This window comes from Crassostrea angulata, chromosome 1 (assembly GCF_025612915.1).
Source record: "Crassostrea angulata isolate pt1a10 chromosome 1, ASM2561291v2, whole genome shotgun sequence".
Lineage (NCBI taxonomy): Eukaryota > Metazoa > Mollusca > Bivalvia > Ostreida > Ostreidae > Magallana > Magallana angulata.
In genome coordinates this window covers 50,447,189-50,519,277 of record NC_069111.1, presented here as the reverse complement: position 1 = coordinate 50,519,277, position 72,089 = coordinate 50,447,189, and the positions used below count along the sequence as shown (strand labels likewise).

General features: G+C 33.1%; 1 protein-coding gene and 1 long non-coding RNA gene across 2 annotated transcripts; one reads left to right on the top strand and one right to left on the bottom strand.

The window, feature by feature from the left end:
- Positions 1–25,414: 25,414 nt before the first annotated feature.
- Positions 25,415–26,432, bottom strand: LOC128162505 (uncharacterized). Its single transcript, XR_008240679.1, has 2 exons — positions 26,008–26,432; positions 25,415–25,770 (listed from the first exon to the last, which is right to left on the bottom strand). It is a non-coding gene; the product is annotated as an uncharacterized LOC128162505 (long non-coding RNA).
- A 19,853-nt stretch (positions 26,433–46,285) lies between these two features.
- LOC128192873 (hemicentin-1-like) lies at positions 46,286–60,989 on the top strand. The gene is made up of 7 exons (XM_052865900.1): positions 46,286–46,322; positions 46,526–46,903; positions 47,322–47,651; positions 52,020–52,536; positions 53,545–53,628; positions 59,970–60,236; positions 60,629–60,989. The coding sequence occupies exons 1-7, from the start codon at positions 46,286–46,288 to the stop codon at positions 60,669–60,671; spliced, it is 1,656 nt and encodes a 551-aa protein (XP_052721860.1). The 3' UTR covers positions 60,672–60,989.
- Positions 60,990–72,089: the final 11,100 nt, after the last annotated feature.

Genomic DNA, 72,089 nt, shown 5'->3' with positions numbered 1-72,089 from the left:
TGAAAACAATCATCAATGATTCTAAAATTTGATCCTAATTATTTGTTTATTTTATGATTTACACCATTTTAATTAACAAATAGACAGCTGTCCTGCTTGTGATTTCTTGTTTTTATGAAAAAAAGTAAGCTAACAATCATATTTAGTGAATATCTAATCTATTTTGATTTCTAGTCTCCTTCTATCCATGCTAAAACAGTAAGATACAACCTACAAGTTAGACATCTGCCTTAAATTAAATTAAAATTCAAACACCCAGGTAGCTGGAGACAGAGTTGATTTCCATGAAAAATGTTCAAAATTTGACATGTTTTTCTCCTTTTTTATGCATATATACCTTAGAAAGGTAGAAATAGGTTGTTTCTTGATCATTTCAAAAGTAATCATCATAGCAGATGTTATTTCAAAGTCAAATGTACATTTACATATCCTACATGTAATCTTAATGCAGACAATTGGATGGGAGGGGGGGGTTTCAATTATGTAAACACATCTAAATACCTTTATAAAATAAAAAATAAAGGAAACATAATTGCACACTTTTATTGAAAAACAAATTTTCACAACAATTATGAATTTCTTTAAATAGCCTTAATTTTGTTTTTCATAATTTCTTATCAAACACAAACCACAACATGGGATGATGCTTTCTTCAAGTTCCATTATTGTTCATGCATTATCCGATTTAATTTGAATTACCGGTAAAAAGTCTGTAGAACACAAGGAATATGCATGTGGATAGAGGTGACAGGTTAATCTCAAGAGCTGACCCACAAGAATCAACAGGTAAAAGCCATGTGGTGCCATGTCAGAACAAGAGTCCGTTTTTAGCTGAAATAAAAAAAAAAATAATTAGCTGTGTTTACATACATGTACTAGTAATAGCTGTGTTTACATTAACATATGCATATTATTTCTGGAAAAAATACACTGACCATGCAGTGTAATAAGTATTACATATTCCAATACATGACATAACATTTAGGCAGTACAAGATCAAAAATTTGCATATCAAGTCATAATATAATATTAAAAAAATTTCTTAGGTATAGACACTTATCAGATTGAGAGAGAGTTTGAGAGAGAAAGAGAGCTAGAGTTTATTTCTTGTAGTGCAACAGTCAAAAATTTCAATTCGAAAATTACAAAGGAATATTACCCATCTGAACAGCGTCAAAGTACGTGTATTTCCTTCTGGTATACCCGCATGTTTTATCAGTTCTACCGGGGTTTTTTTTGGCAAATAAATTTGGCAAGGGTTTTGGTTTCTTTTCTTTTAAATTACATGTTTTAAAAACAATACTATGTGTAATAAGCATAAAACATGTATGAGTAAACTTAATGAAGAATTTTTAATAGATTATTTTTCACAGAATGTGTTACATTACATGTATGTCAATCTCTATAAAAGTAGCGTATATTTCGTGCGTCATAAATTGGAAATTTTAGTAAATATCATTTACTTGCATGGTTGCTATATATATGTCTAACCCAAATTTTCTTCATAAAGCTACAGCTGTATACATGTACCACATAATTATATGTTTTGTCACAAGTATACATTTTTAAAAAATATCCAAATTCCAACACTTGAAAGTAACTCGATGAATTTTTCATTCTCTGATAAGTTCATTGTGTTTTGTGCGTGCATATATTATAAGTCTGCTGCAACAGCAGCCAATCAGCGGTATAAGCTGAATCCACTAATAAGAAAGTTTGTGGTTTAGGAGCGGGTAAAATTGTTTATGCATAATGTAGCTGACACTGACTTGAATGCGATGCTGTCAAGAACACCACACCAAATAATATCAAGAGACATAACAAGATATCTGTGAGCCAATGCTCACTAGTGATACCCCCGCTCTGATGTGAATATGCAAAATAAGCAAAGTCGACATTTAACAGAAAGCTGGCATCCAATTGGTACAGAAATATATCCAACAATATGGCATGCCTAAACAAATAGTGTGTTAAAATTTCAAGCATCTGCGATAAACAGCTGCTGAGAAATCTTAGAGGAAAATTTGTTTGAAAATTTTGGCTAAAATAAACAAAGTACTCATTTAACAGGAAGATGACGTCCAATTGGTACAAAAATATATCCCAAAATATGGCATGCCTTAACAAACACTGTGTAAAAATTTCAAGCATCTCCAATAAATAGCTGCTGAGAAATCTTAGACGAAAATTTGTTTGAAAATTTTGGCAAAAAATAAACAAAGTCATTATTTAACAGGATGTTGACGTCCGATAGATACAAAAATATATCCCACGATATGGCATGCCAAAACAAATAGTTTGTTAAAATTTCAAGCATCTGCGAAAAATAGCTGCTGAGAAATCTTTGACAAAAATTTGTTTGAAAATTTTGGCTAAAAATAAACAAAGTCGTCATTTAACAGGAAGTTGACACCCGATTGGTACAGAAATATATCCCACGATATGGCATGCCTATACAAATATTGTGTAAAAATTTCAAGCATCTGCGATAAATAGTTGCTGAGAAATCTTTGACGAAAATTTGTTTGAAAATTTTGGTTAAAAAATAAGCAAAGTCGTCATTTAACAGGAAGTTGACGTCCGGTTGATACAAAAATATATCCCACAATATGGCATGCCTAAACAAATACTGTGTTAAAATTTCAAGCATCTGCGAAAAATAGCTGCTGAGAAATCTTTGACAAAAATTTGTTTGAAAATTTTGGCTAAAAATAAACAAAGTCGTCATTTAACAAGAAGTTGACACCCGATTGGTACAGAAATATATCCCACGATATGGCATGCCTATACAAATATTGTGTAAAAATTTCAAGCATCTGCGATAAATAGTTGCTGAGAAATCTTTGACGAAAATTTGTTTGAAAATTTTGGTTAAAAAATAAGCAAAGTCGTCATTTAACAGGAAGTTGACGTCCGGTTGATACAAAAATATATCCCACAATATGGCATGCCTAAACAAATAGTGTGTTAAAATTTCAAGCATCTGCGATAAATAGCTGCTGAGAATTCTTTGACGGAAATTTGTTTGAAAATTTTGGCTAAAAATAAACGAAGTCGTCATTTAACAGGAAGTTGACGTTTGATTGGTACAAAAATACATCCCACGATATGGCATGCCTTAACAAACACTGTGTTAAAATTTCAAGCATCTGCGATAAACAGTTGCTGAGAAATCTTTGACGAAAATTTGTTTGAAAATTTTGGTTAAAAAATAGGCAAAGTCGTCATTTAACAGGAAGTTGACGTCCGATTGGTACAAAAATATATCCCACGATATGGCATGCCTTAACAAACACTGTGTTAAAATTTCAAGCATCTGCAATAAATAGTTGCTGAGATAAATGCGACAGAAATTTTTGTTACGGACAGACAGACAGACGGACAGACAGACAGACAGACAGACAGACGGACGGACAGACAGACACACAAGGGTAAAACAGTATACCCCCTCTCCTTCGGAGCGGGGGTATAAATATTCACTTAAATGTATTGTGTTGTAAAGTAAAGGTTTTAATACAATTATTGCATCTTGCAAAACATGTGATGACTCTTATAATCATCTGTAATATATCTGATATATATGTACAAGATGGGAGAAATAATGACAGAACAGACTGGGATTCGAACCTTGCCCTCTGAATCTCTAGTCAAGTGCTCTACCAACTGAGCTACATGTATCTGGCACCGGTATTCAAACCAGTCTGACCGTCACATCCCCCCCCCCCCCCTTAAATGATCTTCACCCTCAAAGATCACCCCTGGCTCTTCCCCTGGCAGGAGTAAACCTGTCAGTTCCAGGGGTTGGTTACAATACCAATATTGTATAGGGATGGAACGATCCACCGATGCACCACGGTATTTATTTTGACGATATTTGGATCGTTACATTTACCATTAATACATTACGATACCTATGCGAACTTTTTTTTATTTTCCAAAAATATCTTAGCGCCTAATATGAAAGTACAAAGATGGCCGAAAACCTGATAAAGTTGTCAAACCTGTTAGGAAGCTAAATCTGGAGTGTGGACGACTTTTGGATTACTTGTTAATGAAAAAGTAGTGTATATGAGACTATTTGTAATTTGTAATTTGTAAATTGTGCAACGCTCATTTTAAATATATCAAAATAACTATGGACATGCGATAATACATCGACAGATTGAATAAATTTTTAACCCTTATTCATGTTTTCATTTAGTTGCAATGTATCATGATATGTATCATATCGCATCTCATGTATCGTGATATGTACCGAATCGGCTAAGTACAGAATCGTCCAAGCCTTAATATTGTCACAGGATGGGAGAAATAATGAAGGACCAAACCAGGAATTAAACCTGGGCCCCCTGAATCTCTAGTCAGGTGCTCTACCAACTGAACACTGGTATTTAAACCGGTCTGATCGTCACATATATAAAAAGTTATTTTAAACAATGGTGTTCAATAAAAAATAACACTTGCAACCTTCAGTTTTTGTCTGTAATTAATCAATATTGGCGTGCGATCAGTTATCATTGAGAACCATTTTTCATCAGTGCATTGTTACGTCATTTTATCAACACATAAAATTATATACGAAAATATGATGTAACATTGCTCCAGCGAGAAATGGTCCACGACAAGAACTGCTGGCATTCCAGTACTGCCAGTAGTCAGATTAAAAAAAGAGAATATAAAAATTACATTTAAAACATTAACAAGGACAATTTAAGTACACATCAAAACTGCTATTAATAAAACAAGAAAAATTATGTGAACTGGTAGAGTGGTACGCATAGTTCTAACTTGTTTTGTACTTGAATGCGGACGGATCAAAGAATGATTATGAGCAGGTTAACTATCATCAATTAAAATTAAAATTAATTGCTTTATGTGATTCCGTTCAACCGTTCAACCGATCAACCAATGAGTTTGTCAGCACAAAATAAACATGCTGCTCATAATTAAGAAGAAACACACATTTTCATCACTTTTGGAAGATCAACATGCATGGTTCAAGAGAGGTGTGTTTCCTTCAAGAAAATGGTAAGTAAATCACTATATTAGATATTGTTTTATAATTAAAACATATTTTTTTCAGTAATCAAATGGATTAGGCAACAGGCAAAGTTAATTTAAAGTTAAATAAAACATAAATAAAAAACATAACATATGAATGAAAACTATTGTATTTTATTTTCCTAGTATAAATATATTTTTCCCGTGGGTACGAGTTGACTAGTGAAGTCGTACTCAAATATTTGGGTACGAGTTGGTTTGGGTGCGAGTCGGGTTGGGTACGACTTAACTTGATTCCCTGTATGTATGACTTTCGCCACATGTGGATTTTCTCAATAAATTGAATTGTAATTTACACAAAATTCTGGTAAAAAGGAAAGAAAAAAAACAAGTGAAAAGTAAAACATTTGGGATTCAATTCTATTAAAAGGATTTATATTGTCTGGACTAGAAAAATAACATACATAGTGACAGTGTGCACGTACTTACATGTACATCTATAGACTAAATGTTAACCAGTTAACATGCTGACATTTTAACCACTATAGACAAGAAACTTTAAAAGAAATAAAAATCCTCACCTTCTTCAGTAACATCCACATAGATCACACACTTTAATGTCCATCTTTTCGTAGCTTATCAACGGCTGATCAAGTTAGTTAGGTAGATAAACACCATACAGTTAACATGCTGACATTTTAACCACTATAGACAAGAAACTTTAAAAAGGAATAAAAAGTCTCACCTTCTTCAATAACATCCACATAGATCACACACTTTAATGTCCATCTTTTCCCTTTTATTACTCATAGCTTATCAACGGCTGATCAATGGAAACATAAACATCCGTCGACATGGTCGACAGAAGTGTGGCTGTCAGAATTTCCTCGTAAACGTGTAACAATTTTGATTTTCCTGAAGATATATTTGCTTTAATTTAACCCTAACTTCATTTCTATTACATACCGTTTAGTCTGTATTACCGTTTAAGTCCTGTAAGCTTTATATTTCGATGTTTGACCATGGTCCTGTAATATTCCCTTTTTATTTTGATTTCACCGCCATGTTGTCATTCTTCCCGAACGTATTTTATTACCTGCAATTTCATTGGTCGAGACCGATAATCTCAGCTTATAGGATTATAGAATTAATTATAGAGTTTTATTGGTCCGCTAGGTATATATATAGGGCCACCCGGCAGATTTGAGTTCACTCTGCTAGGGTCAAGAACTTAGGTTCGTTTCCTTTTCTCTCTTCTCAAGAACTTCGTGTTCGTTTCCTTTAGTATAGGCTAGGGCATTCTTTAACTATGTAATTATATTTGATAATGTAGCCTTAGTAGAGTCACTTGGTTGATTCAGGGTCGAATTACATATCCCTTACATATAGATAATCTGATCCAATGTTGTCTGTCGTATAGTTCAGTACGTGTTACTATTTTTAAACTTGGTAATCCCCGTGCTCATTATTGACCTTTGTCCTTCTCTAAAAAGTATGGCCACCCACTAGTGCAATAAATACATATTTTCATTCCTCCCTCATAAATTATCTCTATTACATCCAAAGTCAGTTAAAGTGCCCCAAAACCAGTTTTCGTTGTCACAAGCGATTTTTGAAAACAAAATTCTCCATCTTTAATTGTTAAGGGGATTAAATTTAATATCTAGGTATGACTGACTTATGAATTAAGATATTACGATGTATTAATCCCATTTACTGTACTAAAATAAAGAATTTATAAGCCAAATTTGATCAAAACCAAATGTCACAAACGAGAGTGGTCGTATTTAGGTACAAAAAAATAATCTAAAAGCACCAATATAGGAAGCAAAGTGATGAATATTATAATGATCAGGGGATAGACTTTACATTTTTTGTCTATAAATTTCTCCCTGTTGGCCGAAGACAAAAATACAATCCAAAATTTGAGTGTCCCATTTAATGCTGTGAATTACGTTACGATTTTCTTGCATCAATAATGAAATTGTAATAGGCGTTTACCGTGAGGTTAAATGGATAAAACTGATCACAAAGTTACAAAGATATGAAAAAAATTATGACTCACTAACAAAAGATACCATTTTTGAAAAAAGAATAACAAATTTCGAAAAATTTCCATATTTACATTAAATTGTAAATTACGTTACGCAATCTTGCAAACAGTTCCTGAATGCTACAAACTTCAACTATCCAGACTGATGTACACACCGATGCCTATCATTGTTACTACATACACAATGCTTCTAACTGCCACAGTTTTATTTCGTCTTCTGATTAAAAGTCAAGACTGTGAACTACGTTACAGTGAATTACGTTATGGCCGATTTACTTTATATTGTAAAATAATCCTAAAGGGGGGCAAAATCACCATGAATCTTTATTCATTGACACCGCTTAACATACACGCACTTGTAGAAAGAAAGTTTACATGCGGTAACCATTTTGACTACTACAGTTGTGTACGCAATCGTCAGAAGTGTGATTATGCTTATTTGTGACTGAAGAAAACTTTTTGGTTTTTAACGATGTTATTGGAATTTTATATTGAGAATGAAGAATAAAGGTTAAACTTTGATACCATAAATATGAAACATTGATTCGTTTGGTGTTTAAATGAGGTTTAAGTCTATATTAGAGTGTAACGTAATTTACAACAGTGTAACGTAATTCACGAACAAACATAACTACTGTTTTAATTTAATATAATGACTAGAATGAAATATGCAAAGCTTTAAAAGAAATCCTGGGAACAAAAAAAAGACCAAAGGTTAGAGAAAACTATCGCAAAAAGAGGTTATTATGCTGTTATTTCACGGGGTGGGGGGGGGGGGGGGTTGTGAGTTGTAATAGCCGTGCAGATCATGTTTCTGGGACGCAAGTTTCAAAAACGTCAATATGGTACCATGTGGCTTGCAAAGAGTGGGTAACTTGTTGTATGAGCTCTGTTCCTTGGCAAGGCAGTGAGGGTAACACCCCTACCAACAGTTTTACAGAAAGCAAGCACTGGAACATATAATTATATTGTTGGTGATTAGGTGAACGCAAGTATCAAGTAGATGCGTGCATGTTGCCACCATGTACGATGGTTTATAGTACACTGTATGTTGAAATAATTATCGAATAAGACCAGGGATATCATATCACAGTTATGATAGGTGGGGAAAAGTCCTTTAAATGCCCGAACAGACAAAACTTGGATTCCTAGTACAGAGAAATAGTGATATTCTTTGCTCTTTGAACGACCCAGTATAGCAGGAAGAGACTAGAAATATGCTTAAATTTTCTGAAATATATGAAGAAAAGTTCAAAGTTTGTGTGATTAACTATTAAAATCCCTTCAATAAGTTAACTTTATTTACTTTTTATTTTTATTTCCATATTGACTCTTACAACTTCGTTTGTGAATTACGTTACGTTGCTTGTTTTATTCTACAGACTTATTTTGAAATATAATTCATTGCCCATTCCCATCAAATTTATATGGACACAAGAAAATATTGCTTTATTATCTGTAAGTAAGTAGTTATTATGTTCTTTAAGAACATGCAGCTTTTGAATTTCCCTGATATTTAACAAGATATGTGAAATGTGCCATAATCTGATTTGAAACAATCATAACACTTTGGAGATATATTTTATCATTTGCATAGGTATTGCAATATATTTTTTTTATTTCCCATAGTTTCATTTGTAAAAATACTGCTGTTTAATCATAAAAAAACGTATTGATTTGCACTATAAAGAATTAATGTGAATTACGTTACAAAGAAGACCAAAAAAAAAAATGTCTAAAAAAAATATTTCCTCTGAGTTTCAACATAACAAAAACTTAAAAATCTCTTCGTAAAAGGTATACAAATGAAAGCAGATGCATAATTCTCTGTTGAATTTAGTATGTAAGTTTTAAAAAAGAATAAATAGAATAAGTTTCTTATAAGACAACATTTTTTTACTTTTTACCTTACAGATACTATGTGGTAAATGGACTATTTTAGAATTGATAGTCAATTTTCCATTGAACTATGGTTTTTAATTGGATAGTTACTCTATCTGCATCAAGTATTATTACTTAAACACTATTTTGAATGCTACAATAAAAATTTATTTTACATTTTGTATAGTATTCCATGAAGTTACGTAATTCACTTCTAAAATTACACTTGATTTGTTAAATATGTCTGAAAAATATAATATCTGATTTTCCAGAGCTTATATATGTGTTTTCTGGTCATTCAGATATTGCTCTATCCAAATTTATACATTTCTTGCGATATCTGTTCTGAGCCGTTTTTTGAAAATTTTTGGGGCACTTTAACTGACTTTGGATGATTATTAAATTTTTGCAATATAATTTATTTTCATATTTCTAGTAATTTATTTTGAGAATATTTACACTCCTCCTGTTATATTTGTGGAAAATATACTTGTTATTTGTTATCAATTATTTAAAGTCACATTTTCTTTGGTGATAATAAATTATTGAAACTTTTCAATTCCTTTAATTCATATAACAAGGTGTTGAACATAATCTGGAAATCAATACAGAACCTGGGAAAACCTTTAAACAGTAGAATTTGGGGCGTTATTATTATTTCTTTATATAAGAATTATTGAGAACTGTATCAGTTGATAAAACTTTGAACTTAGAAGAATATAGAGTTCTTTAACAGTCCCATAATCCTCTGTTTCCGGTTACATTTTTGGTGCCGTGACCAGGATTTCCAGACAGAAATCATGTCTTCACCATTACCTTTCTTTTATGCCTCTACACCCATAGATAGTGGTGCTAGGCCGAAAACTAATGTCAAAGGTGACCATAAGCAAACAGTAGATGACAGTGTTCACTCTAATTTTGTTGCCCTTAAGAAAGAGGAAGATAGTGTGAATGAAAGAGAAATTGACAGAGAGTTTCAAGATCTAACTGCATGTTTTGAGAGAGTGAAGAGTGAATATGAAAAGAGAAAGTTAGCAAGTCAGAAAAAGTGTGCTAATTCAGTTGATGTTTCTGTTGATCAAGGTGCTAAGGTTGACAAGAAGGTCAGTTTTATGGACTCAACTCAAAGTTCTCCTGTAGGTGAAGGTGTATTCCCACGTGAGAGGGAATCTGATTTAGAGAAGTTACAGAGACAGATTAAGGAGTTAGAGAAACAAGAATTGGAGTTGTCTATAGCACTACAAAGATCACAGTTAGACACATACAAGCACTTGACCAATACACCTACTCAAATAGGTACATCACAGACTGCTATGACCATTCCTACACAGTTAGGTACACAAAATGCTCTTCAATCTGAAAGGTCTGATAGATCAATAGACACATCTCGGGTAAATAGTTCAAACAATAGTCACCCTATCAGAAAAGAAAAAGAACCAGATAAGTTTGATGGAAGATCTGTAGAGTGGAAAGATTTTATAGTACATTTTGAACAAGTCTCTTCATGGAATAGGTGGACTTATGATGAACAAGGTCAACAACTGGTTATGTGTTTGAGAGGAGAGGCTCAGAAGTTGTTAGGTGATCTTGCCATTGAGCAGAGATCTGATTATGACTCACTTAAATCAATTCTGACAAAAAGGTTCAATCCACAAGAGTTAGTGATAGCTCATAGGTGTGAATTCAGGTCACGTAGAAGGAAGTCTGGTGAGAGTCCTTCAGACTATGGCTATTCTCTAAGGAGACTAGGGTGTTTGGCATTTCCCGACATGACATATAAGGATAGAGAGATCAATGTTCTCGAACAGTTTATCAATGGGATAGGCAACTCTGCTATTCATGACCATGTTATTTTCCATCATCCACAATCATTAGAAGCTGCTATATCATTAGCTACTGAATTTGAGGCAGTTAAGGGTTCTCAGTTACATGTGTCAAAACCTATTAGAGTGGAAGATGTAAATTTGGTTCAATCTAAGTCAGAGTGTGGTTCTAAAAATGCAGATTCCTTACATGTTGAACACCAACAAGACTCTCCCTCAGAGTCGAAGAGTTTGAGTGAACTGTTTAAGACATTAGAATGTTGTGTAGATAAATTGTCCAAATCAATTAACAGAGTAAATAGAGGAGGAAGGAGACATTCTGGTAAAATGTCATCTGTTGAATGTTACAATTGTCATCAGTTTGGACACATAGCTAGAGATTGTCCTGAACCATGTCAAAGGGGTTCAAGTAATTCTAGAAATACAAAGACAGACAAACAGACAAACCAGGAAAACATTTAGGGGTTGCTCTAGATGCCCATAGTGTGGCCCAGCCTTGTGATGTGAAAGAGGGCAAAAATATTAGGATCAATGTGTTGAGAAAGTCTTGCTTATTGGCCAATTGTTCTGTTGAAAATGTTGTACATAAGTTTTTAGTTGACACAGGTTCAGTTGCCAGTATTTTATCTAAAAATGTTTTTATGACTTTGAAAAATAGACCAGTATTAGTAGAAACAGACTTGAGTCTCACTGCAGCAGATGGTGGTAGGTTGAACATATTAGGGACAGTTGATCTTCATTTTAACCTCGGGAATTATAGTTTTTGTCATGAATTTATTGTTGCAGAGATTGATGACCTCAATGGGATTTTGGGAATGGATTTTCTCGAGCAGCATGATGTGAAAATTCATATTGCACAAGGCATTCTGATGTTTGCCGATCAGGAACAGGTTCAGTTAGATAAAGACTATTCTCCAGTGTGTGCTAGAGTCAAGTTGTCCAGAAGAGTTGTAATTCCACCTGATAGTGAAGTCATAATACCAGGTTATGCTGTAGGTGTCAAGAATGCATCTGTAAATAATATTGTTGAACCATTTCAGTTTCTACAAGAGAAAGGTCTATTAGTGGCAAGAACTTTGGTCAATTCAGAAAATATACAATTTTCTGTAGCAAATATTTCCAACAAGCCAGTTAGATTTGAAAAACATACAACTGTTGCTACATTGCAACCTGTAAATATTGTACAGTCAAATCCCAAGTGTGAGTCAGTTGCAGATGATTTACCTGAATTACCCGAACATTTACAATCTTTGTTTGATAGAACATCCAAATGTTTAACTCAAGAACAAAAATCAACTTTGTTCGATTTGTTACTTTCCTACAAGGACATTTTTGTTGGTCCGGACGGGAAATTTGGTAGAACCAAGATAGTTAAACATAAGATAGATACAGGAGATAATAAACCCATCAAAATTCCCCCTCGTAGATTACCTTATGCACAGAGGGAAATAGTTGAAAAAGAAATACAGAAAATGTTAGATAACAACATCATAGAGCCCAGTGAGAGTCCATGGTCTGCCCCTTTACTATTAGTGGAAAAGAAAGATAAAACTTGGAGATTCTGTGTAGATTACAGACAATTAAACAAGATCACTAAAAAGGATGCTTATCCTTTACCTAGAATAGACGAGTCTCTAGATGCTTTGGCAGGTGCTTCATGGTTCAGTACTTTAGACCTTGTCTCAGGTTATTGGCAGTGTGAAATGGAAGAGGAAGATAAACCTAAGACTGCATTCACTTCACATATGGGTCTATTTCAATTTCAAGTTTTACCCTTTGGAATTTCAAATGCCCCTAGTTGTTATGAAAGACTAATGGAATTAGTTTTACGAGGTCTTAGATGGGAGAAATGTCTTTGTTATCTTGATGACATCATTGTTTTTGGATCCAGTTTTGAACAAGCAGTTGAAAATCTGAAAATAGTTTTTGACAAATTGAGATCAGCAAATCTAACACTTAAACCATCTAAATGTGACTTGTTTCAGCGAAAGGTTTCTTTCTTAGGCCATGTTGTTTCGGCACAAGGGATTCAATGTGATCCCGATAAAATTAGCAGTATTGAATCTTGGCCAGTTCCTTGTAATGCTACAGAGGTTCGTAGTTTCTTAGGTCTTGCAGGCTACTATAGGCGGTTCATTCCAGATTTTTCAACTATTGCTAGTCCACTTACATATTTGACTAGAAAAAGAATAAAATTTTTGTGGACCCCTATACATCAAACAGCTTTTGACAAACTAAAAGAACTTCTCATTTCAGCTCCCATTTTGGCATATCCAGATAATCAGTCTGAATTCATTTTAGATACTGATGCCAGTAACACTGGTATAGGTGCCGTCTTGTCTCAAATACAAAATGGGGAAGAAAGAGTAGTAGCATATGCTAGTCGTACCTTAAATAAGCACCAAGTTAAGTACTGTACAACATACAAAGAACTTCTAGCTGTGATAACATTTATCAGACAGTACAGACATTTTCTGTGGGGTAGGCACTTTACTGTTAGGACTGACCATGCGTCCTTAGTCTGGTTGAAAAATTTTAAAAACCCTGAAGGAATGTTAGCACGATGGCTCTCCATATTAGAAACATATGATTTCAGTATAGTACACAGACCAGGGAGGTTACATTGCAATGCAGACAGTTTATCACGTAGACCTGCTAGCTACTGCAAGCGACATGATTGTCCTGACTGTCATGTAGAGAATCATACTTGTGAAGGGGCACTATCAACAAACAAGGATCCTCATGTTGAATCCGATACAGTGAGAGTGGCTCCTCTAAGGACTTCTAATGAGTCCGTTAGTTCAGATTCTGATCATGATGACACAGCAAATTGGTTGCATACTTGGTCCCATGACGAATTAGAAAAAATGCAGCAGTCTGAATCTGCGATTAAACAAATGGTTAGACTTAAACAAACATTCAATGCAAAACCACCCCGTCATATTGTACTAAATGCATCTCAAGAACTAAAGACATTATGGGGACTATGGGAGTCTTTGATACTAATAGACAACTTATTGTACTATAAGTGGAATACATCACATAATGAAGTCTTACTGTTAGTAGCTCCCAGAGAAGTCAGATCTGTAATATTTCAGCAATTACATGAAAATAGAACAGCAGGACATTTAGGTAGAGAACGTACCCTTAGATCTATCAAACGCAGAGTTTATTGGCCAGGCATGTCATCAGACGTCAGACGATGGTGTAAGGAGTGTGACATATGTGCTAGGGCTAAAACAGGTCCAGGGTTAGGTAGATCTTCTCTTTGCCAGTCTGTCACAGGTGCACCATTGGATAGAATAGGAATTGACATAGTAGGACCTCTCCCAGTAACAAATGATGGCAATGAGTATATCATAGTTTTGTGTGACTACTTTACAAAGTGGGTTGAGGCTTATGCAGTTCCTGATCACCAGGCATTAACAGTAGGTGACAAAGTTGTCAATGAATTCATTTGTACGTTTGGCGTACCTAAGCAAATTCATACCGACCAAGGTCGCGAGTTTGAATCAGAGCTGTTTTCTGTTTTATGTAAAAAGCTAGGAATAGAGAAAACAAGGACTACGCCTTACAGGCCACAGTCCGACGGACTAGTCGAAAGATTTAACAGAACTTTACAACAAATGTTGACCAGCTATGCCAATGACAATAGAAATAATTGGGATGAAAATTTACCATTTGTTCTTATGGCTTATAGGTCTTCAATTCAAGACAGTACTGGGTGTTCTCCCAATTTACTAATGTTTGGTAGAGAAAATAATAGTCCCATTGATCTTATCATAGGTAATCCTCCAGGTACCCCTAATCCCATCTGTCCTGTAGAGTATGTAGAATGGTTAAGGAATACGTTAGAAAATACACATGAGTTTGTCCAAGAAAATCTCAAACAGGCAGCGACAAAACAAAAAAAGTACTATGACAGGGGTTTAAAACCTAGAACTTTTAAAGAAGGTGACTTTGTGTGGAGGTGGTATCCCCCTACAGCAGGTATTAAATTAGGATTAGGGTGGATAGGTCCCTACAAAGTTATTACAAAAATCACAGATGTGACCTACAGAATTAAGAAAACACCTGAAAGTTCATGCATTACAGTACATGTAGATCATTTAAGACTATATGAAGGAGTTGTACCACCATTAGGTTGGGTACAAGAGGTTATCCCCCTTGAAGAATCAATGTCAGATAATGGTATTGCCCCAGTAGAAACTGAATCCAGTGAGGATGAAGAAGTTTTATCACATTTTAATGTAGAACCCAGCCCAGTTATAAAAAGGTCCAGAGCTGGAAGGACAATTAAGCCCAGGGATATCTATTCACCCTGAATCAATCTCTTTTATTTTTTTATTTTATTATTTTATATACTTTGATATGTAGTAAACATTTGTGGATGTGAATTCTGATATGATTGATAACGATTAATGACTCAGTTTTCTAGATTTATGTGGAAGTAAAATACTTTATATTCAGTTAAAATTATCTTCTTTACTTCTTAAAATTTAATGCTTCTCTTGAGCTCCATTTTGTTTTAAGTTTCAAACCTTATAGCTGATTCTAACTTTTGAGGATATAGTCGATGAGAGTTGTTTTATTTTTTTTAAAACACCGTAGTTGACCATAAGAGAAATATCTATAAGTTAGAACAGTACATTCTGTCTTTTAATTTTATCTAACTTCAGACTTAGAGATAATTATTCATTGATAGAAACTACATGGTATTTGTGGTTCAGTAGATGATTATATTATGAATTATCTTTTCTGAGTTAGATTTTCATATAATAAATTAGATATTTTGTTGATGTTTAATGAGAAAGAGATTAAATACTGGCCATATTTAAATCTCAGTATATAGAGACTATCAGTTTAGATTAACGGTAGTCATGGAGTTAAAATCACATATATCTAATTTATATGCATAAATATCTTTAAGCAGCCTAATAAATTAATAACTTGTAGCATATGGAGTTAAGGGAAATGCATAAAATATGAATATAAACAATTTATTTAATTTTTGTCTTTTAAATTATTTTGGTAGCTTTCAGCCATGGAGGACGTTTTGGATCTAGAGGTCTCAGAGAAAGAAATGCAATTTCTTGATGAGGAGGGAGATGAGTTCCCGGAAGAAGGGATGATTTGTCCCGTTCCGGCCTGTACCAACGGGAAACACCTCTTTAAGAAGTACAATAATTACATTGCTCACTTCGACAGGTTTCATAAGAAGAATATCTTCATCTATAGTTGTCCTATTTGTAAGGTGAAGGACGCGAGGAAATCAGAAATAACCAGACATTTCAAACGTATCCATCCTACTCATGAAACACCTGCATTAATCGGGAAACTGACGAACAACATTAAATTCATAGATCCAGGAACGTTTAAGAAGCCCAGGAAGAGGATCCACCGAGAAGAGCGGGAACGAGCTCAGCAATTAAGGAGACAAAACTTGCCATCGCAGCCTTTGTTTGAATTGTCGGACAATTATAACCCTAGGGACCAAAGATATCCAAAAGGCGGATTCCTTCATAAATGAACTGTGAAATTTATAATATGTCTCAAAATTGTCTTTTGTTATATTTTGTGTACAAAAATTATAATTTTTGTTTTTAAGGAGGGAGGAATGTAACAATTTTGATTTTCCTGAAGATATATTTGCTTTAATTTAACCCTAACTTCATTTCTATTACATACCGTTTAGTCTGTATTACCGTTTAAGTCCTGTAAGCTTTATATTTCGATGTTTGACCATGGTCCTGTAATATTCCCTATTTATTTTGATTTCACCGCCATGTTGTCATTCTTCCCGAACGTATTTTATTACCTGCAATTTCATTGGTCGAGACCGATAATCTCAGCTTATAGGATTATAGAATTAATTATAGAGTTTTATTGGTCCGCTAGGTATATATATAGGGCCACCCGGCAGATTTGAGTTCACTCTGCTAGGGTCAAGAACTTAGGTTCGTTTCCTTTTCTCTCTTCTCAAGAACTTCGTGTTCGTTTCCTTTAGTATAGGCTAGGGCATTCTTTAACTATGTAATTATATTTGATAATGTAGCCTTAGTAGAGTCACTTGGTTGATTCAGGGTCGAATTACATATCCCTTACATATAGATAATCTGATCCAATGTTGTCTGTCGTATAGTTCAGTACGTGTTACTATTTTTAAACTTGGTAATCCCCGTGCTCATTATTGACCTTTGTCCTTCTCTAAAAAGTATGGCCACCCACTAGTGCAATAAATACATATTTTCATTCCTCCCTCATAAATTATCTCTATTATTAAATTTTTGCAATATAATTTATTTTCATATTTCTAGTAATTTATTTTGAGAATATTTACACTCCTCCTGTTATATTTGTGGAAAATATACTTGTTATTTGTTATCAATTATTTAAAGTCACATTTTCTTTGGTGATAATAAATTATTGAAACTTTTCAATTCTTTTAATTCATATAACAAGGTGTTGAACATAATCTGGAAATCAATACAGAACCTGGGAAAACCTTTAAACAGTAGAATTTGGGGCGTTATTATTATTTCTTTATATAAGAATTATTGAGAACTGTATCAGTTGATAAAACTTTGAACTTAGAAGAATATAGAGTTCTTTAACAGTCCCATAATCCTCTGTTTCCGGTTACAAACGATTCACACGAGAATATATCCCTCCTTATACAAATATGTAGTATTGTTCCCTGTGCATGTTCATATGTTTCACAGTAACTTGAAAATGCATGTGTACACCGAAAGAATACACAACTTCTCTTCTGCATTACGGCTCTCTCTTTTCTACAATGTCTACAAGAAATCATCTTGACGCAAGCGTCAAATGGGCCGCAAAAAATATAATTGTTGTATGAATCATTGGTTGTTTACATAAAAACACACCGCAAAGAAGAATATAAAAGTTGGTTGTATTAATTTTATGGTAAATTTAAATATACTTTCAGCAACTTGTTTTGAAGTTTAACATTTTACTATTATCATAAAAAATCGAGTTCGTTACTGTAAGCATTTCTAACGGTAATTGTTCGATCATTGCCATGGTATCGGGTTCGTTCGCCCTATCCACCTGTTCGCCTTAGTCCGTTCGCTCTAGGTCCGTTCGCTCTAATTATCGTTCGCCCAAATTATCGTTCGCCCTAAACCTCGTTCGCCCCTTTATTTTTATTAATAAACCACATCATAAGTTATTTCATTTACCTTAATAACTGAAAACTTTTATCAATTATTCGTATATTCTATGTTTTTCCTTCATCAAAAAAGACGTACCTGGTATGATTGTAAGATTTTATTGCCGTAAATTGTCGATAACCGTCTTGTTTTTATAATGATCCGCTTGGTGTTTTTTTTAAACAATTAAAGAAATTGAGACCTTACTTGGCTCATTGAGAAGCTTAGCAGATGATTATCACCTATTCTACTATTTACGTAACGCAATCCTTTGATCTCTAAATGAGATACATAACGCGCCATAAGATATAAACATATATCGTGAGTAAATTAAGTTTAATAGCTATATATATATGTATACGTATTATTGATAAATAACATAAGACATAATGTGAATTAAATAGCTTGAACAATCATAAATTTGTGTATGATTTTATATGTAGTAGTAGTTTATCGGCGTATACATTACATACATTGTCATAGCATAGGAAAACTACACCTGGTTCTATTTGAATTCGTAATTTCATTCAAAGCTTCATTATTTTTCCAGAGCAATTATAACGGGCGGGTCTGCATACTTATTTATAACTGTGTGTGGGGAGACAAGCATGTAGCGGTATATCCTTTTTAAAGTTATATACAGCAACTGTACATGTTTTTTTTAATTGTAACTTTGCAAAGACTGCTCTCTGATATATAGGTCCCTCGTCGAAAACCACAAATTTCATAATTATGATACGGTTATATTATGAGGTAAAATTTATTATAATTACAAAATAAATACATAAGAAAATTAGATTTAGTAACATTAAAAAAATAAAATAAATCAATTCACAAGTTTTCGTAACGATATAATAATGCCACCGTAAGTCAAATGGTCATTATTTATAGAAGTGGTATTATTTTCATTAATTTATATATATCTTCATAATGTTTAAATTGATCAGAATACACAACAAATATATAAATTAATCCTATATAAAAATAAGGCGAACGGACGCAGTGCGAACGGCGTCAAGAGCGAACGGACCTAGGGCGAACGGAAACTAGAGCGAACGGCGTCAAGGGCGAGCGCGTTTTAGGGCGAACGAACAGCCAATCCATTGCCATAGTATGAAGGAATGGAAAACACATTGATTTTTACAATACAAAGATCAACTCATCATTTTTCTCTTGGAGATTATGCATTTCAAACCATTTTGTTTTTTTTTGTTTTTGTTTTTTTTTTGTTTTTTGCATTGAATTGAATGACAACTTAATGCATTAGTTTATATGATTTCAAGGGACCACATGATAAAACAGAAATTGATTAGCTCAAATTTTCCAGTCAATTCAAATTATTATGTCTGTCATATTTTTGCGTAAATAATTGATATGGATGTCATTTCATGATATTTTCTACCACATTTTACATGGAAATATAATAAACACACACATAAAGTCATTTTATTTGACACGGCACATAGAAATTCAAATATATCCTTTATGTAAAATTTAATGACATTCAGGTCTTTAGTATTTCAGGTCTTTAGTATGTCCCGCATACCGATCCCGATGCGAATGACGACCTCCGGAATTTTCCGAATAGATTATAGTCTCGATAAAAACGCACCAAACGACAGTCTAGTATGACCTATTTTTCATTTACGAGTAAGACAAAAAATATGTGATATTTTTAAAAGGCATAAAACATATTTCTATATGCAAATTTACTTTTAATTCATAAAAATATGCATAATGTTAATTCTATCAAAAAAAGAACTGTCCCGCAGAAACGCAGTAACAATATATTTAAATGTGTATCAAATAACGGACCGCCTTCCGGTGTACCAGGGAATACTGTCGCTAGTGAATATGGTCGCTCTAAAAATAGAATTAGAAAACGGTAGCCATGCAATTCGACCCTTCCATAGTTCGACACCAATACATTTGATGTACAGTTTTCACGGTTACACCGGCGGCCCGTAATAACAATGCCGTTCGTTACTGTTTACATTCGGCGCGCGCGCGGGGGTTACAAACAGGGGGGCCCCGACAAATAGTTGCACATAGAACGTTTAAATAATGTGTGTTCATTGAATTCATAAATGATATAGATGAAAAAAAATGAAATTGAATCACAACAATTTATCTAAGACGCAACACAACGTAATGCAGTAAATGCCTGGGCCTTGAAGTGGCATTTGTTCGCTTGTGTGTCTATGTAGACATATTAACTCGTTCATGTACGATTCTCACATATTTGTTTTATGAAATTTGAAAAAAATAGGGCACAGAACTTTTTAAATTTGATACCAAATGACATTAATTAATATATTAACAATAACTGAATACATTTTTTTTCAAAAAATGATAACGATTTTTGCTATCAGAAAAATACGTGTATGAGCTGCTGACCCCTAAGGGGTCAGCCCTTTTTTATTAATTTTAAATGAAAGCTCTCGTTATTCTAAACAACTTTTGTTCTATGTGTATTTGTAACAGGGGGTATACGCCGATATTTCTGCTTATGTCAACTCTATATGATGTTGTACTTTGTCTGTACTACCAATGTCAATAGAACTTGTTGAAAAAATGTCTTGATATTCTTCAAGAAGTCCTTGACATTCTTGTTTCTCCGAATCAGTGAGGGAATCTGAAATACTTACCTTATCAAGTATACACTTCAATGGAGAACTCGGTTCAGCTTTGACTGTATCTGCGATAGAAACTGGCTGCATTTCACATAATAGTCCTTTAGGGGGGACTGACACGGTCTGCATTGTTACATTACTTACCTCTATTGGGATAATACTAGACTCTTCAAAATCATAGTAATGTAAAGTTGGAGTTATATCCAGGTCAGTTGGAATGCAAGACTTGTGTGTCGGATGCAGCATAGCTAGAACTCTGTGGTAAGGAATCTTTCTGTCAAGGTAAGCATGTATAACCACTCGACCATTGGGTGGTATGATGATTCTTGAAGATTCTGCTGACTTCATAATCACGAGTCGACTTCTATTCCTCTGAAGCTGTTTCTACATCAAAGTTAAACATCGAAAAGCTAAGTACCATGATGTGTGCAAGTCAGCATCTTGTAAAAATCGAGAGCCATGCTCTGATCGGGTAACATCTAGCAAATAGTTTAAAATATTTGTTCCAATCAGAACAGGTACTTTAGCATTGTACTGACTATCCGGAACAACCAAAAACATACACTGTCTCAATACTTCCAATGTTGAAAGTCCATAAGTGGATAAGTCTACAATTACAAATCCCAAGTAAGGCATCATCTGCCCATCTGCACACTCAATATCAATCTGCTCTTCTAATGCATGCAGTTCTGTCTTTCCATGCAGATTCTGTACATAAAATGTTTGGGATATTGTAGATACTGTTGCACCTGTATCAAGCAGTGCTAAACATGATACTCCATTAATAGCCACTTGAACTTCATTGGCTGTTCCTACTATTTGCAAATTGACGGGACCATATCTATGCCGGCCGGACCCTTGTCCCCGGAATTCGGCCGTCTGTAGTTTAAATTCCTTCTGTGATCTATCCGAACTCTGCATCCAATGGCTATGTGACCTTCCTGTCCGCATCTATAGCAGACAGTGCTGTTGGTGCTTGGAGGCATCTGTTGTCTTGGATCTACATCAGTGACTCTTGGCTCAGGCATCCTGGGAGTGTATCCTCTACCATGTCCTGAGAAACCTCTCTGTCCTCTTTGGAAGGATGGTCTACCCCTGTAGTTATTAAAACCATAAGAGGGGGGCCTATAGTAAGATGAATGAGATGTCTTCATATGATTAATCTGAGCCTGAAGATCTTCAAACTTAGTATCAAGGGTACTTGTTGAATCAACCTGAGATATACCCGATTTTACTGTCGCAGGTTTCGGCTTAGATCTGCTCTGAACTGGATGCTCAGTTTCAATTTTTCGGATTTCTACCCGTAACTCATCAAAATCAGTAATAGAGTGGTATAAGTGTCCACTGATATCCTTAAGGTCTTGCCTCAAACCTTTATAAAACATAGTTCGTAGCATTTCGTTTGCTGCCTGATCCTGCACTCTGCCCATCTTCATTGCTTTACATAAAATTTCCTCAAGGCGACAACTCCATGCAGAACAAGTCTCATCATCCCTTTGCTTAGCGCTGTAAAATTCAGCCAAAATATCCTCTTTCTCCAACACGTTTCCATAGATACTGTCTAACTTTGACAGAATTTCTTGCACATTAGCACGAATTACAGACGTTTAGGCCCCAAGATGTTTAGGACCCAAGATGTTTAGGCCCAAGCAAAGACGTTTAGGACCCAAGATGTTTAGGCCCCAAGATGTTTAGGCACCAATTTCAAAATGTTTAGGCACCTGTTGTTTTTAATATACTGTTTAATTATGTATCTCTTGAGCAGTTTTAAGCAAATAAATGCATTTTAATTAAATTTGGAGAAAATTAATTACATAAAAATTGCGATATTATTGTCAGAGCTGCCATTATGAGATTCATGACTAGAACACAAAATTAAAGTTATATGAGGGTATGCATTATAGTATTCATATTTGAAAATTGGTTTGTTGCCTATCATCATTGGAATAATACAATGTTTGAATATTTAAAAAACAATCTTTTATCATTGATATTCTTCACACAGCAGCAGATTTACCGATATATAAATAAGAATAAAATCCCTGAAGCAACTTTCTACTCAAACACAAGTTATTTCTGTAATCATTCCAGTAGAAAGATACAACTTGGCTGTTATAATTACGCTGATTCTTAACTGTAGATGCAGGTGATAAATATATTTCTTAGGGTTCACTATATAATTTTTGGATATATTTTTTTAAAATGAAATTTAACAGGCATGCACAGCAAATACACATTATATTCATTTTTGAGTTAATTTATTATTTTCATTGACAAAACCCATACATGTATAGAATATGTGATATTTATAACAGATTTAGATAAATCACTGCTTAAAGAAGACTAGTCTCTTCATAATTTAATTACTTCTCATGATTGGTGTGAAACCCCCATTGTATTGCAGTATCTCTTCATTATCTCTCCTTATTAGCACCTATCCAGAGAGGGAGCAGGATATTGGGGTGGAGGGTGGATGTTGTTTTAACAATTTAATTAATGGTAATGGTGGTTCAACACATGGTAAAGAAATGCTCATTATTTTATCTTTGTTGAATAAAAATTATGCAATATTCAAATACCCTTTGAGTGGAATTAAGATCTAAATATAAGATTCTGAATTTGAAAATAATTTGATAATTAATTAAAGAGAAGACGCATAATACGGACTTTTTAATGTAGATTTTATTTGATAAAAATTAAGTAGGAATTTTTTTTTTAATTTATAAATACAATAAAAGATTTGTAAGAGATAAATCTCAATCTCAGTCTATAAAATTAGTCAATAATGTTAAACAAATTTAAAAAAAAGGAGGTTGGTGCCTAAACATCTTAAGATAGGTGCCTAAACATCTTGGGGCCTAAACATCTTATAGATTAAGGGCCTAAACATCTTGGGGCCTAAAAGTCCTGCTACCATTAGCACCAACTCCTAATCTCATAATAACCTTGGCTGCTTCACCTTTTACAGACCTTCTAATAGCTTGAAGAATAGACTGTTCAGAATGAGATTCCTTCATGAGACAAATGACCTCATATTTCCATAAGTCGTATGAGTCTTTCTCTTCACCTGAGAAGAATGAAATTCTCAATGGTACTTTAAAGCTGTTATCTGATTGTGGCTTTTGGTGGTAAGTGTCGTGACAATGTTACAGGAGTTTTAGGTGGAATTGGAATTTTAGGCTTCTTTTCCTCCTCTGCCTGCTTTGTTAACCACGAAATGAAGTTATCTGGTTTAATCTTCATTTTGTCTAAAGTAGCATATAATTCTGTCATATCTTTCTCTGATAAACCACCAGCTGTGGCACCCTTTTCAACTTTTGCCTCATGTGGGTTACCTTCCTCGTGTTCCTGCTCTTCATCTCCTTGAGTACGCGGCATATTGGACAATAATGATATAAGTAAAATATAATACAACAATGCAATGATTGATATGGGAGGGCAGTTCAACTTGAACTCTCAAAGTTTAGATATACTGAAATGTTTACAGGTGGGAGTTCATAACAGAACTATCAAACATGGGTCACCTTTGTTTTTCACATGCAGTGATCTAGCAAAGTCTTAATATAGAGCAATAAGTGGGTAGTTCACTCTAGGAACTATAAACACAAGTATGTTGCACAGTGATATAATTCAGTGTACGACAATCAATCAGCTGACTGATATTGTTCAAATACTTATCAAATTCAAATTTATTCTGAAATAAAATGACCTGAAAAAGAAATAAAGTTGTGACACTTACTTAAATAGACTTATAGGTTCACCTTAGTAAATGAATAACTACAAAGACAGGTAAATCCAACAAATATCAAAATTTGTTTACTAATTCACGTTGTCTAAAATTACTTCCGGTTAACTTGCAAAATTAATTTTACGAACTTCGAGCTCGATCGGATTGCGCAATAAAGTAAACAAAACCGATCGCGATGTAAATATCGTAACCGAACCCGACGGAATTTAACCTAAATTTAAAGTTTTATAGGCAGATTATTTACCTTTTTTTTATAAGTTATAATAATTTTTAACAACTTTTTACTACATCAAACAACTGTTACTAATACAAGATATCTGACAAACTGACTAAACACCAATACACAATACTATGAAACTGTAAAAACTGAACTCGGCTAACCAACTCAGAATATTGAACAACCCGAAAAATACCAAACTTTCGTCTTATTGTCAAAGTCAAAAGAATCAGTAGTTAATTTTACTATTAAAACTACATGGTTAGTAACCAGGGATGTTTGTTGACGGGTAATTTAGCAGTGCGGCTTGGAAACCTTACTTGCCAATCTTACTCACGCGATAGATATTATACAGCAAATAAATATACATGTATCACATATAAACTACTAAGCAGGTACCCAAATGTAATAATGACAAATAACTTAACTAAACTAATATGACTTAAAGAAAAAAATATTATGCACACCGATTTCTAGACAATTGTGACTTCAAAAAAATATTGAGTTACAAAATTGTTTCTTATTCAAAAACTTGCAAGTACCTGAGCTCAATATGAACAGTTTAAACACTCACCGATCAGCTGATATGTATTCTACACAGATATCACATGACACACAATACAAGCATATACATTTCAGTGAACACAAAATCACGCTTGGATGAACGGGTCACTGGTATTCACAAGGATAATGGATAACGGACTGGGGTACGCATGGTTGCGGATTCCGTTGTATACAGCTAGTGTAGTAGTCCCATGGTAGTCCCGATATCCTCAGAATTTCTTTTGATTGTTGTGGCACGGAGATGTCCCAACGTGGGCGCCAAATGTAACAGGGGGTAATATTGTTGAATGTTGAAGAAATCAAACAACGCCTGTTAGGGTTCTGGGCATCTCCAATATTTATTAATATAGATGGTAAACAAATGAATAGCCCTACAATGAATAACAACAATATAAATATACGGCATAAAAATATTACAATCGGAGCAAGTTGCGCTAAAGGGGAACAACTCTTTACATTAATCCATTACACATCTATGAATTACGTTATGTATTAATTCATGTATCTAAAAATAGGTTTACAATGATATTCATCTGTAATGTCTATAAACAGATAAAGACATCACTATTTTATTCTAAATCATAAAACACAGTTAAACATACCATTCTATGGGAATGCGCTCTTGTACAGTATTACAACTCTATGGTATGTACAGTGTACTATCTGGTATGGCAACTACAAATTATTGTAAAGTTTACATTAATAAACTTGTACTTATGTTCACAATATAAAGGGATAAAAACATTGAACATATTCATGTTATTCTTATCTATTAAAAAGTTGATATCTCACAAAATCATTCACTCTTACTGTGCATGAGCTATTGTTTTAATTTGGCAAAATTATAGAATTCACTGTTAATGAAATGTATAACTATTAATCAAATTATTAGAATTAGTAATGTTAACTTACCAAGAGGTAGAGTTTGTTACGTTTCAAAAGTCAGCTTTCAGATTACGAAAAACCTCCACTCTCTTTGATGTGACAAAGAAATATGACAAACCAGCTCCAAGAATTTGGAGGAAAATATCAACAACCAATAAAATCAAAGAAGACAAAACTAACAACCAATTGAATACCTAGATACATTATATATTTGGCCAGAACCTTAATTACAACCCTAAGGCAATTTATACCATGGTCAAGATAGCTGCCTGTTCTATTCAATTGACCATGACCAGAATTTTAAGTTTATTATAGATTTTATTATATACTTTAGTATTAAGTTTTAAGTTTATTTCTACAATAATTAAAACATAATTATATTAATTTAATTATCAATAAATTAATTACTTTTATTTATAGATTTATTAATTTCATAATTAATAAATCTGTAACTCCTACATATTAACAAAATATTTTTAGTTTAAAGGTTATACAAAAAGCAACAAAATTTTAGACCCCCCAAAACCTTAAACTTTACCGGCAAATAGCTTAAAAACTAAAACACACTTTGCCAAAATTTTCATGCCAGCAAAACTATAAAATGTTACCAACAATTCTGCTAAATTTCATGCAACTATCTTTTGTAGTTCCCGAGATCAACTCTGGACAAAAGACCCCCCAATTTTCAATTAAAGGGCAATAACTCATAACCGGAAGTGAATTTTAAAAATTTGAAAAAAACGTCTAGAGATATTAATATCATCTACATACCCTGAAAGTTTCATAGCAATCAGACACAAAATGTTCGAGAAATCTCGTGCACAAAATTTGCGGGAAAAAAAAATATAATAATAAGAAACAGTAGAATAACAGAGGGGTTTTCCGTTGAAAAACGGAAAACCCTAATAAGAAACAGTAGAATAACAGAAGGGTTTTCCGTTGAAAAACGGAAAACCCTAATAAGGAAAAGAAACAATAGAATAACAAGAGGGTCTTCCGTCGGAAACGGAAGACCCTAATGATAAAGCTATTGACTTTTGTATATCCAGTTGTGTACATATCGTAAGAAAGATGTTACATGTACATGTATAGTTATAGTTTAACGAAAAAAACAAATAATAGTCATATTATGACTATACACGCGATCTTAGTTCAGATAAGAGAAGCGATGACGGGTTACATGTACATAATGTAGGTATGATCTGTGTATACGAACAAGTGCAGAAAATCATAGAATCAATATTTAAATAAATAAAAATTCGTGTCAAAAAGCTAAATAACAGTTGATTTCAAGATTTCTTATCTGAAATTCATTGTTTATCTTATCATTAACTGCGTTTACTTTTACATCGTATATTCACTTGGGCAATTTGATCTGCAATAGTACTCATTACTACGCAATAAAGAATGATCATGCTGTACGAATTATGAATAAAGAAAAAGAAAGATGCTTGTAAAAAGAACAACTAGCCGAGAATCAAGACAACGATAAAGGAAATAAAGAAACATCGGAATAAAGTTGGGGCAATTTTTCATAGCAATTTTAAATGGATTAGAAATATTTAATGACTTCAATTCAAAATAAAAACTGAAGATGCTTCGTAAAATTATCGTTAGCTCGCTGAATTAACAAAAATATATCGGATTTAAGTCACAGTTCTTTTCATCTATCGTAATAATTACATTCATCTAAAATTAAATACTAATAATAATAAACTAATCAAAATTAAAATTACCTCCGCTTCCCGGTTGTCACCATCTTCACAACGTCAAGGTTTTGTGATTACGGAACTCCACACAAGTGGAGTTCCGTAATCACAAAACCTTGACGTCGTGAAGATGGGTTGTCACTGAGTACACGTTTCACGCAACGACTTAAAAACGGGGGAAAGGATGGAAGTTCTGATTTTAAATAGATTGAAGTACATTTGTAATATATCACATATATATAAAGAAAAAATCTTGTCATAATTACTTCTTTGCTGAAGTAGATCGGGCAAAAACTAAACAAAATTATATCGAGAAAAATCAAAGCGTTCAGGCCACGCCTACCTCATTAATAAAGCGCGCAAACCGTTCACAAAGCGTGCAGCTATTTTCAGCAAAGCGTACCGTGCAAGAAGCGAACCGTTCCGTTCACAAAGCGTACCGTACCGTTCACAAAGCGAACCGTACCGTTCACAAAACGAACCGTACAGTTCACAAAGCGAACCGTACCGTTCAAAAAGCGTAACGAACCGAACCGTGCAACTGGTGTAGTAGCACGTTTCAGGGTCTGTATTAACAATATGCTACCTAAATAATTTTTGTTCGTAGCCCCAGTAAGGATTTTAAGGGTCGGCCCCTAAAACACATTTGTTCAGATATCTTTAGAACTGTCAACAATTTCTGAACACTTGTTGAACAAAATGTGTTTATATTTACAAGACTTTTTATTTGATTTCAAGAAAATGGGGCTGGCCCCTCAAATAAGGGGCCAAGAGGTCTTTAAAGTCTTTTTATAATAACTCTTTACTGAAAAATAATGTGTTATCAATTATGAACCAAAAATGTTTATTGTACAGCTGTTTATCTATACAGTACCATACCTATGTCATATGATAAGTAATTAGGGGTTTCAAGGGGCCATATGTCCAAAACTTTGATTATTAATATCTGGAGAGGGAGAAATATTTTGAGAAGTATTGTAGACGAAAAGTTGCTCAAAAATGTTCTTAACGATATGGGATCTAAAAAACAATTTTCGTGGCCCTGGTTTAAGGGTCGGCCCCTAAAACACAGTTGTTCGGATATCTCTAGAACGATATATGTTTATATTTACAAGACCATTCATTTGATATCAAGAAAAAGGGGCTGACCCCTCAAATAGGGGCCAAAAGGGCTACAAAGTCTTTTCATAATAACTTATTTTTTAGCGATAAATTGTTATTAATCATACAGCATAAAATAAGAGCTTATTATTCATAATTCAAAACTGAAATCCGTTTTAAAATCGATGTAATACAGAGATATAGGGGTTTAAAAATTGATTTTCCCGGAAATTTTGATTCCACATTCTTGGTTAAGAAAATCGTTTTAGGTTCAGAATTAAATTAACTCGTACCTAAAATTATTTGATAATTCTTAAATCGTTCTTTTACACATTCGAATTTGTATTTGCTAAGTCGTTCTTGAAATCGATAAGGTTTGTTAATTCGTACTTAGAATCATTCGGATTTTGTTAACTCGTAACAAGAAAAATTTGATTTTTTTGGGTCTTTGTTTCTTATGTTTGATGGATTAAGAACCCTGCTTCTTACAGGATCTTCTAGCTTTACTTTCGACATTAACGGAAAACCAACTCATTGCTTTGCTACGAGATTTGCTCTAGTTCTTTTTTTTTTTTTCTTTTTTTCTTCCTAGACGCGAACTTTGAGGCGTCATATCTTGCTCATTTCTGAACAGTTTTTGCTCAAATTTTCAGGGCTCATAGACATTACAAAACACTATCTAAAACGTTTCATGAACTTTAAAATTCCTCTTCCGTTAACAAGTTTTCCCCCATTTAAAATTTTTTAGGGCCTTTGGTTTCCAGACAAAGGCTCCGAGACTATGATAGCAGGGAATGGGAATCCAACGAATTTGAATAATAGAGACATTGAAGTTGTGCACATCGATTTTTGTTTTTGGATTACTTTTTTTATTTAGAAAAAGGTAGGGGTCAAAAAATAGGATTCCAAAATGTGCAAAAATTTAGACATAATTTTCTGTGTATCTTTTAAACAAAAAAATATTTTGTTAGGACATGTAGAATAAAAGTTGTGCAGAATGTTAAGGGCTTTCATTTGACACGAATGAAAAAGGGCTGGCCCCTAAAATTAAGGGCCAATAGTTCTTGAAAATTTTTGCTTAATAGCTCAAAAACGGTTAGCATTTTGATATGGTTGTCGCTGGAAAAGTTGTTTGCTTGGATCTCATAAAGATCGTTACAATGTTATTTTGTTGGTGATTTGTGTTGTATGAGTGTAAAAACCTTTACATGTTAACATGTACTTCGTTTCATTTGGCAAATTGACGAAACTCTTTGTGCGTACAACTGGTTTATACGGTGGCTTTTATTTTTTTTTAAATACATGCCTTTTTTAGGAGTTTAAATTCTTATAGTGCACAATTCTTAAAAACGAGAATCGGAAAACAAAACATTTTTTTTCTTTTCTAGTAAAACACAAAATACGGATTAAAAAAAATCTATGTATTACATTTCAGTTTTCATACTGCGTGCAGATAGGTAAAGTTAGCTACTAGTAACTGGCTACTAGTAACTGGCTACGAGAAGTAAGAAAAGCTAGCTACTAGTAGTGGCTACGAGATTAAATAAAAGTTGGCTACTAGTAACTGGTTACTAGTAACTGGCTACGAGAAGTAAGAAAAGCTAGCTACTAGTAACTGGCTACGAGATGAAAGAAACTTGGCTTCTAGTTACTTCTTACTGTCCATGTGAGAACACATTCCAAGAATTTCATTTTGTGTTCTAACGATGTACATTGCACTATATCACTGTCAATTGTCAATATATCTCAAGTAGCTGTATACATAGACTGAAGATATATGCCCGACTTGCTAATATCAACATTCTGCCAAGTCATCAACATAATATGATCACACAATTACTCAGATATCTCTTTTTATGTAGTCAGCTACTTGTGCATTTCGTTACAAATATCTTTTTTTTTTGGCGGTTTTGTCAATATATCTCAGGAAGCTGAATGAATAGATTGAAGATATATGCCAGACAGGCTAATATCAACATTCTGTCAAGTCATCCACATAATATTACGACACAATTACTCAGATATCTCTCTTTATGTAGTCAGCTACTTGTGCATTTCGTTACAAATATCGTTATTTTTTGACTGTTTTGTGAATATATCTCAAGTAGCTGAATATATAGATTAAAGATATATGCCAGACATGCTAATATCAACATTCTGTCAAGTCATCCACATAATATTACGACACAATTACTCAGATATCTCTCTTTATGTAGTCAGTTACTTGTGCATTTCGTTACAAATATCTTTATTTTTTGGCTGTTTTGTCAATATATCTCAAGTAGCTGAATATATAGATTGAAGATATATGCCAGACATGTTTATATCAACATTCTGTCAAGTCATCCACATTATATTACGACACAATTAATTAGATATCTCTCTTTATGTAGTCAGTTACTTGTGCATTTCGTTACAAATATCGTTATTTTTTGGCTGTTTTGTGAATATATCTCAAGTAGCTGAATAAATAGATTGAAGATATATGCCAGACATGCTAATATCAACATTCTGTCAAGTCATCCACATAATATTACGACACAATTACTCAGATATCTCTCTTAATGTAGTCAGTTACTTGTGCATTTCGTTACAAATATCTTTATTTTTTGGCTGTTTTGTGAATATATCTCAAGTAGCTGAATATATAGATTGACGATATATGCCATACATGCTAATATCAACATTCTGTGAAGTCATCCACACAATATGATCACACAATTACTCAGATATCTCTCTTTATGTAGTCACCTACTTGTGCATTTCGTTACAAATATCTTTATTTTTTGGCGGTTTTGGAATATATCTCAAGTAGCTGAATGAATAGATTGAAGTATATGCAAGACATGCTAATATCAACATTCTGTCAAGTCATCCACATAATATTACGACACATTTACTCAGATATCTCTGTTTATGTAGTCAGCTACTTGTGCATTTCGTTACAAATATGTTTATTTTTTGGCTGTTTTGTCAATATATCTCAAGTAGCTGAAAATATAGATTGAAGATATATGCCAGACATGCTAATATCAACATTCTGTCAAGTCATCCACATAATATTACGACACATTTACTCAGATATCTCTTTTTATGTAGTCAGCTACTTGTGCATTTCGTTACAAATATCGTTATTTTTTGGCGGTTTTGTCAATATATCTCAAGTAGCTGAATATATAGATTGAAGATATATGCCAGATATGCTAATATCAACATTCTGTCAAGTCATCCACACAATATGATCACACAATTACTCAGATATCTCTCTTTATGTAGTCAACTACTTGTGCATTTTGTTACAAATATCTTTATTTTTTGGCGGGGTTGTCAATATATCTCAAGTAGCTGTATATTTAAATTGAAGATTATGCTAGATATTTTATTATCAACATTCATGCAAGTCATCCACATAATATTACGACACAATCACTAATATATTTCCCTTTATGTAGTCAACTACTTGTGCATTTTGTTACAAATATCCTTATATTTTGACGGTTTTGTTAATATATTGCAAGTAGCTGTATATTTAAACTGAAGATATATGCCAGACATGCTATTAGCAACATTCTTTCAAGTCATCCACATAATATTACGACACAATTACTCAGATATCTCTCTTTATGTAGTCAGCTACTTGTGCATTTCGTTACAAATATCTTTATTTTTTGGCGGTTTTGTCAATATATCTCAGGAAGCTGAATGAATAGATTGAAGATATATGCCAGACAGGCTAATATCAACATTCTGTCAAGTCATCCACATAATATTACGACACAATTACTCAGATATCTCTCTTTATGTAGTCAGCTACTTGTGCATTTCGTTACAAATATCGTTATTTTTTGGCTGTTTTGTGAAGATATCTCAAGTAGCTGAATAAATAGATTGAAGATATATGCCAGACATGCTAATATCAACATTCTGTCAAGTCATCCACATAATATTACGACACAATTACTCAGATATCTCTCTTTATGTAGTCAGCTACTTGTGCATTTCTTTACAAATATTTTCATTTCTTGGCGGTTTTGTGAATATATCTCAAGTAGCTGAATATATAGATTGAAGATATATGCCAGACATGCTAATATCAACATTCTGTCAAGTCATCCACATAATATTACGACACAATTACTCAGATATCTCTCTTTATGTAGTCAGCTACTTGTGCATTTCGTTACAAATATCTTTATTTTTTGGCTGTTTTGTGAATATATCTCAAGTAGCTGAATATATAGATTGAAGATATATGCCAGACATGCTAATATCAACATTCTGTGAAGTCATCCACACAATATGATCACACAATTACTCAGATATCTCTCTTTATGTAGTCAGCTACTTGTGCATTTCGTTACAAATATCTTTATTTTTTGGCGGTTTTGTGAATATATCTCAAGTAGCTGAATATATAGATTGAAGATATATGCCAGACATGCTAATATCAACATTCTGTGAAGTCATCCACACAATATGATCACACAATTACTCAGATATCTCTCTTTATGTAGTCAGCTACTTGTGCATTTCGTTACAAATATCTTTATTTTTTGGCGGTTTTGTCAATATATCTCAGGAAGCTGAATGAATAGATTGAAGATATATGCCAGACAGGCTAATATCAACATTCTGTCAAGTCATCCACATAATATTACGACATAATTACTCAGATATCTCTCTTTATGTAGTCAGCTACTTGTGCATTTCGTTACAAATATCGTTATTTTTTGACGGTTTTGTTAATATATTGCAAGTAGCTGTATATTTAAACTGAAGATATATGCCAGACATGCTATTATCAACATTCTTTCAAGTCATCCACATAATATTACGACACAATTACTCAGATATCTCTCTTTATGTAGTCAGCTACTTGTGCATTTCGTTACAAATATCTTTATTTTTTGGCGGTTTTGTCAATATATCTCAGGAAGCTGAATGAATAGATTGAAGATATATGCCAGACAGGCTAATATCAACTTTCTGTCAAGTCATCCACATAATATTACGACACAATTACTCAGATATCTCTCTTTATGTAGTCAACTACTTGTGCATTTCGTTACAAATATCGTTATTTTTTGGCTGTTTTGTGAAGATATCTCAAGTAGCTGAATAAATAGATTGAAGATATATGCCAGACATGCTAATATCAACATTCTGTCAAGTCATCCACATAATATTACGACACAATTACTCAGATATCTCTCTTTATGTAGTCAGCTACTTGTGCATTTCGTTACAAATATCTTTATTTTTCCGCGGTTTTGTCAATATATCTCAAGTAGCTGAATATATAGATTGAAGATATATGCCAGATATGCTAATATCAACATTCTGTCAAGTCATCCACACAATATGATCACACAATTACTCAGATATCTCTCTTTATGTAGTCAACTACTTGTGCATTTTGTTACAAATATCTTTATTTTTTGGCGGGATTGTCAATATATCTCAAGTAGCTGTATATTTAAATTGAAGATTATGCTAGATATTGTATTATCAACATTCATGCAAGTCATCCACATAATATTACGACACAATTACTAATATATTTCCCTTTATGTGGTCAGCTACTTGTGCATTTTGTTACAAATATCCTTATATTTTGACGGTTTTGTTAATATATTGCAAGTAGCTGTATATTTAAACTGAAGATATATGCCAGACATGCTATTAGCAACATTCTTTCAAGTCATCCACATAATATTACGACACAATTTCTCAGATATCTCTCTTTACGTAGTCAGCTACTTGTGCATTTTGTTACAAATATCGTTATTTTTTGGCGGTTTTGTCAATATATCTTAAGTAGCTGTATATAGAATGCTGATATATACAAGTCATGTTTATTGTAATATTATATTAGGACATCCACATGCTATTACGACATAATTACTGATATATCTTTCTCAAACTCATCGGCTACAAGTGCATTTTGTTATAAACACTTCCATTTTCAACAGTTTAATTGATAAACCTCAAGTAGTTGTGTAAAAAAATAAAGATATCTACTAGTGTGGTTGATTTAAACATTCTATAAGGTCCCCAACATGATATTATGACACGATTATTTAGATATCCCTTTAAATCTCATCAGCTTCTAAAACATTTTGTTAAAAATATTTCTTTTTTTAGGATTTTATCAACATTTTTCAAGTAGCTTTATGTATAGATTGCTCATATTAACCAGTCTTGCTTATTTCAACATTCTATTAGGTCATCCACATGATATTACGGCACAACTACTCAGATATCACTCATAATCTCGTCAGCTACTACTGCATTTCTTTTCAAATATCTTCATTTTTAACACTTTACATGTAACCCAAGTTTCTGTACATAAAGATTAAAGATTAAAGATATCTAGTTTTTAATTTAAATATTGAAGAACAAACAAAAAAATTTAAAATCATAAAGATTGTTAAAAATGTTATCTGTATGGGGATGGGGAAGGGGGGGGGGGGCAAAATTTACTTATAATTTTAATTTCACTTCATCTTTTTACGTGCACACGAAAAAACATATGGGGAGAAATAAAGATATTTGTAACAAAATGCACAAGTAGCTGACTGTATAAAAAGAGATATCTGAGTACCTGTGTCGTAATATTATGTGGATGACTTGAAGGAATGTTACTTTAGCAAGTCTGGCATATATCTTCAATTTAAATATACAGATACTTGAGATATATTGACAAAACCGCCAAAAAATGAGGATATTTATAACAAAATACACAAGTAGCTGACCACATAAAGAGAGATATCTGAGATATTGTGTCGTAATATTATGTGGATGACTTGAAGAAATGTTGATAATAGCATGTCTGGCATATATCTTCCATTTAAATATACAGCTACTTGAGATATATTGACAAAACCACCAAAAAGATAAAGATATTTGTAACAAAATGCACAAGTAGCTGACTACATAAAGAGAGATAATAAAGAAATTGTGTCGTAATATTATGTGGATGAATTTAAGGAATGTTGATAATAGCATGTCTGGCATATATCTTCAGTTTAAATATACAGCTACTGGCAATATATTGACAAAACTGTCAAAATATAAGGATATTTGTCACAAAATGCGCAAGTAGCTGACCACATAAAGAGCGATATCTGAGTAATTATGTCGTAATATTATGTTGATGATTTCAAGTAATGTTGATAATAGCATGTCTGGCATATATCTTCAATTTAAATATACAGCTACTTGTGATATATTGACAAAACCACCAAAAAATAACGATATTTGTAACAAAATGCACAAGTAGCTGACTACATAAAGAGAGATATCTGAGAAATTGTGTCGTAATATTATGTGGATGACTTGACAGAATGTTGATAATAGCATGTCTGGCATATATCTTCAGTTTAAATATACAGCTACTTGTGATATATTGACAAAACCGTCAAAATATAAGGATATTTGTCACAAAATGCACAAGTAGCTGGCCACATAAAGAGCGATATCTGAGTAATTATGTCGTAATATTAATCGGATGACTTGAAGGAATGTTGATAATAGCATGTCTGGCATATATCTTCAATTTAAAGATTCAGCTACTTGAGATATATTGACAAAACCGTAAAAAAATAACGATTTTTGTTACAAAATGCACAAGTAGCTAACTACATAAAGAGAGATATCTGAGTAATTGTGTCGTAATATTATGTGGATGACTTGAAAGAATGTTGATAATAGCATGTCTGGCATATATCTTCAGTTTAAATATACAGCTACTTGTGATATATTGACAAAACCGTCAAAATATAAGGATATTTGTCACAAAATGCACAAGCAGCTGACCACATAAAGAGCGATATCTGAGTAATTATGTCGTAATATTATGTGGATGACTTGCATGAATGTTGATAATAGCATATCTGGCATATATTTTTAATCTAAAGATACAGCTACTTTCAATGTATTGACAAAACAGCAAAAAGATAAAGATATTTGTAACAAAATGCGCAAGTAGCTGACCACATAAAGAGAGATATCTGAGTAATTGTGTCGTAATATTATGTGGATGACTTGAAGGAATGTTGATAATAGAATGTCTTGCATATATCTTCAGTTTTAATATACAGCTACTTGCAATACATTGACAAAACCGTCAAAATATAAGGATATTTGTAACAAAATGCGCAAGTAGCTGACCACATAAGGAGCGATATCTGAGTAATTGTGTCGTAATATTATATAGATGACTTGAAGGAATGTTGATAATAGCATGTCTGGCATATATCTTTAGTTTAAATATACAGCTACTTGAGATATATTGACAAAACCGTCAAAATATAAGGATATTTGTAACAAAATGCGCAAGTAGCTGACTACATAAAGAGCGATATCTGAGTAAATGTGTCGTAACGTTATGTGGATGACTTGAAGGAATGTTGATAATACAATATCTGGCATATATCTTCAATTTAAATATACAGCTACTTGAGATATATTGACAACCCCGCCAAAAAATAAAGATATTTGTAACAAAATGCACAAGTAGCTGACTACATAAAGAGAGATATCTGAGAAATTGTGTAGTAATATTATGTGGATGACTTGAAGGAATGTTGATAATAGCATATCTGGCATATTTCTTCAGTTTAAATATACAGCTACTTGAGATATATTGACAAAACCGCCAAAATATACGGATATTTGTAACAAAATGCACAAGTAGCTGACTACATAAAGAGAGATATATGAGTAATTGTGTCGTAATATTATGTAAATGACTTGACAGAATGTTGATATAAGCATGTCGGGCATATATCTTCAATTTAAATATACAGCTACTTGAGATATATTGACAAAACCGCTTTAAAAATAAAGATATTTGTAACAAAATTCACAAGTAGCTGACTACATACAGAGGGATATCTGAGTAATTGTGTCGTAATATCATGTGGATGACTTGACATAATGTTGATATTAGAAAGTCTGGCATATATCTTCAATTTATATATACAGCTACTTGAGATTTATTGACAATTGGCAGTGATATAGTGCAATGTACATCTTAGGAACACAAATAAAAATCCTAGGTATGTGTTCTCACATGAACAGTTACAAGTAACTATAAGCCAAGTTTCTTTCATCTCGTAGCCAGTTACTAGTAGCTAGCTTTTCTTACTTCTCGAAGCCAGTTACTAGTAGGCAGTTACGAGTAGCCAACTTTGTTTTTGTCTCGTAGCCAGTTACTAGTAGCTAGGTTTTCTTACTTCTCGTAGCCAGTTACTAGTAGCCAGTTACTAGTAGCTAACTTTACCTATCTACTGCGTGCATCTAAAATATACCTTGAATCAGAGCTGTGTGTGTGTGTACCATTACGTAAGCTATCCCTCGCCCGCGGCCGAAAAAATCGGTCACCATGGTTGCGGCTGAGCTACCTAGCGGTCAGCAGTTATCTAATACACAAGAGTCGCGACTCTCATATGCGATTTTGTTTAGCCGCAAACACAAGAATTGTTTTAGTTTTGATTACACGTAAAAGTTTATTCTTCTTCAATTGGATTTAACAATAGGGTGTCAATTAAGAAATCGTTCAGTTATATAATGTAATAATGTCGTTCTCAATCTAAAGCAATATCAGACATAGATCAATTGTGGGTTTAAAGTAAAAAAAAAAAGAACTTCTATTTGATAGATTTTAGTCATTCTACTGCAAACTTTTCAAATCTTCCTGTGTTCTGAGCTGTGCGTTGTACCTTTTCGTAATCTATCCTTCGCCCACGACCGAAGAGATCAGCCACTGCTGCACTACCTAGCGGTAAGCGGTTATCTAATACACAAACACTTACACCGTTTATGAACGTGTTTAAGTTTATTTATGATATAAAAGTTTGTCCATCTTGTATTTATTTAATTTAACATTGGAGTGTAAATTAAGAAGTCGTTCTGAAAATTAATAAAAGCGATATTACTTCAAATCGGAAACATCGTCAGACATGAATTAATGGTTGGTTTGCATGCCTAAAACGTTTTAAAAACTGTACAAATAATGGTTTAAATCAACAACAAAAATGATGATCATCCCGCGCACATGGCCGAGAAGATTTAGTGTTGATTAATACGATTGCGTACAAGGTAGTTTAAAAACAAAGCAAATTATAATCAAAGTCCCATGTTACATCTTTGCGGTAGGTGCTGGCACGATAAAAGAATGTCCCAAATTGATGCATTCGGTGATTATTTTATAGAATATTTACATGAGTTTTTAAACAAGTTTTGTTTAGATTCTATCGGTCACATATTAATCACTTCTGTAGTGTTTCTACATGGTCGTTCGTTTTATTGTAAAACTGTAAAAACGAACTCACTGCTGTGTTGCCCCCTCACCCCGCTCAGCTGCCAAGTGCTCGCGCTGGATTTTTTTTTAATTGGCGAAAAGATATCCAGATCTGTCGAAAATCATTTTTGGCGACTTCTCCTAGTGTGTATATTCGGTCAGTCTGTGTTAATTCAATCGCCACGTGCGGCCGAAAATCTTGTGTCCCTTCAGCGCACACAGCTGAGAACATATATATCCCCAGGTTATTTATGGCTGCAGATCATCAATTGTTATGTAATTGTGTAACAATGTATCGGAGGTTATCGAAGGTTAATGGGTATCGAAGGGTGCTTTCACTACAGTGGTCAATTGTAAAATAATAGGGCTATTAAGCCAATCATCTTCACATTAAAGGTGAGAGATCGTTATCTGAGAATGTGGCTAATAAATTAACCTGTTGAACACGCTTAACTTCTATAGTTATGAGCAGAGTAATATATATTATAATTAAAAGTTTTAAGTCAAATTAAATTTGTTTCTTGGATTTAGAAGTTATGAAATACGACTACATTATGCAATGCAGTCTGTCGCCATAAAAATCATCAAAGTACTGCAAATGTCGACAGATTTCTTCCATGATAGTTCACTTGACTTACAGATTATAATATAGCGACAGATCTGCCTCCCAAAAATGTATGCGCTTCTCAAAGTTACACTTACATGAGATAGGTATGTGTTTTTGGGGATTTTTAATTATTTATTGCTAATTATATGAAAATTGATTTAAAAAAAACCTTTTATTGAAGTTGTGTAGTATGAGGTTGTAATGCAACTTAATATACTAACAAGATTAGCTACAGCCAGTGCAATACTAATTTCAGATCAACAATATATGAATACCCAATCTATTAAAATACAAGATAAATAGTTTCCAGAACTATAATAATATGCATGTATACATGGAGGTTGCACCCTCAGGTGAGGAGGTAAACGTGTAGCGAGGTACATACAATGTATGTCTGCATATACGGATTCCGAACCGTGGCTACAGACGATACCCATTGACAGTCTTTCAATACATCTATGCGCAGTTTGACCTAGAAACTGACCAGTTTCATAACTTCTTCGAATTTCTCTAACACGGACTGTGTAATTCTTCCACAGAATTCCAATTTATGAAAGCGCAATTGAAGTTTTATTCAATTTAATAAGTCAGCCCACGGGATGACTGAAAACTCAGCAGAATTTTTTATTTTTTTAAATCTGAAATAGTCTAAACGGAAGCAATAATACCCTGATGGCTTTCCCTACATCTTTCTATTTATTTGTATTTTTAACCTCAAATTTAGAACTGTGGGAATTCAGTTTCAAAACTTTTCAAAAGCTTTGAAAACCATACCAATTAGAAATCATTTAGATTCAAATTGACACATGTCATTGAGGAGACATCGTCGGAACCCACGGGTCTCTTATCTGTTACATTGCTTTCAATGCAGTGTAATGGATAGAAAACACGTGGGTTCCGACGATGAGAGGAGAGTGCAAATGTGCATACAAAACATTGGTCACTACATGCATATTCAAAAAGTACAAAATATTAACTAAACCAAAAATTGCTTTTGACCTGAGGGTGTGTCATGACCTTGACCAAATATAATTTGGGCAAGATCAAGGTCACTGGCAGGAAAAGTACAAAAATCGTGTCCGATCCATATCATTTTTTATGAAAAAAACATTGAAAGTGATTTCTCACACAAAGATTGCATATGACCTTAATGTGTGTATAATGATTTTGTTCCAAGGTTATTTTGTCAAGTTCATTATTTGTGTCTGCTTTATACTGTTTTTAAGGAGAAACATTGGAAGTTGCTTTTTCATTTAAAGATTGCTGATGACCTGAGGATATGTCATGAACTTGACCCAGGGTCAGTTGTGCAAGTTCAAGGTCATTTGAAAAAAATATGCCTTTTTCCTGTCTGTCATATCTTGCATACATGGAAATGATTAGAAGCTAAAATTTAACACAAAGAATGCTTGTAACATGTCCTGACTTGAACTTTTATCATTTGTGCAAGTTCAGTGTCATTTTAAGAAAAAGAAGCATCCCTTTTTCTAATAGAGAAATACTTTATTTATGATTTTTTTTTCATAGCGGGGAGGGGAGGAATTATTTGTGAGGTTGCTCACAGAACCGCCAGTTGATTTTATTATGTAAATTTAATGAGCTTCAATTGTCCCGAAGAGGCAATGTGATCAAATCAGCACCCTATTATTTCTACCCCTGGTCATACAGAATTCATACCTCTATATTGAAAACAATGCTAAAAGTTAGTCTTGTAATAAGTTATGTTTATTCAGGAAAGGAGTCATAACATTTTAATACTGTTTGTATAAATTAAATATGGTGTGATAACATTTTATTGATCAGTTTTGATCATAATTATTGTATAACAGTATACATAAAAATACTACAAGTATTGCTTATATTCATTGCTGAAACCGGGATTATAATTTATAAAAATATATTTTATATAATAATCTTCATGTGCGGATCTGGAGGAGAGGAGGTCAGGGGGTCTGGACACCCCCCTCTTTGGGACAATTGAAGCTCATTAAATTTACATAATAAAATCATTGAACAAAGGCCTAGGACCCCCCCCCCCCTTCCCCCGCGAAAGAAAATTGGATTCTCTTATGAAGCTCTCTACCATAACTGCACTTTTACTCAACAAGGGTAAATAGACCCCGGGTTTAAACTATTGATGGTCAATACGTCAGGGTTCAAACGCATCAGATGGGAATGCACACAGGGCGAACAGAATTACTTAGATTCGCGAAACATAATTACTAGTATAATTAAATGTTTTAATGAAAATTTAATACAAAAAATTATTTAGTTTGGAAGAACTAAGCCTTTATTTATATATAAGAGCATGTGCGGATGATTTTTATTTAGAGCAGTTTGATGTCGCTAGTATACAGTAATTTGAATCTCGAATTTTGAATGAGCCTTCTGGGCTTTCGTACATATCTCAAATGATTTGGAATGAAGGTAAAATATTTTGTACTGACTTAAACTGTTAAAGGGGCATGGTCACGATTTTGGTATCATTTTTTCGATATTAATGTTTTTAATGCTTGTTTAAGGCATTTTTAAAAGGCAAACTTTGAGTGCCATTCGTTGAGATATAAGCGAGTTACAGAGTTTACAATTCTTTGCCATGTAAACAATGCGTTTGTGTACATTTTGAATGCTGAGATAAAAATCCCAATTTAAGACCTTAGATGAATGTGTGAAAAAGAATTTTTTACTGGTATATTGAACCTATGTAAACAAAAACATAGCAAGGGCTTTGACAACGAATTGGTAAACCTGTATCTTGCATTGCTTATAACTCTTCGACTGACCCTCAAATTTCATTTGATCATTGGATATGCATTCCTAAAACATTGTAAATAATAAAAACAGAAAATTACAGCTTTACCAAAATCATGACAATGCCCCTTTAGCTGTTTAAGTCTCTTTGACCCCTAGCTTCTAATTATCAAATAACTTCGTCCCTGTCGTACTTACTATTGCCTTTTATTTGTTAGTCTTTCTCCGTTCGCATGTGTTTTACTTGTGTCTGCCATAAGTTTGATCATATCGTATGTACCTCAATTCTATGGTCTCAATAAAAAAAAATGTCGTTCTCCTAATTATATTTACATCCAATCCACTAAGTATGTTTCTCTCTATTTACGACAATCGATTGTAATTCAAAGCTGTATAGAAACTAATAGGACTGAAGTTTAAACGATCCAGTTCTAACCAGTTTCTTTATTAGTCTAAACTTCAGCAACCTAAGAAATACTCCGAACTGCACGAAATATCCCTGATGATGACAGACTCAATTTCCCATATATGAAGACTTGGCTATTTCTTTTTTCAAACGTACTGATGCACATTAACAATAATTTAGTGTGATAGACGGACACACCTGAACAATGACAAAAAAAAATAAAAAGACATTCGAATTCTAAATTTTGGAATGCATTGGAATTGAGTGTATGATGTAGTTGTTCAGGACATTCAAAACAACGATCTAATTTTTTCTTATTAACTTTATTCATATGTAATTCGTATTGATTTTTAATTTGACATTCGAGACCTTAAAGCCAGCAAGGATGTACTTTTTTTTACACATCAATATAAAATGCAACATCTGTATTTACTGAGAGTTTAATGATAACCTCACTGATAAGCAATATACAGAAACCAGACAATGTCAAAACAGTAAAAATATGTCACAAACAAAGAATTCCGTAATCATGGTTTATTTTTTTCAAATAGGCTATAATATGTACTGACAGTGACATAACGAAAACAAATATTGCGACTATTTGGATGATAGTAAAATTATATTGTAAAAATAAATCTTGCATTTTTGTTTTTGCATCTTTCTCCATTAACACGCTCACTTCTTTTTAAAAAGGTGTATAGGATACAATAACATATTCCAATATACTTTGTTTTTCTTCATTTTTGAGTTTTCATAATCAAACATCGTAGTGTACATGTTATTGGACAAAAGGCGAATGTACAATGTATATATATTTTGTCGACAGATTGATTTACAATTGCAAATTCGAACTTCGAACATTTCAATTAAAATAAGAAATCGAATAATGAATATGACAACTTAAATTCTAGCAACATCAACTTTTCTAGATGAAGATCACTTGTATATGTTCTTACCTACAAAAAATGTTTCATTATCTCTGATGTACTAACAATGCATTTTTAAAGAGATGGGAATTGCTAGCAATTCACAATTTTTAAATCAATTGAATAATTTAAGGAAAAGAAATGATTTTGTCCCTTTGACATTTTTTCTTATTTACACAATAAAGCTATGATTGAGATTATTTAGGGTAAGAAATATGATTGACTGATGTTTCGTGAAATAAAATTTTCACCAAGCAAATATGAGTTTTAATATTTACAGTGACTCTTGAGGTTTTAAAATTTGACATAATTTAATATTCAACTAATTCTCTAGATATTCACATTTGCATCGTGGTGAAGTGTTTGTTTGAAGGGAAGAGATTGATGCTCGATCTTCGTTTGTAGCTATTGAACTGACTTTGGTTATTACAGTGCTTACCTGTACAGTGAGGTATTTATTTTGCGTTAAAAATTCATCTTCTAAATCTATGTCTGCTCAGTACAGCGGTATGGTTTTCTATAACTTGCGCACCTGTTCACTCGTCCATGATTAAAAAGGTGTGTTTGGTTAGGCTATTGTGTATGGTATTGCTGGAATTATACTTTTGTATGACATCACAGTTGGATATATGAATGGGTCAATGCTTTTTAGAGGCTCAAATGGGGGAATTTTTTTAAGTAAGATAAATAACTCGATAGTGTTAAATAGTTTAGAGAAAACATCCCCTCCTCGGGCCTTCGGCCCTCGGAGGGAATGTTTTCTCTAAACTATTCAACACCATCTCGTTATTTATCCATTACTTAAAGAATCTGATACTGAGTTACTTTAACCATGTCTATGAACCTGTTAAATTTTGGCTTTACTAAAAATGAAAATTAAACCGTTATATAACAGAGAGAGTTAGCTCTCTTGGTTAACTTGTATAAAATATCATGTCTTCTTCATACATATAACAATAATTATTATAATTATATTCTATGATAAAGTTTATAGTTATTAACCATAAATATTTTCTTCACACTGTTTTTAAGTTATGAGAATGCACAATAGGTATAGTTATTTCCACACACTACTGTAATATCTGTGGTAAGAGAGAGGAGACTATGGTTGCGAGAGAAGGAGGCAGCTTTTAGATAAGTTGTTTTTGGGAGTTGATTATAATCAACTCTCCTATGCAGTCACTCTGGCAAACCGAAAGTGAAACAGTGTTTGGACCTAAGCACAAATCATCACCGCTGACAAGACTAAGTTCTTGAAAATAATTGAAAAAAATGCTGAAGCATTGTTTCTCAAGGAACCTTATCTATAAACACTTTGAAAATAGTCAAATTTTATATACTACGAATAATTTAGATATTTTTGTAGTCTCATGTATTCCTACGCCAGAGTTAATATAGTCTCGTTCAACCAGACGCTCGGCTGTCTCCGTAAATCTGCGACAATCAGAGAGGGGGCTCTCTTGCTTGTCGGACATTAACGGAGACATCCGAGCGTCTAGTTAAACGAGACTAGAGTTCGATATCAATAGTGCTTGAATCCATACAATTTTTATAATTGTTTCGATAACTTATTCATACTAGTAGTTGAAATCTATCTTTAAATATTACACAACATGATTCATATGGGGTTTCTCGAAATTCTTGTCGGAAAAGTCTAAAAATTCATATTATAAAAAAGTGCGTAATTCAAAAACAAACTAGAAACTAATTGCAATGCAAAATAAATTGATTTTAAAATAAATGATGTTCGATAAAATCAACTCCCGTCAGTACTTCAGTACTTTGATTTGTTACTCAGTTGAGCGATGTGACCGAATCGCTCCTATCGCTAAAGCTTCAATTTAAGTCCTTGTTTAACACGTGTTTATATATGCGGCTGTTGCATTCATTTCCTTGCTAGCTACGAACGAGTGAGTATACTTTTATCGTTAGATTATATATTAGTTGATTTACCAAGACTTAAGTTGAAAAAGTTTTGATGATTTCAAGAAGGGGTCTCTTAGCTTTGATTTTCTCTTAACACTGCTTAAAACAATATGCCTTAGACTAAAATGTATTGATTATTGGTTGAACTTACTTTGCCGACATACAGGACAGCTTAGTATATTGCCGATGAGATGAATAATTTATAATGCTTAACACTTTTTTTAAACTAATCTTGCAGACGCTGAGTTATGTTGTATTTTCCTTTAATGTATGCGTTAATTATTAAGTTACTGTGGTTTCATCAATATTCGTTAAACACCAATTTTCATGGATTTCATTGTTAAGTTTATCCATGAAATTTAATGTTCATTGAAGTGCAATTTCTACTAATAATTTGTATTGATAAGGTCATTTGTCACGAATTAACGTATCCTTGAAACTGATTTTCATTTGATCCACGAAAATTGATACCCTTGAATATTAATGAAACAACAGTATTGGGTTAAAATCAATGGACAAGAATTCGATAGGTTAATTTCCTCCCATTTTTTTCAGATTAGAAGAAACCTAACGATGTTAACATTATTTGCCTCTGTTCTCCTCATAAAAGGTAATCATTCTTTACTTAATTAGGAACAACTGAATTCATAAGAACGTTTTAACATTTAACACAACACCTTATGATCATGCTTGTTGTAGAGTATTTCGTATCCCTTCCTTGCATTGAGGAAGATACAAAAAAATAGTGTAAAAGTCTTGATTTTTGTTGTTAAATCAATTTAAAACAAATTCCCAAATTGTGTTTACCCGCAGGTGTCTTCTCATTGATTGTCTTCATGCCAACAGAAATAAATGTCACTCTAAAATCCAACTCGTCTATTGTACTGAATTGTACATATACACTTGGTGTAAATGAAACCGTTAATGCTTTAACCATCAAAAAGAAAACATCCAGTGGAAGTTACATTGAACTAGCAAAATTTACTGATCGAAACACTGTATATGCCCTTGGTGGAGAGTACCTGAAAGGCAGATCCAATATATATGGTTTTGATACTGGCTCATCCAGCGCCGTTCTGGTCATCAACGACGTCAGATGTGAAGATGATGGACAATATCAGTGTTTCGTCGATTACATCAGCAAAGATACGGCATTAATGAATTTGCAAAACACGACTGTATATATAAATGGTAACATCTTAATACATATTCAAACGCCTTCCAGACTGAATTTTTTCAATCGATAACTTGTTTATAGTGGTTTTTATAAAATTAGTTATGGAATAAATATTTCCCCGCAATCGTTTTTTAATAGAAGGTAAAAAATAAAGTGCATTGATTTTTTGATTTCCTATACAAAACGACTCTTGGTCTTCAAGGCTCAAAGAAAAGAATTTTCTGCAAAACTAATGAATATTGTTACTTTTTTCATTTTTAAAACGAAAATACTTAGTAATGAAGTTATTAATGTAATAGTCATATGATTTAGTATGCCAATAATAGAGTGCTTATATACTATATAATGATTATATATCTATAATAATAATACTTTTTCAATTTAAATTTTTAATTTTTAAATGCGTTTTTCCTGAATTATATTTTTTTTCAGCTATCGCTGAAGTACCTACATTTTTATTCGCCTCGAACAATATTACAGTGGAACACGATGTGGTAAATCTGACATGTTCAGCTAATGTTGGAAATCCCCAAGGTTTGCTTGAAATTTGGAGACAAAATAAAACATCAGAAATCTATGAACTATTGGGACATACATCAGTTGTTTATAGAGATATTGAGAATTGTACATCCATCGCAAACCTTACAGTGACATACAATTTCACCCAACAAGACAATGGAGCCATGTTCAGGTGCTCATCACGGAATAAATACACTAACAGTCAAATCCCAGCCGTTCACATTGGTCCTGTGAATGTTTTATGTAAGTTGTGCTTTTTAAATTAATATATTATGAGGTTCAAAATTAGAAATTAATTCAAAGAAATGTGTATTATCCAAGTAATTGGGTTTTTTCTTGATATAAATAAGTTAGGTTTCAAATAACAAGTGTAAATTAAACCGTTTAATGTAGTTTTAAGCTGAATTTTTAGCTGATAAGAAATTGGTTAAAAAGATGTCCGTGAAAGTCTTGTATGTTTTTTTCTGTGTTTTTCGACTATTCTACAAACAGTTATATATAATTTGTTTTGATCCGATTAAACTCTTTTTACAATTTCCGGCTTTTGTCCTGATCAATCACCGGAAACTGCAATTTTAAGTTTACGAACTAAATTATAGCGCATAAACTTCCGATCGTAGTTACACTAAATTATGTCCTTTTTGTTAGTAGATTTTCAAGATCTCCCGACCCAAATTGTAAGAATTAGGAAAAAATTAAATATAGAATTTTCTTTTTATCTATTTAAATTTCAAAAATCAACTGTGTAAAATAGATGTAAAGTCAAATAAATGACTATTACACATGAATGTGTATATGCTAAGAAAACCTAAGTGTTCAGATTACAAAAAAATTGTAGTCTATTTTGGAAAAGATCGGTAGTTGAAACTATCGTCTTTTCAATTTCGGGGGGAAATCGTTATTTCATGTTGTTGTTTTTTATACAATGCAATAGGTGGACCATTTTATTAATGATATTGGGGATTGAATGTTGACCATAGTAGACATCACATACACTGGGGCCACAGTTAACGCCACAGTTAAATTTCCGCACTCACCCTTCACTCGGATAATTCAAACTGTTTAAATTCTTTTTATTTACATATTTCGTAAAAATATAAAAAGAGCGTAGAACCCACTACAGCTTTTCTGGATAAATAAACTTACATTTTCCCAGCAACTTTTCATAATCGAACTTTTCGTCTAAAATTTTACAAAATCTGTTTTTTTATAATAATAACAGCCCAAATAGTTTTTCTTACATTACTTAAGATAGATTACGACGGTCACTGGCAACATCCTGCGTCTCTCTTTAATCTACATATGTTCATGTAACATTTTTCTCTTCTTTCTCCGCTGTTCGCCTTTAGATGCTCTTTGACGCCTTCCTTTACCTTTGGTGCCAAAAACCAGAGCAGTTCTGATGTTTAAACTGCTGTCCTTTTTAGGAACATAGTCTCTCGATTTCCAACGTCTCTTTTGAATTGTTCTTGAGAGTGGGATCCTTGCTTTACTTAAATATAATTGCTACTTTATTATCTTGCTAACCATTCTCCTGAGGCATCTCCTACGGAACGTGTCAAGCTTTTCCTCATCTTTCACGGTGGTTTTCCAGAGATTAGAGCAATACAATAACACAAAGAGGACATCTGTGTTTAATATTCTTAGATTGGTCTGTGCTGTATTGGGCTGATTTTCATGGGTTGTTCATGGATAAAACGAAACTTTTGGTTTATCCTAGGCTTAATTTCTTTACATTTCTTTCATTCTCCATTGTGGCTCCAAGGAAAGCAGAGGAATGTTTGGACCCCCTCTTCCTCCTTGTTGTTAAGGTTGATGACATCGTTTGTCACATTTCCTCATGCGTTTTGTATTATTAAAATTGATATTTGATGCTGTAAAACTCGTGACATCGTTCAACCTGATGATTTTCTCTTGTGTGTCTTATATTTGCTGGGATACTAGTTCCAGGTCGTCAGCATAGTCAATATCTAGTGTGGACAATAATTTCTAGCGTATGCATGCACCACACTTTCTATTGTTAGTGTTTCTCATCATCCAATCCACCAAATTGATTGATAGGGGCCAAGACATGACACCACCCTGCCTTACTCCGGTCTGAACCTCGAACCAGTCTGTTGTTTTTCCATTTTCGATAACGCAACCAATACTTCCATCTTATATTTTCATTATCATATTGACATACATACTAGGAATTCCACAGTGCTTGGGTTTATCCCATAATGTGCCTCTTGTTAATATGCTATCAAATGCTTTCTTGAAGTCTATATAGCTTTTGTACCATGGCGCTTGCCATTTTATGGACTGTTCCAATGTGTTTCTGATAACGTACAGTGTTTAAAATCAAAGTCCTAATGAAGAATATAAAACAGGAGTGGAGCAGACATGGGTCTCTAAAAATATAGAGGTAGGATAAGGTGCCTTAAAGTGTTTGCATCCTCTGCTGACAGGCCACACCGCCGTCTGCTCTTTGTCGTAATCGGTAAAACAGAAAAAAACAATACGTCGTTTATATACCTTAATGCTGAGTTGAAGGCCACAACGATTGATTTATTTTTTACACAATGTTGAAGTATCAGCACGTAATGTTAAAGTACCATCATGTAATGTTGAAGTATCAGCACGTAATGTTAAAGTACCATCATGTAATGTTGAAGTATCAGCATGCAATGTTAAAGTATCATCATATTATGAAGATTATCTACACAAGGCAGTTGATGCGTTCCATACAAATCGTTAAAAACTGTTAAGCACGCTGAAATTAGTAGAGGAGAAATGACACATAAAAACCCAATGAAGAATGTGATTTGTTGAATTATTGATTCCAGTTCGTGTCTCAAAGTGGCAAAGCGACTCAATTAAGGAAAATCTTTTTGATTATGAGACCGGAGATAAGAACAAATGTAAAGTTAAGACTCATCCGTATTTACAAGTGTTACGAAAAAGGTTGTTTTGGGCATTGATTTGAGCTTCGCGTGATCACAATTGCTGTCTGAAAATAATTACAGAAAGATAGGCGCAATAATAAAGTATTTGCAATTTAAAGTTATTGGATATCTGTATTTAGAGATATGCATTAGAATAGCTTGCATCTTAAAGCTATACACGCTATAATTTGCGTCAATTTTGAATGACAGTGAAAACGCATGTGTTTGTCTACTTATAAAAGTTATCCTTAATCTGTAAATTACAAGGGTGAATTCCATCTCGTTACAAAGATATAGATTTTTAATTGTTTATTTTCCTGCCAGGAAAATATACCTTTTCATGAATATTGATGAAGGAAGAGCAAACCGACCTCATTGCGCATGTCCGCGGAGAACTAGGTGGTCGTTATTGTTTGCCTAATTAAATATCCAACTTGATTTTTAATATGCTTAACAGTTGTTAATTTGAAATACATACATGTATAATGAGTAAAATACGCTTGCCATTCACGATACCCTTACTTCTGCATTAACACTTATAGGATCTATAAATAGCACATTGGGGAAAAACACAGGTCTACGTCATTTTTTTAAAGGAAGTTTTCATATCTACTCACAGGCTTGTATTTTTTTTCTTTTGTTTGTACTCGTATATCGGACAAATTTATGCTTTACTGAAAATATCCTTTCCTTTGTTAAACTATCACAATTATGAAGATGTTGACCCTTCACCAGTTTTGGTATGATAGGCTAAATTTAGCTGTCGATATCACGTGATAGATTGATATTCACGAGGAGGCATTACTTTCCTGGCAGGAAAATAAATATTTTTTATTGTTTAATATTTGATATATTTGTTATGTGATCGAATTGAGCATTATAATTAACAGAATAAAGGTAACTTTTATTAGTAATCAAACACATACATTTTCCCCTTTATTCAAAATTGACGCAAATTATAGCGTGTATAGCTTTAATGAATAAATAAGTAATATAAGTTCTTGAAAACATTGGGTTTCACAGAGCGGCCGCTTGCTCATGCTATATGCCACGCTGCAATATTTACATTCTACTGCGCTTGCGTAACTGTAAGGCAGAAGGGAAACTCAATATTTATATATTGATGATTATTTATAATCTAATCTAATATAAACCTTATTACGTGATTTCATTTACTTAACACCGTAATTTGTCAACTTATCATTTATTCATATGAAATATAAAATGTGTGGAAATCATGTAAAAATTTCAATATTTGGAACATCATGGGTTTGTGCTTCACCGTGATTTTTTTTAATCCAACTGATGAATATTTGAATCCATAAATCTGTCGAAGCGAAGATGACCGCCGGTTTCAACAATTTTCTGTTTCTTTAAAACGAAGGTAAATAGAAGATTATTTGCCTGTCAACTTTTCTTATAAAATAGGCGGTTTCCAGTTTCAATGAGTGCGGCAGTCCAAATATCAAGCCGAGCTGACATTAAACCACCCCCCCCCCTTCCGAAAACAATTTATTTTTGTCTTTTTTCAATGAAGTACATGTCAATGGTACATTAAGACTTCAAAGAGCCACGTTTTCAGTACTCTTATTTTTTCTTATATAGAAATACATTCATCCAGGGACGAGTAGTTCTCTCTATACTAAAATTGACATGTTATATAGCATTTTTTTATTGTCAACAGATGCTCCTTTTAATACAAGAATTGAGCCATCACGTACAAACTATTATGTTGGAGAAAATGCAGATCTGAAATGCAATTCTGATGGGAATCCGTCACCAAAATATACATGGATGTTCAATTTCACAGAAATTGAAAACAGTTCGAAGTACAGCATATCTGGCGATACATCCAAGTTATATTTTACACTTCACATCACCGACAACGGTAACTACCAGTGTGTCTCATCAAATGAAATCGGAGGACATGTGTTCAACAGCTCTTCTAATGTCACGTTGGAAGTTAAAGAAAAAAATGTAGATCCGTCTTCGTCAGACATAAAATCAACCTGTTCAAGAACTTCATGTTTATTTATTCAGAGTTGTACATTAAGAAATGGTAGTTCGATTTGTTCACTGAATATTTGGAGCGTAATTGCATTCGTATTCATTGCCCTAACCATTATTTCGGGCGCGGCATGTGTGAGTTTGATTTTGTCGAGAAAACCACGAACTAAAAATAACCAAACAAATGGAATTGGGTGAGTATATTCAGATTATTTTCAAGTTTATCGCTTAAATAAAGGTCTTCAATTGATTGTCGCCTACCGTCGTCCGAGATCCGAGGTTCATTTTCCGTCAACAATAAATATGTTCAGATCTCAATCAAATGCTGCTTAGCAATCATTAATCGTATCTAAGAGGATAAGGTATCATTGCTTGTATGATCATCAGTTTTTTATATTTGGGTAGAGCTGTATACATATGTATATACATTGTATAATATTCATCCTATTACTTGGCGTCTGATAGGCAAATTAAGTAAATAATTATGATGAAAATATGGGATTTACCAAAACTGAAACAAACATTTTCCTCATACTGCTGGATATCTACCAGACAAACGATTATATATGTATAAGTGATATATAGTGCAACAACTCATCAATTTTATTGTTTGTAAAATATATTGAGAAGTTTGAGAACCTCGTAATTAATCCAAATACATTAATATCTTTGATATATCAAGCTGCAAAAAAGTAATACTCATAGGATCATCCCCGACCACCTTGATTCTAAATTTTGTATTTGGCCAAGCATTTGGAAAACGTTTAAACATTATTGTTTCTTGTTCATATCTGTTTTTACTCCCCCGAAATCTCAAAAATTGAAGGCAATCATTTCGTGTTTATCAATCTTAATTAAAATCGGTTCATATTAGTATTAGCTTTTTTATCTTTTAAAGCGCGTATATGTAGTAAATATTTGCGATTTTCAATTAATACTTTGCAATAATACATTATAAGACTAGACACATTTGTTTATCAAAAAATATTAAAAATCTGATGTCGGATGCAAATGTTATTACAAGAAATGTAGCGCAGAAGAGGACGAACATCGAGACGACTGATTATTAAGATGAAACTAGGCCAGAGATGGTTGGTTTGTCTTATATCAAACAATCAAAATCCATCTTTGGTTTTTATGTAGTATTTCATTACTGAATTATTAAATTATGGTCTCATCATTCCCTTTCTTTTATTATTCAGCGATGTACACATATCGTATACCAGAGAAAAGTTTGAAGATTTTGGAGGATATGCTGATCCAAAGGATGTCAAAAGGCCAGAAAAGTAAGACTAAATATAATTAATATCATAATGAAGCTCGATTGCTCCTTTCGGGTAAAAATCAAGCTGAATGTTGGTATAATTAACTGTAACTTATTAGTTCAACAATACAATATCAATATACAATCAAAAATTTTATTGGCCTTCAAATATCCATTTATGATTAATTTCCATTGTTAATCTCAGTTGTTATTAAAATACAAGTTCATTTTGGAATGTCATTTGTTAAGAATGAACAGTATATTTGTATGCAGACCTGTATTCTCACACAAATATAGTATTAAACGGTATCATGAATATAAATATGTTTCCATTAAACCCCTTGATTTGGTGAAAGTTCCAACACGTGATGTAACTTAGAAAGAAATAGCTCTTCATAGAAAACTAATTCTTATTTTTATATTGGTTACAGACAGGACTGATATATATATATATATATATATATATATATATATATATATATATATATATATATATATATATATATATATATATATATATATCATTTAATATTTATTCGTTTGATGAGATATCGGCGCTTCTGATTGGTCGAAAAATTTCTTTGATACCTGCATCAATAAAATTTTTGCCGGATCTACTTTTCTCAACTGTTCTGATCTAACACTATTTATAGAACGGGAATTTCCAAGATAAACACTGTCAAGAAAATGTAAAGTTGTGTCTGTTTTATTGTCAGCAAACAAAATGCAACCTTGTGAATATAAAAAATTGAAAGTTTAACCTTCAAAAATAAACAATTCACATTATTTGATTCACGAATTAGTAAATTTAGCGTCTTCTCACGATTTCGTCTGCTTGAGATCAATCAATATTTACAGCGAGGCTGGCTGTTCCTTTTCCAGGAATATTATAACATACATATAGGCCTATAAACTTTCACGGTAACACTGCTGTTCAAATTTGGTAACGATAATTTTGAAATTTACACACGTACATGATCGGTCATCAGAATAAGCGTCGTTAAGAAAAGCTATGATTGATGCATCAACTCCTTCTGCGCATTCTAAGCGGCTGATATACCATTTAAGTACATCACTGGCTATCTAGTTACCACATCGTTTACAAAAGTCGCTTATACATACTATTCTCTGTCGACATATCAGCTATTTTCATCCACGATCGCCTTTCCTTGGATGATTATGTCCAGTTGCACATTCCAGCGATGTCACATGAAAACTAGTTTTATTACGAGTTTTTCTGCACAGTGAATAATATCACAAGCTATCGCATGTATTTTCCTTTCGTTTTCAATTGAGCCGGTTCAGATTTTAACTCACTATTTGTGTTTAATCCTTTAATTCAGCTCAATAGCTCTGCATCAGCTGAAGGCGCATCCATTTTGAATAGTGTTGCTGTTGTTGTTTTGTTTTCATACGCGCCGCTTCATTTACATTATTTACATTTTTGATCAATGACACATCACATTTTTTTATTTGAAAATGTTTTATTAAATGATAAGAAATGAAGATAATAATTTTTCTATTGATCGACGTATCAAAAAAAAAATGACCGGAAAACTTTTTCATCAATGCGCTACGCGCATTGATGAAGTTTTCCGGTCAATTTTTTCTTTGATACGTCGATCAATAGAAAAATTATTATCTTCATTTCTTAAATCCAAAGTTTCTTTTTCAATGAATAATAAAAAACTTTAAAACACCGTTCAAAATATTTCGACCGTGTTACCGGTCTTCATCAGTCGGTGTTTATTGTCTATAGCAACACAACGTAGAACATATACTATGACGTCACAATATGAATACAGTCTGGCAAGTGACGTCATACAACAATATTGCGCCAAAAACATATGAAATATAAGTGAGAGTCAATAGAAAGCACATTGATAGCCGTTATTAGTACATAAACAAGTAATGTATAGATATATATATTGAAACACGTTAAACATGTTTATCTATACTACAGCGTCATAGTATATGTTCTACGTTGTGTTGCTATAGACAATAAACACCGACTGATGAAGACCGGTAGCACGGTCGAAATATTTTGAACGGTGTTTTAAAGTTTTTTATTATATATATATATATCCAAATCACAAAAGTATTTTCTCAGTGTCCGGTAAAAATATAAATATATAAATATATATAAAAAGCACTAAAAATGGCTAACGACACGAACAATAGAAATTGTCAAATTTTCGGGACAACCAGTCCCTTCTTCAGGACCAAAAAATAAATTACATGAGTACAAAACAAAGAAAACAAAATCTAAAGCTACTACTAAACCACTTAAAAAACTATAAAAAAGAACAGCTACATTATAAACATTTGTTCACATTCTTAAAGAAGGTGTTGCTACTGTCGCCGATCGCTCTAAAGTAATCAATCGACTGCCAACTTCACGCCTGATTAAGTTAATTAGCTAATTAAAATTGACGTCCGAGTTATCTAATGAAAATTTGAACCCCCGTTGTTAACTCGTACGGCACTTATGATATAGACTCGAATTTTGATTAAAAAGAGATAAAATTCAATGAAAATAAATAAATAAAATTGAAAAAAAATGATTTACAAATAAAATGTAGTAAAGAAACTAATAAATGAATGGAAGAGGCGTAGTTGACAGATTTCATGAAATTACTTTGTGGGTGTCAGGTGATGTATGGCTATGAGACGTTCATTTTAGTGAATATTCGTGTACAAGGACGTGACGTCCATTGTAACGAGAAGAGTATGGTCTGGCAGGCCAGAGGAAGGTGTTTTATTCAGGTAATCTGTAGTGTCCTTGAGGTATGATGGCAAATCTTCTACATGTGGACGGAGATGTAAATCTATAAATTCAGATATTTTCTCCGTGGGGTGGCCGATGGCACTGACTATAGGGCGCCAAGGCATTCCTTCCTTGTGGATTTTTGGAAGCAGATAAAATTGACCTGGTCCACAGTTGGTTGGGCGAAGCGTTTCATAAACATTAACACCAATCTCATCATTTTCATACATTTTGTCCAGGGTGTTAGTGATGAGAGCTGAAAACTCTTCAGTAGGATCAGAGTCCAGTTTCTTGTAAAAACGATCGTCTGTCAGCTGTCTGTTGGCTTCAGCTAAATACGCTTGTTTGTCTAGGACAACCACTGTGGATCCTTTGTCTGCTTTCTTTATGACTATGTCGTCCCTGTTTTTCAACCTTTGTAGAGCAGATCTCTCTTCTTTCGTCAGATTGTCAGGGACGATTTTTTGGTTGGTCAGGAGCTTCTCAATGTCTGACTCAACAGCATCAATGTAAGACTCAAGTGCTCCACATTTGCCCGGTGCCGGTTCCCAAGTACTTTTGGGTCGGTACAACTTATGTTCCTCTAAGTTGTGCAAGGGCGGAGGAGGTTCGTCTGTGTGATCATTGCTGGAGTCTTTTCGCGAGAAGTGTTCCTTTAATCTTAGCCTTCGGAAAAATGCTCTGGTGTCCTCTTTAACCTTTTTGTCATCGACCTCATGCGGTGTTGGACAGAAATTGAGACCTTTAGATAGTAGCGAAGTCTCAACGTCTGTGAGAGGAACCTTAGATATGTTCAGAACTGGGCAGGTGTTGGTATCGACCAAGGACTCGTCTTCACTTGTTTGCTTCTTGCGCTTGAAGCGTCTAGAGCGCTGTTTTTTAGCAGAAGGACGAGATGACAACATATTAGACCTAGTTCTGTTTGTTGCTGGAACACCATCCCGAAGGAACTTGCTGTTTTGGGTATTCAATCTCAATTTCTGTCCAACACCGCATGAGGTCGATGACAAAAAGGATAAAACACCTTCCTCTGGCCTGCCAGACCATACTCTTCTCGTTACAATGGACGTCACGTCCTTGTACACGAATATTCCTCACGATGAAGGTATCGAGGCCTGCAGGGAGGTATGGGACAGTAGAACGATTTAGCAGCCGTCAACGGAATCTCTACTCAAGCTCCTTGAACATGTTCTCAAGCTGAACAATTTCATGTTTAATGGCGAACATTACATACAAATAAGTGGTACAGCTATGGGCACCAAAATGGCCCCCTCTTACGCCAATATATTTATGGGAAGATTGGAACGCAACCTGCTTCTCAGAGCTCCTTTCAAACCTTTGAGCTGGTTGCGGTTCATTGATGATATTGAGATGAAATGGGTCGAAAACCGAGACTGCCTAAATGACTTCATCACCTTTGCCAACTCCTTCCACAATTCGATTAAATTCACAGTGGACATATCTAGTTCCAAAAATGTATTTTTGGATACTACATCCACCTTGGAAGATGGTGAAATAAAATTCAGTCTCCATACCAAACCCACTGATTCTCACCTCTACCTCAAGCCATCGAGTTGCCACCCTCCCCATACTTTTAGAGGAATTCCTAAAGGATTAACAACCCGAATCAGACGAATCTGTTCTTCTAATGAGATCTTTGAAGAACAGAGCAGAATATTAAAATCCCATCTGTGTAATCGAGGCTATAAAGCCCACACAGTTCAATCTGCAATTGATGAGATTACTACAAAAGACAGGAAAACCCTTTTACAATACAAAGAGAAAACAGACAAAAGCAGGGTTCCACTTGTCACTACATATCACCCCGCCCTTAAGAACCTCAACACCATCCTTAAAAATAATCTGCCCATTCTTTACACTAACGAAAGAATGGCTGATCTTTTCAAGGATCCACCAATGGCTGCATTTAAACGCCCGAGGAACTAAAAGGACATGGTAGTGAGGGCAAGATTAGACAACCCGTTGCCAAATGGTGGATTTAAAACATGTTCCGATACCAGATGCCTGTTGTGCAAACACAGCACCAACGCAGACAGTTTTAAAAGCCCCATCACAGGTCGCACCTACAAGATATTTGGCAACCCTTCTTGTCGCACAGACAACTGCATCTATCTCATCAGTTGCAAAGTCTGCTCTAAGCAATACGTCGGTGAAACAGGTGACCTCCGCAGAAGGATCAACAACCACCGCTCTACCATAAAGACCAAAAAAGTCAAGGAGCCCGTCGGAGAACATTTTAATACAAGTGGCCACAAATGGGAAGACATGACAGTATTGGTTATTGACCATAATCCTCATTGGACAGACGCGGAGAGGAAGAGCAAGGAAAAGTTCTGGATGCACAGACTCAAATCATTCAGACCTGATGGCATGAACAAACAAATGGACTTCACTAAAATGAACGTCTCATAGCCATACATCACCTGACACCCACATAGTAATTTCATGAAATCTGTCAACTACGCCTCTTCCATTCATTTATTAGTTTCTTTACTACCTTTTATTTGTAAATCATTTTTTTTCAATTTTATTTATTTATTTTCATTGAATTTTATCTCTTATTAATCAAAATTCGAGTCTATATCATAAGTGCCGTACGAGTTAACAACGGGGGTTCAAATTTTCATTAGATAACTCGGACGCCAATTTTAATTAGCTAATTAACTTAATCAGGCGTGAAGTTGGCAGTCGATTGATTACTTTAGAGCGATCGGCGACAGTAGCAACACCTTCTTTAAGAATGTGAACAATTGTTTATAATGTAGCTGTTCTTTTTTATAGTTTTTTAAGTAGTTTAGTAGTAGCTTTAGATTTTGTTTTCTTTGTTTTGTACTCATGTAATTTATTTTTTGGTCCTGAAGAAGGGACTGGTTGTCCCGAAAATTTGACAATTTCTATTGTTCGTGTCGTTAGCCATTTTTAGTGCTTTTTATGTTCAGTTTACTGGCTTAGTATCTATATATTAGATCCGACACTTTAAAGATGCCTAGTGTTGTTGATTCTATTCAGTGCTATATATATATATATATATATATATATATATATATATATATATATATATATATATATATATATATATATATGGTGGCATAGCTGTGCCAACACTTGTTAGAGTGTTTATTTTGTCGATATCTGTATTTCCACAAATCATATTCTTTGATCCCTTTGCTACTAATTCACATTTTAAAGAAAACAATACGAACACGTATAGTTATACCAAATTGTTAGATCTCCAGGTCAACTTGTCAGACATAACTAAATGCTTTACTTAATATCGTTTAAATAAGGTATCTCGTCGAATTCACTTTGCAGGCCCGATTGCTTATATAATGAAACCTCCCATTTCTTGGAATTTACACTCTAGACAGCAAACGTTAAAGTATTGAAATTGACGGATTAATAATTTATACACCTCAAACAAAACCTACTCTAGAATCGGAATACTAGTATGTTTATTTTATAACAAACAGAAGGACAATGTATTAGATTTAAACAACAAAGGTAGTCCCATCTTAGTTTCCCAGGTAGTGTCCTTAACATACTTTATGTTGAATTTACAATTTTTTATACTACAGCGGGCCAATCAAATTGGACAATCCCTATGCAGACCCGGTAGATTTCCAAACACAATATGCCGTTGTTCAGAAAAATTGGGAGACTCCTGTAAAGTCGTCAAAAGACGCAAACTCGTCAGATACCTCTAACCTTCTGAACAATACGGATTCGCCAAATACTGGAAATCCCTCAAGTTCAGAAACAGCAAACACCAAAAACTCAACAAATGATGAAAAAACACCAGGTTCAACAGAAACTTCTGAAACTATTCCCAAACCTCCAAATGTGTACGGTTTTTTTTCTTTTCATGTTGATTAATGCAGTTTATTCTTGTTCTTATATTTCTACATTTAAAATCTATCTGAAATTTTAGATATGATGGTGCGTGGGTCTGAGGAGTAAAATCCACAACAATTTATAATGGTAAAAGCTTAAGTATAATAAGTATACAAGCTCAGAGAATACATACACAGAGATATTGTCAGATATTTTCAAGCATGACGCATGAATGTAATAAACTTAAAGTGTATTTAATGCTTGCAAATCGGTGTCATAACTTTTCATATTGGTTTAGAATATGATTGTGTGATTTATTAGTGGTTTTAGTCCTCGCATTCATGCATAATTCAAAAGATCCAATTCATAATCATTCTTACTATTGTTTTTTTTTTAATTTCAGGGACCAAACGTCAACAAGTTACATAAATTTACTCCTGGAATAAACCTGTATGCATACTGAAGTATTGGAATGCAAACTTAATATAACGTTCAGTTGTAAAGTTTTGTTAGTCAATATCGAATTTTGTCCAAACTAGCAAACTACGGATTAGTTATTTTGTTTTCTCCTTTTTTTACCTGATAATCTATACACTAATTTTTTTTCATAATCGTTGACGTTTAGACTGCGTGCAATCTGTACGCTTTATATTTATTACAAGGAAACTGACTTGGAAACTATTTCCTTGGCTTATATCGCCATCTGGCTGAAAACACTCATACATGTTTAAAATGTTTGAATCATAAGTTTTCCATTTTACATCCTATCCAGAATCATCACAGATCTTGGACTTTTTTTATACATTGCTAACAATTGTATATTGAATTTTAAAAATTTAGATACATTGTGAAAAAAAGTCTTTCAGTGAATAATGGATTTTTTGTTTGCGTTACTATGAAATTCTGGATTCAAAAACAAAACTTAAGACTGAAAAAAGTTTTTGTGGACTTGAATATTCTCAACAATTACAAATGCAAATATTTATTTTATCAAATAATTGTAAATCCATTTATTTGATATACATTTTTTAACAGAACAAGAAGTTGGGGTATTGAGCGGAGTTTGGTTGTTATCGAATATTTTTATTTACATTCATTTAACACAGTCGTATTTAGTTTTCTGTTGCTTTAATTTCAAAACAACTGCTAAACAAACCTCGCCTAGCTGATTCTTTTTTAAATAAATAAATAATGAAATTATATATGATGTATGTCTTGTTAAATTTATGAACATGTTTATATAAGCATTACTATTATGTAACTTGTGTCTATTATGGGTTGTACTGTTATTTATGTATGATGCAATCGCCTTCAAATAAAATATACGTTAAAGAATGATGGTTGCAAAAAAGAAGCACTTAGTCTGTTGAAAGTTTAAACAACAACATCAATGACAAAGTGAAAGCTCTTATATCGCTAGTTCAAAGCTAAAAAAAAACATAGATGTTCTCTGTCTTCTGTGTTGTCCATATGTGACTATAAAATTTAGAAGTAAAAAGTATACGCAGGAAACATTTATTATACAGTGTTATTCTTTAACACCAAACAGCAAGGGCAAAATTCATCAAACGACTTGATGTATGATGATAACTGGACACAAAGTCAGTGTCTGATGATAGATGAATGTTGTATGTTGTTTCATGGACCCTCTGATGTGGCATGTAAGGTTTGTTTTAGAATTGATTATTTCCTCAACAGCTGGATCACAAGGAAATATTTCTTTTTATTCTTCCTTGATAGAAAAGTTTTTCTTATTCTTCCTTGACAAATAAAAAATGTTAATTCACAATAGAGAGCATTTTTTTTACATAAAACAATGAGGAAGAAAAGCTTGTCTTCTTTACCACTGAAAAAGAATGAGAACATTAATAGGCCGCCTGTGAACAAAACACTAAGGAAGATTAAATTCGGGAGATTTATACTTAAGAACGTGCTGTTGTCATGAATACCTCCGTCGGCCATCAGAATAGAATAAACAATATACACTACTTCAATACAATACACATTTTAGTGAATCTTGTTACTGCAGATTGTTTTAGGAATAACAGTAATAGATATAAATTGTATAGGATAAATTGTTGTCACTTTGTTAAAAAAGATATCATAAATGTAGCAATATACTCCCTTTATTTAAGTGGAATTATACGAAATTAAAAGATTTAAAAATCAAATACTGAAACTGATGATATTCAGATACACTGATAAATTATTCACAAAATAGTTTTATTTCGACACTTTATACCCACTTTCATTTGATCATCCAATGGTTTGTTAAAAGCGACAGAGTTCGTAGATTTTTCAAAAGGAAATCATCATTGAAGTGCCTCTTCAAACAATATTTATTTGATGTTCACAGTGTACGAACCAGAAACCTTTTTTAACTGGCATTTTCTAAAAAAAAAATTCAAGACTGTCATTTTTGAGTTTTTTTAAACAATCATATTTTGTATAAAAATCAATATTTTAGATCATGCCTTCGAGTTGTAAGAACAAAATGTAAAATTCGTTTTCTTCTGTTGTGTCAAGACTTGTCGATTGGTTTGTCAAATACAACATGAATATCTTTTTTGTCTAGGTGTTGTATAGTGCCTTTTTACCTTTGACATCTGTTATATATCAACGCCTTTTTAAAGACTGGATAAGATTTTGTATGTAAATAAGTCTTTAAATATGTTTGTGTAAGTAAAAGATCTATATTCTATGTGGTATTAGCTGTGGGAAGAAGGGGGGTCCTCTTTCAAGTAGACGACACGTTTTAGTCTCGCAGCGGTGACCTACTCTTTGCTTTACAATAAAGTTTGGTTTAATTATTAAAGTAGTAATTGTGCAAAAATAAAAAATATTGGATTTGATTTTACTTATATATACTGGTTATAAGAATGTGTCCATAATTGTTTTCCCTAGCAATGGCATATGCCAATTTCAATCTAGTTAACATTATGCATCTATTTAAATTATACTGTTATATTTGTACAGGTTTTGAAATGTTCAGATTCAGAATAATTTTGAAATCAGGAAAAAGTGTAGCAAGGAATAAGTGTACTAATTGCATGAACCCCCTAGATCAAGGAAATACGGCAAATAATTCTACACGAAGCAATTTTATTTTCAACTAGCCATAATAACCACATTTACATTGGAAAACATTTCACTCAGTTATTTATCAAGCGTCACCATAATAATGGCTATTTCTGAACAAAGTTCCGACTAGAAATGTAGCTACATTAACACGGAACTTTTTAAGGAATCAGGAATCATTCTTTGAGTATTATGAGGTGATAAGTTTGGTCGGGGCGTGATCAAATCCATAGATTTGATCACGCCCCGACCGAAATTATCATCTCTTAATATTCAAAGAATGATTCCTTATTACTTATAATTATATAATTTTAAGCCATCGTTACGATTAAATTTTTAAAATAAATAAGCAAACCCCGCTGGCGCCTCAATTTGAGGTCATTTGAAGTTATGGGTTATATAGTACAAAATTGAACGTAGTGTTACCACAGACAAAGACAATGTAAAATGTATATAGCACTAATAATTTACAATTTAAAAAAAAGAAGGAAGTGCCGTTTTAATGAAATGTGTAGGTTAGATTTTGGGTTAGTTTTTTTTTAATTATGTTGATATGGACGTTAAAGAACATGCAGTCCTGCCACACACGGACACACATCAACACCAACGCATAAAATGATTATAAATTTCTGATTACGTGTTTAGAACGTGCAACGTTTTATTATAAATGGCTAATTTGAACTTTTTGTATGATAGACATAGCATACACATATATGAAAACAATAATTATACTTGGTATGTAACTTTCAGACAGCCTCAAAGGATTGTCATGTTTTAGAAAAAAAACAATCATATGATACGTGAACATGAAGCTAAACAAATAAATAGACAAAACTTGAGTGGACAGACAAGAGCTATACCAAGAACTTAATATTTACTCTCAAAGAGAAAGGTACTTGTTTCTCGGGCTCTTATTAAAACCACCATCACCAGAGAAGCAAAAAGAGAACTACTCGACAACTCAAAGATAACTAGGGCGTTGATAAGTACCCCGTAAGTACTGCACAGTACTATAAGTGACGAGAGGATGAGGACACAATTACTGTGGTATGTACAAAGTTTGAACGTTCCACATAAAGCATTTTAATGTATATTGCGCGCAGTAAACTACAATTTGGTATCGTTAGATATCTAATTATATCATGTTTCCTAAATAGCTCAAAGGAAATGATAAATCTGGTAAATATGGACAATTACACTATTTAAACTATTGTTAATAGATATTATCAACTAAATGTTATAAACCCTTTTTCTAACCGCAGCATTGCGTTTGTTGAATAAAAACTAAATCAACGCCTACGTGGAAGTGAAATATGTCATTTATTAAAAATAACGAAAATATTGAAAACAAAATTACATAAATTCATAAAATCGGAAACTAATCATACAAAACAATACGGCCTATTAATATACATGTATATGCTGACCCCCTAAACTTAAAAATCAACAATAATACCATAATAAACACAGCACTTCAAGCAATGAGGTTTTTGACTTTTGGTTTTATTCCATGATATAGCCATATTTCCCAAAAACACAAGGAAAATATAAAATTAAGCATAAGGAAGAGAAATAAATAAAACCTATAACTAAATGGTGCTTTACACGTTGAAAATTAGTCCTTGCATTTTTAAAATTTCAAAAGTTAAAGTGCTTTACGTTAACATTCGATAATGTCTATTTCTGTACCAAACTTGTATATACCAATACGCTTCGTAGAATGAACACAAACAACATTGTATTCATCCTGATTTCGATAAAATTTTACAATAATGTAAAATCGATGGTTGATTATGCATAATTTTAATTAACATTAGGGTATATTGGTGAAGTTAATTTATTTTTATTAATCGTAAATTATCATTGCTCTCTCTCTCTCTCTCTCTCTCTCTCTCTCTCTCTCTCTCTCTCATTTTATTGGGGGTCTGCTATGAAATGAAACGAGAGATAACTCAAAGCACGGATAGACAACTATTAACTGAATTTTAAGTCCAAAACTTTATCATAGTAGAATAGCTTCGTTACAATAAATTCAACACACATGTTGTGAATATAACCATTTGTTACAATTTAGGAGAGGGTCAAGCCTTGAGTACTGTTCCAAATTCTTCACTAATTTCAACCATTTTTTTGGGGGGGGGGATATTAAGTGGAGATGGGTTCAGAACAATTTATTGTTTTACAAATTAACATTTGGTTTAGCGATAAAACTTGATATACATGTTACAGTAGTCCAATATTTTATGGCAAAATTAATTTAAATGTTTGATAAATATTGTGTAATCTTCCGTCTTTAACAAACTTAAGTAATGGATAAAATGTGCATGTCTTATATTTCTGTTTTAAACGCATTTTATTGTCAATAAAATTTGAAACAGTACTAACGACTCGTTCCTCTCCTGAACTGTAACAAATGGTTGTCATGCATTCAAATTAAACCTACAATAGAGTTAAATTTCAAACTTTTCAACCCAAACAATTGTTTAGAAAAAAATAGAGGAATGACTAATATAATGTGTAATGTAATGTGTAATGTTTTTAATGATAGGGCTGCCCATTTAACACATGGCAGCCCTAGTACCGTGGCCACGTTCGCCAACTAAATAAATAATTTGCCTTCATTTTCTATAATAACGTGTTTACTCCTAGGAACAAGTAAAGGGGACGAATGAAATACCCAATGTATATGAGATATAGACAAATGACGTTTACGTGTATTTTATTATAACTTTCACGTGGATTTGAATTTAATATGGTTTATGGTGCGACCGTTGGGGCGAGCGCAGCATGTGATCAAATAATGAATTATGATAAATCAATAAAAATAAAAGTAACTACGTACGTAACGTAAATGAATTTGAATGCAAAATAAAATAAAACATACCTATTTTTTTCTGTAAATAAGATTTTTTATTTATTTGTAAGTAGAATTTATCTCAGATACAATGTTGTTGAATTAGAAAGATTTTAACATTATGATAATGTTCATTGCAGTTTAATTTGTTTCCTCTTTTCTTGCAGCAGATATATTTCTTAAACTTACATATAAAATTTGTCTTATCTTAGAGTCCCCCTCCCCGTTTTGAAAAAAATTATATAAGGAAAATGGATCCCCCCCCGGCAGTATGTAATAAATGGAAGTGAAAATAAATATATCATTAAGCAGCTAAAGAGCTAAAGGCATACTACGCACTCCCCATTCTTCACCCCGGGTTAGAATTTTCCTGATTTTGAGATTTTTTTTTCTCTTTTTGCTTGTGAAGATTGTTTTAATGAGGCTGCCAAGACCCCTTTTAAAAAACTTCTTGAAATTACCGTAAATATAGTGAATAAAATAAATATGAGCATTCATCCAAATGAGAGCAAGTTACAACTGTAGTCTGTCTCTGAAGAAATGTCCATATTCGTTAGCTCTGCAAGACTTTGGAAAGATTTAGGTATTTATACTTCAGCAGATTTACAATAACTATTGAGAGTAATTTCCCCTTATTTTGAAGTCAAAGTTCACGTCGGTCAAGTGTCGTCGTTTATCTCTTTAAAAACTACCCTGAAAAAAAAAACTACACGAAATATAATGTTTTATTTACTTAAAAAGCATGATGTTCTTGAAATTACACATTTTATCTGTTTCTCAAAAGCTTTACTTTGATTCTCGCGAGAAGGTATCCAGTCTTGTGAGATCGACCGCCAGCAATAATATATTTTGAATTTATTATTTTGTTATTGCATGAACATGTCGCATAAGAATTAATACTGCATACAGGTTTTATTGTTATTTTCGATCAAGTTACCCTGACGATAAAATACTTTTGATGTCAAAGGAAAACACAATTATTTTTTGTCGCTGATTGTAAATAGTACAATAAAGTTCATGGCTCAAATTCTAATTTTTTTTTTAAATTGGACCTTTTATTGATAGTCTACAATCATTACAAGGGCAGAATGTTGTCAGTACTGCATGACCAAATAGTTGACGGATGGATCCATAGTTACCAGCAAATTATTAAAAAACTGATGAAGTCTTAGACATAGAAAACACAAGGGTGAGTTTAGGTTATGAGTTCAGGAAAATTCTACAAAACATTTACAATTTGGATGTCTTCCTCGATTCTCTAAAATAAGTTATAAAGATAAGTCCATAATTTTTACTAGCTATAGTCATTCAAATTATATGTTAACTTTGCTTCTTTATATCAGGGGCTTCTTTGATATATTTTCTTCTCTGAGATATAATGAACTTTTGGATTTCATTAGCGAACAAACTGATCTTATTACATAATTGATTTATCTTTTGGGGTTTGCTTATTGATATTCTGTAGTACTTACCGCCAGAATATCAGACTTCATATCATAAAATTGTTATCCTAAGGGTTTTTTCGGTAGGATATCACTCTGTTGATTATATTCCGACTGATTATGGTTCAACTAATGTTTTAGCAAGAGGTAGTGTTTTGCGCCTAAATGAAAATCGTCTAGTTTGGAAGAAAGAGAGTGTGGTATGTCTTTTTACTGTTCAGAACATTTACAGGGCTAATAAGGAGTCTTGAAGTATATTAAGCATACCATTGTGTGTACAAACATTTATTGCTGTCATGTGGGTATCTAGATGGGTCAGATGGGTCCGGACCCCACCCCATCCCTCCTAGAAAAAATCAAACTTATCAAATTCACATAGTAAAATTACAATGAATCGGGATAAGAACATTACCCCTCCGCCCGGACCCCGAATATATTTCTTGATAGCGCATGGCAGTATTCTGACAGGTTTAAATGTTACTTTTGAGTTGATTGTAATAATTTGAAACTAGATTGTTAATTTTCAGTTGAACTGCAATAATATACACGGGTATAAAACTAGTTTTATATACAATGTGTTGTGTAGGAGTTTAGGAGTAATCTCTCGTTTACCGATTATGTTTTATTGTTGCTGACGATTGCATTCATCAAACTGGGTGCACGTGTGGCGCTTTGGATAAAGGGAATGGAGCACTGCATTGAAACACGATGTTGCAAAATATGCCAATAATTATAATTTCGGTAAATTTGAGACATTGGTAAACATATATTTATATACGTATTATAATTTGATATTTTCATGTCGTTTGCAATGCAAAATCCCCGAGAATATTTTATTTTTAGCTGCATTTAGAGAGACAATGAAAGTGATGCGTTTCAAAGGCAAAAAAGGAAATTAAAAAATTCTGATGTTAGTTGGTAAATATCAAAATATCACATTGTGGTAATATTCTTGTGTTATATTTTTTAAATGAAATCACAGACACTTTTGTTAGGAGCATCGGTAAAACCCCAGCTTGCAAACTTTGTAACTTCTTAACCAATTTGGAAAGCCTCTCTAAACATCGCTATTGCAGCTGAATCAGTAATGCTTTTTTAATCATATAAACTTTTCTGTTTAAAAAAACTAATATTATTGAAATAATTGAGAAAGATTTGCAATCTGGGATATCTTCTTAGCATTCTAACTGGACAAAATATTAACAGCAAAACAAGGCAAAAGTTACCCTGATAACAAATAAACAAAAAGAAAATCATACTACCGATAAACTATTCAAACGCGTGTTGTTTATAGCGTACAAAAATAGGTTGTTTAAATACCTGATGTTTTTCTAAAGAGAGTCCCCTGTTAGAACTAGACAAGATGACGACCACGTCTATCGGCTGATGTTCCTGGACACTATCTTGTCATGCATGCTTTTACCTGACTATTTAAGGTATAAACGATACAGAAGCCTGTTAGTGCCACATTAGATATATAAAAAGAAAAGTCTATATAAGAAAAACTCATTGTATATATAAAAACACACACATATATATAAGATAAACTCGAATATATAAAAATAAGCAGCTTTATATATAAAGGAATTGCCAATATATATAAAGAATTGTGTGTATATATAAAATTAGGTCGTGTATATATAAACTGTACTGTGATATATAAAAGCAACAGTGATAAATATATAAAGCGAAAATTTTCCACTGAGTGACCTTCACTGAGTTCAGCCCAGCGTCTGCGTGATAAACCCTACGGAGGAGAGGATCAGCAATGTTATGCTCCCGAGGCTGGCAGTTTAAGATTCAACAGCCAACTGGCTGGTCCACTTAATTTCAAAGAATGTTTTTGAGAAGTTGTTAGAAAATGAACAAACAAATTAGTGTCAACGCGGGATTCATGGATATCCACTTTTGAACGTTTTTGATGTGCAACAGAGACTGATAAGTTGAATCAAAATTGTTGCTCATACAGTGAAACTTCTCAAAACCTGTAACGACGAAAAGTGACCCCCGTAGAATATTGACCCGGGGGTCAAATTTCTACGGAGAAAACAGACCCAGGGTCAGTATTCTATGACAAGTAGGGTCCTTTTTCTACAGTAGAATACCATTCCAGACCTGTAGATCTACGACCCCCCACACGTTGAAAACTGACCCTCATAGAATTTTGACCTCACTTATAAGCTTCATAGTACAGGTATATTTGGATTAGCGTTACTTTTATATTTACAAAAAAAAATATATTGCTTCACAATAAGAATTACCAAGTTAAATTTTTTTCATAAATTTCTCTATTTTCATATTTTCTAAAAAGAACTGATTGTTTATCAAATGTTATTAATAAATCAAACCGTCTCAAAATCTATTCTTTAACATCAGCCTATAATTCTGTCTCTACAGTACATTCATAATTAAAAGAAATGTTAAATACTCTCTTATATTCTTTTACAGAAAGTGCACACAGGAGACTCTGTTTTTTGTTTTGAAAAGATATTTATTTGTTTAAAAAATACTATGAAGAATTTGGAACTGTAATCAATGTAATTTTGATTCTTGTGTCGATTTAAAATGGAGTTCAACAATTTTGTTCCAGGTTTCTTGTGCATCATTATGACCCTTTTCTCTCCATTTTGATATGGGTGTACATGTTTCTCTCTTTTTGTCTAATAAACCTTTCTAGCCTTTACAATTACTAGTAGGATATGATTAGGGATAACAGGTAATATTCTTTAATGAATTGAAAGTTTGGTAAATATAAATCTTTGTGTATGCAATCTGGTCCTTACAGCAGTTCTTATACCACTTTTTTACTTATCAACAAATATCTCTTAATAGATGTTATTCTTGATTGACACTCAGTAAAAAGATCAGTTTTTCGAGATAAGTAACAAAAAGCAGCTGTAGTTTCTACTTTAAAAATTGTTAAAAATGAGAATGATTTCCTGGGAAACCTATATGGTAATCCAAATAAAGTTTAAAGTTATGTAAGAATATGCCCGTATTATTTACAAGATTCAAATGTCGTTTTTACATACCATAGTTATACTCAAATGGAGTCAAAGTCAATGCCAAAGTCCTTTTTAGTGTCATTGTTTCTTTGCAATTTGTACTAGCTGTTAAATACCCAAGTTTACAAGTACATTCTGAATGTCAATTTGATTACAACAGATATCGATTTCAAATTCATGCAAAGTTTTTTGTAAAGTATTCTGTTTCTTGTGTTCAATTCTAAATTCGAAGTTTTGGGATTGGTAATGTTTATATGGTTTTAAAATCAAGCATTTATTATTTTTTTTTAAATTGTAACATAACAATAAAAGAATTGATAAATATCCAAATGGGATGATGCATGCAATCGATCGCAGATCTAAGGGATGGGGAATTCAAACTGACGTAACTCTGATTGAATTTACCTATTATAGGCCTCGACCCCCCCCCCCCCCCCCCCCGTCCAATAAATATCCACCACCCCACCACCCACCCCCCCCCCCCCCCGGGATAAAATTTTATGAAATCACGCATTTGATGAGATGATCATGTGCCTATTTCTGACCAATGGTTAATAATTAATTTCTCATTGTGATAGATACCATGATGAATAATTTTCTCTTCCCCAGTAAATTTACTGGTATCAGTTCCTGTTTACAATTTGTACGATCTTTTTTAAAATTTAGATTGTGAACAATGTACTTTGGTCAAACAGAAATACTTATCTTTTCTTTTTTATTTGAAAAAATCAACAACAAAAAAAGACTGAAACAATGATGATAAGAAATGACAAGTGATCAGAAAAGCGAACTCAGACTGGTTATTTGTACAAAGTTATACGACAAAAAAAATCTAAATATCAAGCAGGCAATGTAACCCCCCCCCCCCTTCACCATCGTCACCATCCCCAAAAACTAGTAAACATAGAATATGTAATAAAATTTAGTCAATATTCTACGGGGTCATTTTTCTACAACCCACACGGAAAAATATTACCCTAAGACCATAATGTCTACGATGTAATCCAAGTATTCTACAACTGAGTGGGTCATTTTTCTACGTAGAAAAATGACCCTCGGTCAATATTCTACGGGGGTCACTTTTCGTCGTTACACCGGCACCCCTGAAAACCAGCACCCCCTCAATATCGGCCGATTTAAAAAGTCCCGGCCAGCTCTCTCTTTATTTCTTTTATATAAACCTGTACGTATTTAATCTTTTCTTCCACAAATTTTCTCTGAATATTCTGTAAGTTTCATCTTTGTACAATTTTTCGATACCTATTACAGAATAATCCTCAACTGTATGTTCGTCAGTATAAAAATGCATTGCTACAGGGTCGTTAGTTTCTCTCCTGATCAGTGACAAATTCAAACATAACCCCATAAACAACATTACTTGACTTGCAATCGATATGATTTTTAACTTGATACGGTTTGCCCTTAGAATCTTGAAATTGGCCAGAACAAATCAAAGTACTGAAGTACTTAAAAATCTCTCTCTCT

Bases quoted from the DNA above. Each gene is read 5' to 3' on its own strand.
- LOC128192873 (XM_052865900.1), top strand. From the start codon at position 46,286: ATGTTAACATTATTTGCCTCTGTTCTCCTCATAAAAG. The intron at 46,904-47,321 runs GTAACATCTTAA...ATTTTTTTTCAG, and splicing joins CACGACTGTATATATAAATG to CTATCGCTGAAGTACCTACA. The intron at 52,537-53,544 runs GTGAGTATATTC...TTTATTATTCAG, and splicing joins AACCAAACAAATGGAATTGG to CGATGTACACATATCGTATA.